The sequence below is a fragment of the Nelumbo nucifera genome, chromosome 3 (genome assembly GCF_055504915.1).
Source record: "Nelumbo nucifera cultivar China Antique chromosome 3, China Antique-T2T, whole genome shotgun sequence".
Classification (NCBI taxonomy): Eukaryota; Viridiplantae; Streptophyta; class Magnoliopsida; order Proteales; family Nelumbonaceae; genus Nelumbo; species Nelumbo nucifera.
In genome coordinates this window covers 79,410,056-79,473,033 of record NC_142651.1, presented here as the reverse complement: position 1 = coordinate 79,473,033, position 62,978 = coordinate 79,410,056, and the positions used below count along the sequence as shown (strand labels likewise).

At 36.3% G+C, this 62,978-nt stretch overlaps 2 protein-coding genes and 1 pseudogene across 5 annotated transcripts; 2 read left to right on the top strand and 1 right to left on the bottom strand.

Moving 5' to 3' along the window:
• Nucleotides 1-6,173: 6,173 nt before the first annotated feature.
• Nucleotides 6,174-38,975, bottom strand: LOC104588763 (Leucine-rich receptor-like protein kinase family protein). Of its 3 annotated transcripts, none has more exons than XR_733846.3 (4): nucleotides 34,035-38,974; nucleotides 16,334-16,717; nucleotides 13,799-13,864; nucleotides 6,174-6,503 (listed from the first exon to the last, which is right to left on the bottom strand). XR_733846.3 is itself a non-coding variant. In XM_010246834.3 (4 exons), the coding sequence occupies exons 2-4, from the start codon at nucleotides 37,159-37,161 to the stop codon at nucleotides 6,487-6,489; spliced, it is 3,528 nt and encodes a 1,175-aa protein (XP_010245136.1). In that variant the 5' UTR covers nucleotides 37,162-37,165; nucleotides 37,334-38,975; the 3' UTR covers nucleotides 6,174-6,486. The 3 variants fall into 3 exon arrangements, 2 of the variants coding, with proteins under 2 accessions (XP_010245136.1, XP_010245135.1); XM_010246834.3 differs by lacking the exon at nucleotides 13,799-13,864 and having other exon boundaries at nucleotides 34,035-37,165; nucleotides 37,334-38,975; XM_010246833.3 differs by lacking the exon at nucleotides 13,799-13,864 and having other exon boundaries at nucleotides 34,035-38,973.
• A 5,016-nt stretch (nucleotides 38,976-43,991) lies between these two features.
• Nucleotides 43,992-50,081, top strand: LOC104588762 (65-kDa microtubule-associated protein 3-like). 2 transcript variants are annotated; one of them, XM_010246831.2, is made up of 13 exons: nucleotides 43,992-44,241; nucleotides 46,017-46,113; nucleotides 46,302-46,508; nucleotides 46,690-46,941; nucleotides 47,050-47,259; nucleotides 47,353-47,508; nucleotides 47,639-47,798; nucleotides 47,894-48,045; nucleotides 48,125-48,212; nucleotides 48,355-48,428; nucleotides 48,690-48,764; nucleotides 48,859-49,132; nucleotides 49,224-50,081. In XM_010246831.2, exons 2-13 carry the CDS (start codon nucleotides 46,042-46,044, stop codon nucleotides 49,835-49,837), a joined length of 2,334 nt encoding a protein of 777 aa, XP_010245133.1. In that variant the 5' UTR covers nucleotides 43,992-44,241; nucleotides 46,017-46,041; the 3' UTR covers nucleotides 49,838-50,081. The 2 variants fall into 2 exon arrangements, with proteins under 2 accessions (XP_010245133.1, XP_010245134.1); XM_010246832.2 differs by having other exon boundaries at nucleotides 44,098-44,241; nucleotides 46,017-46,087.
• A 10,067-nt stretch (nucleotides 50,082-60,148) lies between these two features.
• On the top strand, nucleotides 60,149-61,069 carry LOC148801397 (ABC transporter B family member 1 pseudogene; annotated as a pseudogene).
• The last annotated feature ends 1,909 nt before the right edge of the window (nucleotides 61,070-62,978 follow it).

Below are 62,978 nucleotides of genomic sequence, written 5' to 3'. Positions count from 1 at the left end.
TTTCTTCAAAGATGGACGACTGCATTATTGGTAATGATATTTTGAATCGGTGCTTTAGCCTTTTCACATTGAAATGGTACAACTCTTTTTTATTACAAGGCAAGGAATGAGACGATTAAGTTTAGTTTTGGTTGTTGGTAATGATATTTTGAATCATCATATCAAAATATGCTATGGTTGAGCGTAGTTTTGATTTCAGTTGGAAAATTGTATATCTCAAATCCATCTTGGTAAATTGTTACAAAGTTGGAATTTGTGCATATAACGCCAATATAGAAGAGCATGAACAAAACAATTGACATTATTATGTCATTGCCAACTAGATCATCATTGTGAAATATGAAAGTGAAATGAGGGTTATCATGATCTCACCAATGTATTTAATTAACACTTCTAACTTAGTAATTTTATACTAAGTTGGCAATTAAGATATTAAAGTCCAAATTTAAGATGGTGATCAAAGAATAATTAGCACTCTAATGGTAGTTTATGCATGGTTTAAATGTGTCTCCACTCTTCATTCTTTAAATTAGTTCCATAGTGAACTTTGTATTAGATAAGTGAATACTATATGAGACATGAGAACTACCTACATAAGTACCTGCATTGTTAAACTTATAAGCATTATAAGCTAGTAGATGGATAGCCGAGTTTGATAGTCTAGATATATGACTAATATGTACATACTCCAAATATTTAATTAGGTTCAGGGTGGAATCTTTAAAATTCTCCATAGACCAGTCCACCTCCATGTCTTCCACGGTTAGAATAGCAGTGGTTGCTAGTTCATTTATTTTCAACAAACAATTTTCCTACCATTACAAAACATGTGATAAGGATAAACTTGAATAGATACACCTGAGATCATGTTAGAATAAGAAGAGAGAAAATTCGCTCTTAGCCAATGTTGGGCACCGAGCATCCCACATTTGAAACAAAAACTTCTTTCTCAAACATTCCACTGGTTGAATATGGGTAAAATCATTTTTTTTATCTATATACTCAATAGTACAATACCTGAGAATCCATGGACCAAATATGCTAATGAAACAACTCTATAGTAGCTTTATTTAGCCAACACCTTAAACCTAGCCTGGTAAATTTTATCAATCTACCATTTTGATAATATTCATCACAATTAACTTAAAAGAAGTAAGAAAATGGTGTTGATTAATGTATGTACACCATCTCCTTAATGACAACTTGGCAAATATGGGATCATATGTGCCAATTGGTAGTTCCTTAATGGGACATGCATGTTTTTGCTAATTAATAGATCCTTATTTGTTTTTCATGCTATGACATGGGAATCCTCATTTTGGTTTTATTATTGCAGCATTCAAACTTGATGTACATGACATAATGGTATTAGATATTATATGCTTTTTCATATTAGCCTTTTATAGCTTTAACTTTAACTTGGTAAAAAATTACATAGATGAATTTATAATTAAGTTCACTTGCCTGGACATGGACTTCTCATTTAGATATCATGTAGAATAGTATTATCCTCATTAAAAATGTTAGAATAATGTCAATTATTTTGTGCTCACCTTCTTATTTTCCATTTGGCTACAAGGATTATATTAACCAACTTGATAAAAGTTTACCAAGATGGAATTATGAGGTCATTCTTAAATTTGACCTCATGCAAAAACCATTACAAATACGTAATATTGTTCTCCAATGAAAGAAAGATATACTAGATATATTTTGGTTATCCTCTTATAGTGGAACTGCATACCCAAATTGTTGGCTTAGTAAAAGATATATGGAAGTGCGAGGACATGTAGAAGTCATAACAAATGTTTAAGTTTATTTAATAATGAATTAGATATATTAGACATAATTGTGTTAGTTATACTTTGATTTCCCTTCCATAATGGTTGTATATGACTTAAGTGACATCATGGTAAAAATTTACTAAAATGAGTTTAATATGTTGGCTAAATTCATTGAGGAGTACATCATCATCACTTGGATATATGTTCTATGGAAATTAACTCAAAGACAATGACATAACTATATTGATTATTATATGCTCACCTCTCCTTAATGACCATTTGGCAACGTGAGGCCATATCAATCAACTTGGTAAAAATTTATGAAGATAGAATTAATAGGTTAACTTTAAATTTGAAGACACACAAAAACCATTTCAAATATGTAATGTTGTTTGCTAATAAAAGAAATATATATTAGCTATGGTGCGGTTATATTTTAATTATCCTCCTATAGTGGCATTGCATGCCCATACTACTACTTTGATAAAATATTATCAAGGTGGGTTTGGGGTGTTGGTTAAATTCATTGGGAAGAACATGATCATCTCCATTTTGATAATGTGTTTCCTCATAATTAATTAAAGGGCAGAAACAAAATAGTATTGGTTAATGTGTGTACACCATCTCCTTAATGGCATTACATGCCCTAACTACTATCTTGATAAAATATTATCAAGGTGGGTTTGGGGTGTTGGCTAAATTCATTTGGGAGAACATGATCATCCTCATTTTGATAATATATTTCCTTACAATTAACTGAATGGCAGAAACAAAATAGTATTGGTTAATGTGTGTATACCACTTCTTTAATGGCCATTTGACAAATTTCACCACAATGAGTTTAAGTAGTAAAAATTTACTACCTAGATAAAATTATACCAAGATGGGTCTAAAGTGTTAGTGAAGTTCAATGGAAAGGATATGCCTATCATCATTTGGATAACATGTTCTATATCAATTAACTTAAATATAATGACATAATACTATCAGTTATTCTCCTTAAAGGTAATTTGACAATTCAAAGTCATATTATCAAACTTGGTAAGAATTTACCAAGATAAGGTTAACGTGTTAATTTTAAAATTGAGGGCACATGACAACAATCACAAATGTGTAATATTGTTTGATAATGAATGAAATGTATATTAGGTATGGGGTATTAGTTATTTCAGCTACCATTACATAGACATCGCATGCCCTAAGTGATAATTTGCTAAAATGTTACTAAGATGGATATAAGGTGTTGGTTAATGTCATTAGAGAGGACATGATAAACATCATTTGGATGGCATGATTCATCGCCAATTAATCTTATAAAAACTTAATCAAAAGAGTCTATTATTATGCCATCATGCTCTCTATAATGGCAATTTGTCTTCTAGGTCATGAGCATAGACAAGTTATCTTATATGGTGTGGGAATCTGTCCATCAAATGTTTTTGTTGACGTTATCTAGACTTTTGAAATTTGCTACAAACTGGGTTGGGATTTAGAAATCTGAATCAGGCCTATTTGTACTTTATGGTCATATTTTAAGATGGTGGATGACATAATAACAGATCCCTTTGATTAAGTTTTCATAAAGTTGTCTCCATGAATCATGCTATCCATATGAGATTTGTCATGTCCATGCCAAACAACAAGGGAAACACTATTGACCCATCTTGATCAAATTTTGCCAAGCTAGCAACCAGGGCATGCACTACTGCTAAAGGCAGGGTGACCAAAAGGTAACCACCACCGCCATGTCGAGTATATCTTTAACACATTTTCAAACAATATCATACATCTGAGATGACTACCTTATACCCCCAAATTACAGGTTAACACTTCATTCCCATCATTGTAAACGTTTACCAAGATGGCTTATATGGTACTATATTGCTAAATCGCCATTAAAAATGTGATGAAATCGTAATAGATCATTTTAAGTATTTTTTTCACACAATCATTTCTATGGATTATGCTATCTGCATGATGTTTGTCATGTTTGTGCTAGAGAACTAAGACAACAATCATGACCCATCATGGTAAAACTTTATCAATATTACTATTAGGGTATGCAATGCCATTAAAGGAGTAACCAAAATATAACTATCCAAATGAGTACATGGTCCCAAATTAACCATTGTGTTATCTACACTTTGGTAGTCCTCCCTAAAAACAATAGGTGCATCCATTTACTATAGGGTCTTGGAGCCACAACTAATCAATTTCAGGTGTTGGAATAGTTCTTTACAATAACTATACTACAATTTTCTTGTTTTTTCTTTTTATGACAAAATAATTCTATATGCAAATTAAATTTTGATCGAATTCCAAGTAAGTTTGCAAACAGGTTAAAAATAAGTTGTATAATCAAAAGCTAACTATTAAATTTACAAATAGGTTGTTGATTGGTCCCTGAGCTCCCTATGTTTGTTTTGCCTAAGTGTGAACTGGTGGTAGCTATATAGCTAATGTTTATGTTGGCTATGGCGTTTTGATTCTTAGTTCTAATGATCTTTTATGAACAACAAAAGCTTTGTTTGATCACACATACTAGGCCTTATTCTCTAAAGTGTATGCTATGTTTCAAAGTCTACAAACTACTTGTGTTTTGAGTCTAAATTCCATTTGCATTAATTGCGACTATTTACCTCTTACTTTGTTTTTGATAAATAGGAAAATTAAACAAGATGAGGGATGGCTCTGCCCATTAAATCAAGAATTGCCTACCTTTTATTCAAGTTCTATAAGGGGTTTCTATTGCTATTGGCAGTAATATTTGGTTTCTACTACAAGATATTAAAAATAAACTACTATTTTTTAGTGTGTTGCTTAGATCTATATTAGTTAGTCTTAAAACATTGTGGCTAATTATTTAGTTTTATGTCCAATCCTAAGGGGGGATGGTTTCACATCATGCCAATTTGGCTTTCAAATTTGTTGTATTAATGAATGAAATAGTAGTTTACAAAAAAAAATTATATTTTGATGAATTCTATAATAGGGAAGGTGTTCCAGATTCTATTAATGTAGTACTCTTGAAATGGGTCAAGATTGTTAACCACATTGACACTAGTGGAAGTGATACACAAAGCTCTTGTAGTGAAATTGTCTAGATTCTATTAATGTAGTAGTCTTGAACTGAGTCAAGATTGTTAATCGCATAGTGATGAAAGTGTTGATCAATTTTCTTATATGTAACGTTGTGCCACTTTTCAATGTCACTAATATATTTTTATTTTTAATTAAACCAATTTTCATTCTCAAGAATAGATAGCCTTAAAACTAGAATGATATCTAATACAATTAAGATTTCAATATTTAATATTAGTTTGTGTGTAAATTTATGTGTCAACAAAAATAGAACATATATTTATTAATAATATATGTATAATAAAATTATGTATGTTTTGAATTCATTTTATCGACTTTTTAATTAATATTATTAATAATATATATTATTTAATAACTCATTTATTTTCAAAATTCTCACATGCATATTTCCTAGTGTAAATAATATGTGAATATGTAATAAAAAAGTACATATATACATTAGATAAATATGGTGATGTTTGGTGAAATGGTGTTGTGTTGTTGTTGTGTTTTGGATAGATTAATGCAAATTTGTGTAAAACATATTTTTCCACCTGAAATGTTTTGAGTTAATCAATACAAATTGCTATTTCTACCTAAAATCCCAAATTTGATGTTATTCATACACAAGCATCTTTCTAATTGAAATGATACTCATATAAGGTGTGATAACACATTTCTCACAAATTTATGTTTAAATTACCTAATACCATAGCCTCAAACCAAACCAAATTAAGGTCAAGTCTAAGTTTTTTGGGTTTGTGCCCAACCAAAAACATAAATTTCCAAGTTTATAAGCTTGTGTAAAGACTCAATTGGGTAGTATGGGCCGACCTAGGTTGCAGCCCTAGCTCCAACTTGTTTGGATAAGCTTACTCATTTCCTAAATAGTGATTTGTGTCTTTGAGGTTTTTAGTTATATTCATTTGTGAAATGTGAATAATCCTCTATAATGATTGTAATTGCACCATTGTCAAATAATTTACATTGATGTCCCTTGGGAGAAATTGCATAATGTTGAAATAACTTTTTCAATGTTATAAACTTAGCCATTCTATCATATAGGGATTTGCAACTGTTTAGAATTTGGTCATACATTGAGACTTTCATAGCATTGATTGATATTCTTGTGGTTACAATAATTGGTTTCAAAATATTTGCATCATATCTACTAAAAAGGACCTAAAATAACCCCCCCACACACACACTAATCATAATGGTGAAAAAAATTAGAGCTTGTCCCTTCTTATCAAATGCATGTTTTCCCAAGATACATTAGCAAGAGAATACAAGTTTTGAGAAAGAAAATTCCTACAAAACTTTGGACAATCATCAAAGACATAATGGCCATGATCATTAAATGCTTGCTTCATGACAACTAAGATTTTGAAGGATTATATAGTAGCTACCATGGTTGTAGACTTCTCGGGTTGGGAGAATGACAGAAGTAGTCATTAGAATTGAAAAGAGGAGAGGAAATGACTAATGTTATCTTTTAATCCATACCACAAAAAAGTAAGATCAATATGCTTTTCTCTATGAATGGCATAGCTACATCAATGTGTAGAAGAATAAATATTAGTATTGAATTATGTATTCCTCCACTTGAAGAAAGTATAGTTTATGACTCTCTACAATCTGCAAGAATAACAAAAACCATACAATGACTATTAACGGTGAAAGCCTTGAAAAATAATCACTTTCTAACAACGTTAGGTACATAATTCTATATATAAAAGAACTATAGAACTCATACACAATAAAGACACCCAAGTAATTGCTTTTTGTACATGATACATAATCAAGGAGAAAAAATGGATTCATGACTAACTATAGAAGGCTCTTAGACAAATCATGATGCCAATCCAATCTCTTATTTTTGATTTATACTTAATTCAAATAACCATTAAAATGATTTTGCTTATATCTAAAGTCTTATCAACAGAAGATGCAAGAGTCAGACTTATCAATATGAGCAAAGTTTTTGTTGTTGGAAGGGTTAGGATCCATCATAGGGATGTCGAACCATACTAGATGGTTGGGCGAAATTTCAAAATTTTTTAATCCTTTTGGGAATCAAATTCCCTATGTTTTGAAAAACTATATTTTTCTAGATCACTCTTGCACTGAATTGGGCCAAATTTGAAACCAAATAAAAAGGGAGATTTGTACTTGATACGGATACCACAAATGCAAATTCCAAGTTGGAAGTTTACGCCCAAATCAATTATAAAACCAGCCTCCACTAAAGATGACGCAATGTATAAGTGAAGCTGATTCAATAACACAAATTTTAACAAAACTAAGATCCAACTGTTTGGATCAAATTGAGGATGATGAGCCTAATATTCCCTAAATTTTTCTTGCAAAAGTCAAATAAAAATTGATCTAAACCAGTCCCAGATAGTTGATGTTGAACTAGGAAAAAACTAGGAGACAAAAGGGTGCTGAGAGAACTAGAAACTGCAAAAATATGTTGTCTTGGACTGGTCTGCCCCTTCCTCTTCTATTATCTCTTATAAAGTTATCTCCTAATCTAATTAGGAGATAATCTAGATCTAAATTAGATTTGGACTCTAATTAAAAATATACATTTTCTTATAAGATTAGGTGCTCCATACCCAGATTCACCCCATGACACATGACAAGCTTAATTAATCATATTAATTATGGATCTTAGGCCCATCAGCTATAAGGCTCACGATTCCATAATGTTGCTTGGCCCACTTAGGCCTAATTTTTATGCCATGGGACCTTATAATGACCTCATATATGTCCACATGGGTTTGGCCGAGCCTCTATGAAAATGCTTGAATGAATTCACTGTTAAACGCAATGAACCCCTAATCAACTATGAACTCAATATGAGCCCAATATTTACACTTAAATAATCATTGAATTCAGTCATCTTATGAAGACCCAAGGATAGTGGACTTAAGTAAGATAAAGTCCATTAGGTAAACAACCCTTAATGGTTTCTTACACTTAACCTCTCGGTCCATAATGATCATAACACTGCTCGACAGAGAATGACCTCTCCCCTGGTTGCAAGGTATAGTGTTGCACTCTCTACTCGGACGGATCCCAAGATTAAAATCTTTTGCAAACATTTTTCATAAAATATTAAATAGTTGAAATTCACTGCCAGTAGTTTAGGTTTCCATCAGAGAGTATAAACCCTATCATTCACTTTGTCCATAAAGGGACTGATCTTATTACTATGATCACCCACTCAAGTGAATTTTCAAACTGCCCCAACATACCCAGGTTTTGACCCTTTATGAATATCACTGATTGGTATATCAAAGTCAACCCAATCTAACACTTAGTGCAATACCATAACCAAGTCTATAGGTTATGTGTAACTTTTTAGTTTTGCTCATCAATCTCCAAGATTTAGGACATAACTGAAAAATGGTTTGAGTTCAACATTTCATCCAAATACACACTACATGTGCTTTGGGTCTAACCCTAAAAGCTAAGACATGCTGCCCCAACTTCTTTAGCAACACATTAGTGTCAGCCTTGGCAAGAAAAACCCCTCAAATCTATCTAACAACTGAGAATATTTTAAATTAACACAAGTCTCATATGTGTCCAGTTTAAGGGGTAATTACATAGAAACATACGAATATCAACATGAAACAATAATCTACTTTTATTCATTTAAAATAAATGCATTTGTACATCAATCCGATTAAAGTTAAGGGCATACACTATCTAACATTTGCATCCATTAAAAATGCAAGGTATAAGCATCCGAACAATATATCATCATTATGTCAAACTAGAGACTATAACAAAATCTTTTGTTCAGTTTGAGTTCTAGTTTGTAATTATTGTGCCACCACAATTCTTATATTCTTGCTTAAGATAGCAGGAGTTTTATTTACTAATTTCATGGTTTATTGTACTACATGAATATAAAACATACTAATAGGTTGTTCATTCTTTTTCTAACAATGAGCTTGTCTTTCACAATTAATATAAATAAATGACCAAAGTAGGCACTCCTAAGAAAAGTTGATCGTAAACCTTCAACATTTTTACAAAGCCATGTAAACTTTGAATATTATCTCATTTATAAGCCATGTGTCTCATGTCCTACTTCCCAATATTTTAATGAGGATTTTAAGTATTTTGTCTTAAAAAGTAGAAGTCATGAAGCTTTATCCTTAAGTTTACTATAATCATAAACCAAAAAGAATATACTTGTGAACTTGTTAGTGATTTGCTATTACCTAATAACTTTCCAGAACTACTAGAAACTTATTTAGTTTTTTTTCTTATTACTAGCATGCCATAAGAAAGTTCGACAATAAAGTCTTTCTTTTGGATGCAAAAATACAAATCAAAATTCTAAAAATAAATACAACCCTTTAGGTAACTTTACTTGATGACATGTTTGTCATGAGGAATTTAATTTTGTAAATTGTGGAAGTTCATCGAATAAATATTACAGGTCCATCTAGAAATGCTAGAGGCAGTGCAGTTTTGATGGAAATAAATGAATGGCAATTTTTTTTTTCACTTTCGTGGTTGTTGATTTGTCAAGATTGTCGCTTACTTTTTTATGCTTCTTTTCCCCAACATTTCTTTGAGTTTCTCCTTTTTTATCATGTCTGTTTGTTGTTTTTATTTTTGCAATTGATTTTAGTTTAGAACCACTATGAGTTTGTCAAAATTTTTACTTTGGCTTGAGGTTATAGAGATTATCAATGTTTCCCCCCTCTCCCAAGAGAGGTTCTTTTTTTTTTTTGTCTTGTGGGCATTGCATGGTATTTGAGTGTTTAAACAAAAGAGCTTTAAGATATTACCTTTTCTATACTTTTGATTGCCAAAAGAGTGAAATTTCCTTAGACTTGATAAGTTTGAGTTTTGCTCCTCTAACTTTGATGCAAACTCTCCTACAATACCCTTCTCTCTTTTCCATATCAGTTTAAATTAATTCCCTTTCTAACCTTGTCAATAACTTAAGTGTATAAAGGTGTTGATTCTCTATTTCTCTTGATCTATATCCCCCTTTTATGGTTCTTTCAAATTGATCGAGAACTCTTTTTCTCATCATGAACATTAAACATTGATTATTCCTTTGGAAGTTTTGTTCTTTCCACATGTTACATTTTATTTCAATTATGGATCATATTTTTAAGAGTTTATGAACTTTGAAGGATTAGTGTGGTGTATTGTATTATATTGTGCCTCATTAGTAATATAGGGACATTTTGCTTTTTCTTCATTTATTATGTCACCCTAATAAAATAAGGGTGGGGGCACCAAACCCATCAAGATTCTTCCTCTTATATCGTGCCTCATTAGTAGTGCTGGGTCATTATGTCTCTTTTCTCTCTTCATACCTGCATTGAACACTTATTTCATGGTATTAGAGCTAATGGTTTAACTAGATGTAGGTTTTGATGAGTGCATACAGCGACTCACATGAGAGTTATTGGAAAGAACGGTTGGTGACTCACATGACTCCACCTATGGTTGAGCATGGTCTCCCTATCGTCATGATAAAGGGCTCTTGGTTGGTGTGTGTTAAACTTGATGATTTGATGAGAACTTCCATTTTTGGGGAAGGAGTACCTAATGTAGATGACAAGAGACTCAAAAATGGAGGGGAGATGGTTGGAATGCAAGTGCGAGTAAATGTGCCCCACATTGACAAGGGATAAGAAAGATAAAGGATTTACAAGAGGTGGACATCACATTCAACCCAACGTTTAAGCTATTAAGTTATGAGCCAATCCTTTAAATACAATCCCTTTGCCTTTCCAATGTGGAACACATCTACCATACATGCATCCAATAGTCTCACACAAAGTTATACATGCACCAACCAAGAGCCCTTTGCCTATAACCATAGGGAGTCCACACTTATTTGCCAGCATCAAAGTCACCACGTGCATTTATTGAAACTTATGCTAAGCTAACCATTAACTCTCATTCTACATTTTGGGGGAAACAAGGGAGTCATCAAAACCAAAAATCTTGTGCACATGCATAAGACTTGTATACAAGATTTGGACACCACCTTTAACCAAAAAAACTTAAGCTATTAGGTTGTGGGGTCAATTCCTTGTATACAAGTCCCTTGCCTATCTTATCCCTTTCTAATGTGGGATACATCTACTCACACATGGATCTTAATAATCTCTCACCCATATGTAAGTCTCTTGTCATCTACATCAAATAAGCATTATAGAACTATTTTTTTTAGGAATTTTGCCTTTACTGTTGCGAGTTTCTCCATAGTAGATTTCTCTTCACTTTCTCTATTTCCTCTTTCATGTGTTATGGCAACATTTGCATTCTTAGGCTTTCCAGGCTGACTATTCTTCTTAAAGTTGTCGTTATTATTCTGAAACCTTTCTAGGAGAAGATTATGGTGAAGTTTCCAACAAGTGTCCTTAATATGATTCAATTTCTTGCTATATACACATATTACCTCTTTCTTCTCAATTGGTCCTTTGGCTTTATTCCACATGTGCAAAGTGTTCTAAAGGTGGTCCCTGTAACTATACTTGTCCCCTATGCCCTTTACTTCTCACCATAGAATATGCTTGAGCAAGGGTTATTTCATCTTTGCCCAGTTTCAAGTATGTCTCTCCATCTTTGGTACTTTCCCATACAAGTGCTTTCATAACATCAATCTCCTACCACATTGACTTCAACATAAAATAGTAGACATCTACACTATTCTCCCACCGTCTCAAATTGTTCACATCATTCTTCAACTTATATGTTCTTACAGCATTCAATTTCCGAGAATATGTTTCTGCGACACTATCCCAAATCTACACTATTCTCCCACCGTCTCAAATTGTTCACATCATTCTTCAACTTATATGTTCTTACAGCATTCAATTTCCGAGAATATGTTTCTGCGACACTATCCCAAATCTCCTTGGCCGACGTCATCCAGAGGTAATATTGACTTATGTAGGGTTGTATAGAGTTGACTACCACCCAATCACTGTGTAATTCTTTTGCATTGATTTTTCATATGTAGGATCGGTCTCTGCTAGTTTGTCCTTACTGACTATAAGATACCCCTATTAACCTCTACTATAAACATTGTGCCTAGACCAAATAATTTGCTCCATCTATTTTGATTGTAGTCACTTCAGTCAAAACGGAATCTACGAGACCAACCCCGGACACCGAAATCTGCTTTGTCTCACTTCCAAATTGCTCCATGACCAAATGAATATCCAAAAACAAGGTTTTTAAGTCTTTATGGACTAAATTGAGGTCAATCTAGTACCTGAAAGTCCCAAATCTAGGGTTTCATTGCACTTGACTTCTGGGAGAAAGGGATAAGCAACCACTCCTACCAGAGCATCTTTAACTTCTTCCAACTACAACCACCCTCTTCTAGAGATCAAAGGAACCCCAAAATCCTTGAGCGCCATGCCCAAACTATCTCTTTATCCTGTAATTGGAAATTCTCTAGTTGGTTAGGGTTTTGGGCAAAAAATCACCAACCTCACTTTCTTGGCAATCTACAACCTGATTTTAACTCTCCAAACCCTCTACCAACTAGGCATAAAAGTTCTTTGAACAATCAACAACTTATCTCTCCATCAAAGAGTGTATGGGAAAAAGAAAGAAAAATAAAAAGAAGGAAGACTTGCTATAATACAAGATGTGATTTAATACAATAAAATTCTGCAAAATAATTTTAGATTTAAGCAAGGAAAGAAAGTAAAGGGGAAGACAACAAGAAAGGAGAAAAAGGGAGAAAAGAAGAAGAGTTGGATAATCTCCCCTTCTACCTCTCTTAACTTTTATTAATCTTACTAAAACTAATCAAATTACAACTTTTCCCTTGAGTGAGCGGCCAACTTATCAATCTACTTAAAAAACATATAGGAAAAGCCCATTAACAAACAAAGCAACTAGGAAGAACAATAATAAGAAAATAACGGGTTAGAGCCCATTCGACCTAGTCTGATTGATGTCTTTACAAAGGAGTAAGTGCCTTGCACCATAACAGATTATGTACCAAGTTGAGGATGATTGATATTTATACCCCAACTTGAGGGGAGTGTTGTAATGCATTATATATTGTGCCTTGTTAGTAGTGCAAAGGCATTATTATCTTTCCTCCTTTTATTATGTCAACCTATTAAAATAAGGGCAAGGGTGCCATTGGATCCACCAAGATTCTTCCTCTTATTCTCTCTCTCTCTCTCTCTCTCTCTCTCTCTCTCTCTTTTCTTTCTTGATACCTACATTCAGCATTGATTTTGTAGTGCTTTGGATTTCTATGTTAATATATTTTTCTTGAGCATTATGGATGTTGGGATGCATATGTGAATGGATGCAACTCACATTGGAAAGGGATTTTTTTTTTTGTGTCTAAAGTTTCATAAATATTTTTTAAGTGGTTTAAAAGTTATTATGTTCTCATATGATAGTAGAAATTTTGTATTTTTTTTCCCAGTACTGTTAAGATTGGCCACCCCCATAGTATCTATGAATGTGTTACAACTAAAAAACATTGAGATCGATATTAGAATGATATATGAATGTTTTTTCTTCATATTATTCTTGTGGTGGGTGATTCCTATGCATTAGAATGACTTGTTAAGTGTTTCTGGATTTTTCTCTTCTCTTCTCTCTCTCTCTCTTTCGTTGTTTTCTATTTAATCTTTCAAGAAGCTATTACAACCATAGATTCTTTATCAAAATGTTGGGGTTCACAATAATCACCATAGGATAAAACCATAATATTTAAAATAAAATAGCAACCAAGAAAATCCAACAGCAACAAAAATAATGAAATCCAAGCAAAGACAAATAAAAACAAACATAACCAAGAACACAAAGGACTTGTGTGGTTCGCCTTACCGTCTATGTCCACAGGAGAAATGAAAACCATTCTTCACTATAAAAAATGGGAAAATGACAAATAGTATAGATACCTCGTGGCTTGCAATTTAAGCCAACCCTTAACTCTTGTACACTTGTTCTCCCTTTCCTCTTTCAACCTAAAGAACAAAAAATATGAAAAAAAAAAAAAACCCATTCTTACACCAAGAGCATTTTCTTTCTCTCAACCTCTCTTTTTTCTTCTCTCCAACAAGAAAAAGAACAAACTTCTTTCTTTCTACTTACTAAACCTACATACAAAAGAAACCTTTTATATGTAAAACCTGCCTTAAAATAAGGACAGACCACACTGACCGTTAGATTAAAAACTAATCCAGTGGTTAAAAAATAAGACAACCCCAACACATATGGCACTCATTCCGAAAGACTGAAATTGAATTTCCAAAGGATTGAAATTGATCTAGGTTAGTTTTTCCTTAATTTTCATCAAACACAAGGTTTTCTCATTTTGGCCATTTTTTTCTTTTTGTGTTGAGCCATCTTTGATTATTCCCATATTTGGACACCCCTGTTGAAAAATGGGCTTACAGCTTTATATTTTTTATTATCTTTATTTAGTTTATGGAATGACTCTGTAGTGGGTTTGTTGGGCCACATTCTTATTTACATCTTATACTCTTTTATTGTTGCCACAGTTAAGGGGCAATTTAGTCATTTTTTTCATTGTAAATTACGAAGAATAATAAAAGTGATGGGAGCGTAAGAAACCTATGATTGCTTTCTACCAACCTAGTTTCTCTTCTCCCCCTTCTATTCATTTTTTTCAGACCAGTTTTCTTCTTTTATTTTATTTTCTACTACAATATACAAGATTTATTGCTTTTCTGAGTTTACAACTTGGTATCAAAGCATAATCTTTAGTTTCTTCCATCGTTAGACTCATGATGATTGACCTTGATCAGCAGTGATCATGAAGGTTATAGGGTTTTTTTCTTTAAATTATTTTATTTTTTGTATTTAATTGACAACAGGGTCACTCTTGTGATTTTCATTTTCCCAATGTGGTCTGGCCATAGGATTTGTCTTGTTGAGTCACCTTTCACATGCTTTTTTTTTAATTTTTAATTTTTTAAGTTTCCATGGTTATTGGTGTTTTTCTGCTACAGATACCCTTGGTTGTGTGATACACTCAAAACCTTGAGAGTTATTCCTAATTCTAGCTGTATAGACAACCTAATATTTTTTCCATTGGAAAAAAGTGAAAGTATATATATATATATTCAAAAAACTTAAGAGTGAACTTACAAAGGATAAACTCATAGAAACAGTAAACTTCAAGCTCTGGTTATTGATCTAAAAAAAAAAAGTAAACTTCAAGCGAATCATAGGTATTTCCTTCTCTTTCTTCTACTGCTTTTTTTCATTCTTTTGTTGATTCTTAGGGCCAAATTGATTCGAAAATATATATACCTCCAAATTTTCAAAACATTATTTTTATCCTACTTTAACATCCAGGGAAGAGAAATCGCCATCTAAAATCGCCCAGTCAATAGACACTCTAAAAACCTGCAGAGTTGAGAGAAACTCCCATGTAAATGGACCCTTTCATTTCAAGCTAGTGCAACATACATTTGTTTCCTTTTGTTGGATGCACATTATTCCATAAATTCCTTGAACTTCTCCCCTTCTCATTTTAGGTTTTACCCATTTCTCCATCAACATGATAATAGTTTAATACAACTCAAGTCTGTCCATATAAAACTCCTTTTTCTTTCTACTTCTTTTTCTTCCTAATCATTCTAAATATTGTTCCATACAACTCTAACCTGTTAGTTCATAACCCAAAACGTTAATTTGAACTAGAATCTTAATTACTTCCTAAAACATTCATCCAGAGGTATTATCAAGTGGTGTCTGGTGCCATATCCATTGGTTATACTAGTTTGTATATGATTAGAAAGAATGAAGAAGATTTCATATGATTCATGATTGTGGTTCAAGTAACTGAGGTCTCCATGCTCCTTGTCAGCATACCAAAATTCCATGCCACAGAGAAAGGATGGAGTCACTACTGAGGTTTCCATGTACTTGTTTTAATAAAAAGAATTGAGCCTTTCTATTACAAGTTTCAAAATGAGACCTTAAGGTGCCTCTCTTTCATTGTGGATGGTTGTTGGAAATAGCTTGTTTCTGGTTTAGGTTGTCCCATTTGAGAATATTTTTTCCCAAAGAGAAAACATAATCTGCTTCATCTTTTATTGGATTTAAATTAACACAAGAAATTATAGAAAAGTGAATATTTAGTTTAATATAGTTATCACAGAATCATCCTATGCTTGGTGATACTTATCTATCTACAAACTGAAAAACAAGTTACATGGGACATGCAGGTAAATTGTCAGACCCCATTCAATGGATTTCAGTATTTCACCTAACCTGGTAAACCTTCTATGTGAATATTTTCTTATCAGACTATCAAAATCTAGTGTAGAAACTATCTTTCATGTTAGGAATTTCTATCTAGATCCATCAAAAGTGAAAAGCCAAGACCCGTAAGTGTACCATACACATGTATAGATATTTCATTTACAGCCAGCCTGAAATTTTATAGGAACCACAGGGCTAACCTCTGGAAGCAGCCTCTTCATCTAAAGGGGTTTCAGACGTTGGAGATGATGGAGAGTTGCATGAGGCCTCCCTAGCATCTAGCAACATAGCAATGACCTCTTTCATGGTTGGTCTATTGACTGGGGATGTGTTAGTGCAAAACAAAGCAATCTTGAGAACTAGAGACATCTCCTCTACTGTTTTCCTTCTGCTAAGATCCAGCCGTTCATCAAATATATCAGATGTTGGCACTTTATTTTGTATTGATCTTCTCACCCATGTGACCAGGTCTCCTCCTTGATTGAGGGGTTGAACAGGAGATCTACCAGTAATTAATTCCAGTAAAACAACCCCAAAACTATAGATATCACATTTCTCTGTGACTTTCATTGTGTAAGCATACTCTGGAGACAAAACAAACAAAAGAAAAAGCAAGTTATTATCAGATGACAGATATCTCATAGAGTATATCTGATAGAAATATGGTTAATGAACCTATTATAAAACACTTTCTGTTAAAGGAGAATAAACAATAACGATGATGATTAAGGAGCTTATTTTCCCAGAAAGATAAGGCCATCATTCAGGAATGTCAATCAAACAATCATGTACAGTGGACTGTTGTCTGCATCGTAATTATCCATGTAATCAAGGTTTTATATTTCAACTTTGCTAAAAATGTCAACTACTTAAAAATAAGAAAAAAAAAGGTCATTACCCAACGTTGGTCCAGATATCTGGGGTCTTGGGAGTGGTAGACTGAGTATGGTCCTAAACTTTAGCATTTTTTGTATAGAGTGGTAGACTGAGTATGGTCCTAAACTTTAGTATGGTCCAATAATACCAAGTAAAATATTGGAAATTTCATTTAGGTTTATTATAAATATTAATCTGTTAAGATATTTAAGATTTTTTAAATAATTATAACATTATAAATTGATAAAATGATGTTTTTAAAATGATTATACCATTTCAAGATCATTCTTCATGCACTTTGAATAAATTTAAGGGTTTAAAAAATTAATATATGATTCCATTTGTTGATATGATTTGCATATTATACTTATTCTATAATATCATGTTAGGAACCTGCCTAACTCAGGGCTCTTCGAGGGGCCAACCTCCTGAATTCTTGGAAAAAGAGAGAGAGAGAGAGAGAGAGAGAGTTTAATGCTGAAAGAATCAATGTCTTATTCCTTTTCTGCTCTACTACTTATAGTTTTACAATCTTGATTGTCTTTCTGTTACAGTTGTTGCAAGTGGATGGTTAGTTGTGCTGACGTGGCCTCCTCTTGTAAAACTGATTAACTGCTTTCTGTTGGTCTGTTCCAGCAGTCTTGACAATCCCCCCTTCCTTTAGAGCGACCTTGCCCTCAAGGTCTAATGTAGGAAAATTTGATTGCAGATCTAAGTAGGATTCCCAGGTTGCATCCTCTTCCGGAAGGTTAGACCATACAACTAATGCCTCTGGTATGACTCTGCCACCCCGGTGCACCCATCTGAAATCAGTGATGTGAGCTGGCTCAGTCTGCACTTGTCCTTCTTCTGAAAATATGGGAAGGGTCGAACTTGTAATGACTCCTGACTTCGGCCCCTTCTTCAGTACGGAGATATGGAATACAGGGTGCAGTTTGGATGTTGCCGGCAGGTCCAGTTTGTAGGTCACTGATCCTATTCTCTCCAGGATTTTAAATGGGCCAAAATAGCGCAGGCTGAGTTTGTTCCACTGTCGGCTTGCAACTGAAATCTGTCTAAAAGGTTGTAATTTGAGAAACACCCAATCACCTACTTCATATTGGACATTCTTGTGGTGTTTATCATAGGTGTGCTTCATCCATTGCTGTGCCTGTAAGAGATGATGTCTCAGTTCCCTTAGTACCTCATCTCGTTGCGTTAGCTGTTCTTCAACGGCCGCTATTGTGGTGGTTCCTTTTTCATAAGGAAGTAGAGGGGGAGGGTCCCGACCATATAAAGCTCTGAAGGGTGTCATCCCCGCGGCACTATAGAAAGTGGTGTTGTACCACCATTCGGCCCAGTGGATCCACTTCACCCATTGTCTTGGTCGATCTCCCGCGAAGCATCTCAGATATGTTTCGAGACTCTTGTTAACCGCCTCTGTCTGTCCATCAGATTGGGGGTGGTAGCTAGTTGACTTGAACAGTTTAACCCCGTGTAGGCGGAAAAGCTCAGCCCAGAAATGGCTCATAAAGATAGGGTCCCTGTCTGATACAATTGAGCTGGGGAGCCCATGTAGGCGCACAATTTCCGGGAGGAATAATTCAGCAACTGTGGCTGTTGTAAATGGGTGTGATAGAGGTAGGAAATGATTGTATTTCGTCAGTCTATCTACTACCACAAGGATAACTGTTTTTCCGGCAAAAACGGGCAATCCTGTGATGAAATCCATTGATATATCATCCCAGACTTGGGTTGGTATTGGGAGTGGTTGCAAGAGGCCTGCTGGTGTTGTAGTGGTTGACTTGTTTTTGTCGGCATACTGCACACCCGGCTATGAAGTTCTGGATAGATGTATGCATGCCTTTCCAATGGAATTGTGTGGCGATGCGCTTTTGTGTTCGTACGATGCCAGAGTGGCCACCTGTGGGTGAGGCATGGAATAATTCCAGGAGCTTTTTGAGATGAGCAGAGGCTGCCGGGATTTCCAGGCGTCCCTTGAAGAAGAGTAGATCATTCTTAATTGTGTACCCGGGGTGCAGTGAGGGATTTGCCAATACTTGGGCCTTCAACTGCTGTAGCTCCTTATGGAATTGGGCTTCTTTTTGCAGTAGATCCAGGAGTGGAGAAGTTGGGGAAGATACTAGTAACTGAAATGACTGTGGGTGCCGTGAGATGGCGTCCGCCACTCGGTTAGCAGCCCCTACTTTGTATTCAATTCTGTAGTCATACCCCAGTAGCTTGGATATCCAGCGTTGTTGTTCCGGGGATAGAACTGATTGATCCAATAAGAACTTCAGACTTTGATGGTCGGTCCGAATTGTGAACCGTCTACCGATCAAATATGATCGCCAACGTTGGACTGTTAAGACTATTGCTATTAATTCTCGCTCAGAAACTGATTTGGCCCACTTTTGTGATGTTAAGCCCTTGCTGAAAAAGGCTAGTGGTCGCCCCTCTTGCATGAGAACAGTCCCAACGCCTTGACTGGAGGCATCACACTCAATGATGAAGTCTTTTGTGAAATCGGGTAGTGCTAATGTTGGAGGGCTCGCAACTGCCTGTTTCAATTGCTCAAAAGCTTGTTGGGCCTGGGTTGACCAGTTAAAAGCGTCTTGTTTCAGCAATTGGGTCAATGGGGTAGCTATTAGGCCGTAGTTTTTTATGAAGCGGCGGTAGTACCCGGACAGGCCCAAGAAGGCCCTGAATTCTTTCACACATTTGGGTTGCGGCCAGCCCATTATACTGGAGATTTTATCTGGGTCAGCCGCTACAGTCCCCTTTTCTACAACATGTCCCAAGTAGTGAACTTGGTTTTGTCCAAAGGAGCACTTGGACTCTTTAGCGAACAGCTGGTGGGCCTCAAGTGTTGCAAGGGTGACCTGTAGATGATTCAGATGTTCCTCCCAATTGGGGCTATAGAGCAATATGTCATCAAAGAAAACAAGGATGAACTTACGTAAATATGGCCGGAATATGTCATTCATCAATGCTTGAAATGTGGCTGGAGCATTGGTCAGCCCAAATGGCATAACCCGGAACTCATAGTGGCCATCATGTGTCCTGAAAGCCGTTTTGTGAACATCCTCCCTATGTACCCTTATTTGATGATACCCAGCTCGTAAATCCAGTTTTGAGAATATGGTGGCTTGACTGAGTTCATCAAGCAGCTCATCAATGACTGGTATCGGGAATCGATCCTTAATGGTGATGCTGTTAAGGGCTCTGTAATCAATACAAAACCGCCACGTCCCATCCTTTTTCTTGACTAATAGTACCGGTGAAGAGAATGGGCTATGACTGGGCTGTATTATCCCTTGCTTAAGCATATCTTGAACTTGCTTCTCGATTTCAGATTTTTGAAAGTAAGGGTATCGGTAGGGTCTTACATTGGTCGGGGCTGATCCCGGCATGAGGGGGATGCGGTGGTCATGCTCCCGGCGTGGTGGCAGTCCTTGGGGTTCTTTGAACACGCTGCCATAGTGCTGAAGGAGTTGTTGTAGGCGACTTTGGAAGTCTCTAGGCCCATCTGGGCTGCTGTTAGCTAAGGATGGCCTGGTCCAATTTGAGTCCATGTGCATGAATATGGGCTGATCTGGATCTCCTCTTTGCTTTGTTAGTGTTGCAAGACTGATGGGCCTTGGGCCCTTGCATGTTTGCCCTTGTAGATGGACTGTAGAGTTCCCTGATGTGAAGTCCATGGTGAGACGGGCCCAGTCACAGACCACGAGTCCTATCTGTCTTAACCATTGAATGCCTAGCACCACGTCCGCTCCATTGAGATGGAGAGGATATAGGTCCATTGCAAACTGATGACCCTAAATCTTTAGTGATAGGCTATTACCGTTGGCCACATGAACCGTAAAGGCCGTTGTTGGTTGAACCGGAAGTCCCATTTTATCCACCAAGACTTGAGTTATAAAGTTAAGGGAGTTGCCACTGTCTATGAGGGTTGACACTTGGCGTCCTAGGATCAGCCCTGCAACTCTCATTGTTTGAGGGGACACCAGTCCCGTAAGGGCTTGTAGGGATATTTCAGGCATGCCATTGGATTGTATTTCCCACACTGGGTTAGATTCTCCACAACCTGTGATGTCGTCTTCCTCTTCGGCATCTGTTTGGAGGAGAAACGCTTGTTGTTTCTTGCAGCGATGGCCCGGCCCAAATTTCTCTTCGCAGTTGTAACAGAGACCTTTGTCTCTGCGGGCTTGCATCTCTGCCCAGGTCAGCCGTTTGAAAGGAACCAGTGGGCCTGGGCCCAATACTCCTTCCTCCTTGTCTGGTGCTGTCGTCCTTTCTTGCTCCCTTCTTGCTCCTGGACCCCATGGTCGTTGCACCTTTCTTGCTCGACTGAACTTGTCCTCATACAATCTTGCTAGTGCTGCCACATTGATGACCGAAGTGGGCTGCATCGCTTTCACTTCTAGTTGTAGTTCTTCTTTTAGGCCGCCGACGAAGCTTCCCACCAACGCCTTCTCCGTCCACTCTTGGACTCTCACGGCCAGCCTTTTGAACTCCATCTGGTATTCCTCTACTGATCCCACCTGCCGCAGCTTTGCCAAATTTTCATCAAAATCTTCGAACCTAGACGATCCAAAACAGACAGTCATGGCGTCCGTGAAGTCTGCCCAGGTTTGCCGAGGGTGGCCCCTTCGGTACCATTGAAACCAGAGGGCTTCCCCTTCAAGATGCGCAGAAGCCAGAGCTACCCTATCTTGCCCCGGTGTCTCATGGTAATCGAAATACCTTTCGGCTCTGAGAATCCAGGGAGTTGGGTCGCCGCCTGAGAAGATGGGGAAGTCGATTTTGGCTATTCTCGTTGCCGCCCCTGTTTTGCAGTTGTTTTCATTGCTGCACTCTTCTTGGCTTCCTCTGTCAATGTTCGTTGCCCCCTGCTCCAGTCGAAGGAGGAGAGCAGTGAAACCTTCCTTCATTTCTTTGAGATCTGAAGACATTCGAGGGATCTCTACCTCCATCTGATCCACTCGGGTGTCTATTGACGTGTTTCTTGTGTTGGTCATGCTGGCTTTGATACCAAATTGTTAGGAACCTGCCTAACTCAGGGCTCTTTCGAGGGGCCAACCTCTTGAATTCTTGGAAAGAGAGAAAGAGAGAGAGTTTAATGCTGAAAGAATCAATGTCTTATTCCTTTTCTGCTCTACTACTTATAGTTTTACAATCTTGATTGTCTTTCTGTTACAGTTGTTGCAAATGGATGGTTAGTTGTGCTGACGTGGCCTCCTCTTGTAAAACTGATTAACTGCTTTCTGTTGGTCTGTTCCAGCAGTCTTGACATATCATCTCCCCGTGCATGGTTTGGGAGATTTAGTGAAGCGATGAAGAAGTTTGGAATGAAACAGTGTCAGGTTGATCATTCCGTATTCAGCTATGAATCAAATGCTGGGAAGATTCTCTTGGTGGTATATGTAGATGACATTGTTATCACAGGCAGTGACAGACCAGGAATTGACAGGTTGAAGACTTACTTGCATGATCACTTCCAGACAAAGGATCTTGGCAAATTAAGATACTTCCTAGGGATAGAGGTTGCAAGGTCCAAGAACGGTATTAATTGGTGCCAGAGGAAATATGTCCTTGATTTGCTAGAGAAAACAGGGTTGTTGGGTGCCAGACCAGGTGAAACACCTATGAAACTGAATGCTAGATTGAGTACTGATATAGGTGAGGAGTTTGATGATCTTGGAAGGTACAGAAGGCTGGTGGGTAACCTTAATTACCTAACCATCACTCGACCTGATATCTCATTTGCGGTCAGTGTAGTGAATCAATTTATGCAGAACCCGAGAATCCCACACTGGGAGGCAGTCCTAAGGATTGTGAGGTATTTGAAGGGTGCTCCAGGTCGTGGTTTGTTGTATAAGAGTGGAGGAAGTCTTGAGATAGAGGGATACATGGATGCTGATTGGGCCGGGTCCATATCTGACAGAAGCAGTGGTAGCAAGAAGCAGTGCAAAGGCTGAAATATAGGGCTATGGCTCACACAACATGCAAACTGGTGTGGTTGAAGCATCTACTAGAGGAGATGGGATACTTGATTGACACTCCTATGAAGCTATACTGTGCTAACCAAGCTGTAGTTCATATTTCCTCTAATCCAGTGTTTCACGAAAGGACGAAGCACATAGAAGTGGATTGCCACTTTGTATGTGAGAAGGTGCTTAGTGGAGTGATAAGTATAGCATATGTGAACACAGGAAATCAATGGGCAGATCTGTTTACCAAAGGGTTGAATTGGGGAAGAGTGGACTACATATGTAACAAGTTGGGACTATATGACATATACTCACTAGCTTGAGGGGCATTGTTAATGTCGGTTGTACAAGGGTAGTACAGTCCTTTTATGTTTAGTTATATATGTATTGCTCTGCTGATGTGGCCCTCACTTAAGTGAGGGCACAATGGTAATCCTTGTATATCTTAGAAGAGTATAAATAAAAGAAGGGCCGACTAGAGGTTTAGTGATTTTTCTTCTAGTTCGGTTGTGACTTTTCTCCTTCTTTTTCTTCTCTTTCTCCTTCTCCTTCTCTCTCTCTTTTACTTCTCTTTCTTCTGATCTGAACATATACGAACATCTAATCTGAGTTTTATCAAAGCTTGTTTCCAAACAGAGAGTGTTTGCATTTCTCCATGGTTTGAATCCAGTATATGAATCCATCAGAGTCCAGATCCTAGGCAGCAAGGATCTTCCCTTTGTCTAGGAGGTTTATGCATTAATACAGTTGGAAGAAAGTAGAAGAAATTTAATGAACAGCTCTGGAGGGGATGCAATTGTGTTGACAGCAAAAGGGAATGTTACTACAGGTGGGGGAAATTTTTTTAAGAAGGGGGACCCTCAAAAAAGGGTGGAAGACAAAGACAAACTATGGTGCACCCACTGCCAGAAACCCCAACACACCCGAGAAACATGCTAGGATCTTCATGGGAAGCCCATATGGACCCAAGATTTAAGCAAGAAGCAAGGTTCAGACCTGAATAAGAAGTCAAGACAGCAAGGTCCAAGAAAGTTCACCACAACAAATATGGCTTCTTAGGAGAATCAGCCCCCTACTACTGCTATGACTCAGACACACACTTCTGGTTCTGACCCGAGGGAGGATATTATCAAATCCTTCTGTGACCATTTGGAACTTTATGGTAGAGCAATTCGTCAGATGGATTCTTCTCCTCCTTCAACTTCATTTGTGTCTACATCAGGCAACTCTGCCACAGCTTTCCATGTATCGTCTTTTGAGTCTTTAAAATTGATGTTTCCAGAGTTGTTTAAGTCAGTGTCAGTGTCACAGTTTACATGTCAAATTTGTCAATTGAGTAAGCATTGTAGAACTCATTTTTCTTCAAAAAATAATAAATCTGAATTTCCTTTCCATATTATTCATTCTGATGTTTGGGGCCCTATTACTTTACCGTCTGAGAGTGGCTACAAATATTTTATTACCTTTATTGATGATTACTCCAGATACACGTGGATATATCCCATGCGAACCAAGGATGAAGTACCAAAAATTATCCAAGATTTCCACCGAATGATCTTCACCCAATTTCAAACTGAGATCCAAATTTTCCATTCCGATAATGCAAAAAAATATTTTCATAATGATCTCACAGAATTCTTTGCTTCGCATGGATCACTTCACCGTAGCTCCTGTGCTCGAACACCACAACAAAATGGTGTTGCTGAAAGAAAGAACCGACACCTTCTTGAAGTGGCCAAGGGTTTACTCATCCATATGAATGTCCCAAAACGTTTTTGGCTTGAGGCGGTCTTTGTGCTACCTATCTCATTAACCGTATGCCCTCTCGCTGGTTAGAGTGCAAAGCCCCACATCAGCTTCTTTTTCCCAAGGCTCCTCTTCTTTCTATTCCTCCTTGTGTGTTTGGTTGTCGTTGCTTTGTTCAAAATCTGGCTCCCACCCATGGAAAATTGGATCCTCGTGCTATTCCTTGCATCTTCTTGGGGTACTCCCTCACTCAAAAGGGGTACCGATGCTTTGATCCCGTCTCCCAGAGATATTATGTTTCTATGGATGTCTCTTTCTTTGAGAGTGAGCCTTTCTTCTCTGTTTCTCCTCAGGGGGAGTGTAGAAATGAAGAGAAACTAGTTCAGCTGCCTCCTGTTCCTGACCCTCCTCCCTTTCATGTTTTCTTTCGACGTCACAAAGGCTAGCCAAGTTCAAGAGTTGTGGAGCATCTAGAAGTTGTACCACCAATACCATCAAACTCTCCGGGGGTGGATCCTTCTCAACTAGGTACCTTGGTTCCCATTGATGTTCCTGACCCTATTGCCATTGATACCTCTATTGTTGATGACCTTAACCTTCCTATTGCTCACCAGAAAGGTGTTAGGTCTTGCACCACTAAATACCCCATGTCCCACTTTGTTTCCTATGAGAACGTTTCACCTTCCTTTCGGGCCTCTCTCTCTTCCATTAACAGTGTTCCTATTCCTAAGAATGTGGCAAAAGCTCTTTTGATACCTGAATGGACAGATGCTATTGAAGGAAAAGATTAATGCTTTACATAAAAATGGTACATGCGAACTTGTAGATCTTCCTGAAGGGAAGGAACCAGTTGGGTGTAAATGGGTTTTCACAGTAAAACATAGGGTTGATGGCATAGCGGAGCGGTATAAAGCTCGTCTAATAGCAAAGGGGTTTACACAAGTGTTTGGAGTGGATTATGCAAAAACATTTGCACCCGTTGCTAAGATGAACTCCATTAGAGTTCTTTTCTCCTTAGCTACTAATCTTGACTGGGAACTTCATCAACTTGACATCAAGAATGCATTCTTAAATAGTGACCTTGAAGAGGAAGTATACATGGTGCAACCCCCTAGTTTCCGGGCTCAGGGTAATGAATAGAAAGTGTGCAGGTTAAAAAATCATTATATGGCCTGAAACAATCACCGAGAGCCTAGTTCAGTAGGTTCCATGTAGCAGTTTAGTAAAGAGGATACAAGTAGTGTCAATCTGATCAACACTGTTTGTGAAAAGAGGGGAATGATGGATTGCAGCACTGATAGTATATGTTGATGATATAGTTATCACTGGTGATTGGAATGATGAAATTCAAAAGTTGAAGAGTTTCCTTGCTACCCAGTTTGAAGTGAAGGATCTAGGTCCTCTAAGGTACTTCCTTGGGATTGAAGTGGCCTGCTCACAAAAGGGTATCTTCATTTCCCAAAGAAAGTATGTCCTAGATCTACTCCAGGATACAAGAAAATTGGGAGTGAAGCCTGTATATTCCCCTATTGATCCTAACCACAAATTAGGAAACTGTCAAGGTGAATCCATCGAGGATGTGAAACAGTTTCAGAGACTTGTAGGAAGACTGCTATATCTTTCTATGACTCGACCAGACATTGCTAATGCAGTGGGTGTTATTAGCCAGTTCATGCATGCCCCTAAGATTACCCACCTTGAAGCAACAGAAAGAGTTCTCAGATATCTTAAGAAGTTCCCAGGTGCAGGCTTGTTGTTTCAAAAGCACGGAAATTTGAAAGTTGAAGTGTATACCAGTGCTGATTGGGAAATATCCTTGAATGACCGGAAGTCAACAAGTGGCTATTGTACCTTTATAGGAGGGAACCTAGTTACCTAAAGAAGCAAAAAGCAGAATGTGGTAGCTGGGTCTAGTGTTGAAGCTGAATATCAAGCAATGTCTCATGGAATGGCAGAAATTATATGGCTAAAGAATTTGTTGAATAAGTTGGGCTTTCCAGTTGATGGACCTATGACTCTTTACTATGATAACAAAGCAGCCATAAACATTGCTGCTAATCCTGTGCTGCATGATAGAACTAAGCATATCGAAGTTGACAAACATTTCATCAGAGAAAAAGTTGTCACAGGGGAAGTGTGTACTCCCTATGTCAGTTGACTAACTTGCAGACATCCTCACAAGAGGGTTACATCACTTGCGACATTATGATTTATGTGACAAGTTGGGCATGATTGATATCTATGTCCCAACTTGAGGGGGAGTGTTGAAAGGTTGTTATTCTGTATGTTTAGTACCGCAGGGGTACTTTTGTACTTTCAGCACTTTTTATTTTAAGTTGTGTCGCCCTAGTATAAATAATAAAAAACTGGTGCCGCCAGCACCTTTTTTTGTGACTCCAAATCTCTCTCTCTTCTCTCTTCTCTCTTCCTTTCTTCCTTCTCCTCTAGATAACAGAAACCATCACCCTTCCTTTTAGACTTACCTTTCCTAATGTGTTACACATTCTAAAAATGCCTATAAACTTGTTTTCTGTTAGTAGTATTACAAATTTGTTAAACTGTTCAGTAACCTTCTTTCCTTCTTGTGTGGTACAAGATTTGGCCTCAAGGAAGATGATTGGTAGAAGTCGTATGGTGGATGGTCTCTACATGTTGGAGAATAAAGCTAGTCTTGCGGTTACTAAGTCTAAGAGTCAAGTTTATTTATGGCATATTAGTTGGGTCGTTTATCATTTGAGTTGCTAAAGTTTTTGTTTCCAGAGTTGCTCAAGTCAATGTTAATGTCTAAATTCACATGTCAAACTTTTCAGTTGAGCAAACGTTGCAGAAATCATTTTGCTTCATGAAATAATTGATCTGATTTTCCTTTCCATATTGTTTCTGATGTTTGGGGCCCTATTACTTTACTATTCAAGACTAGCTATCGATACTTTATTATACTTATTGATGACTACTCCAGATATACATGGGTGTATCCCATGTGGTCTAGAGATGAGGTGCCAAAAACTGTACAAAATTTCCAATGCATGATATTCGCTCAATTTTAGATGGAGATCCAAATTTTCCAATCTGACAAAGAGTATTTTCATCATGATCTCATGGAGTTTCTTGCTTCGTGTGGGTCCATTTATTGTAGTTATTGTGCCAAAACACCACAACAGAATGGTGTTGCAGAAAGAAAAAAATTGTTATCTCCTGAAAGTTGCTCGTAGACAACTCATACATATGAATATTCCAAAATGCTTCTGATTGGGCTACCCTTCTTCTCAAAAGGGCTATCGATGTTTTGATCCCATTTCTAGAAAATACTATGTTTCTATGGATGTGTCTTTCTTTGAGAGTGATCATTTCTTTCCCAAGGGGGAGAGTAGGGTGGAGAAACAGGTCCATGTTCTTCCTCCCCTACCCGATCCTCATCCATTCAGTATTTTCTCCCATCGTCGCAAGGCCCAACTGAATTCATGAGTTGTGGAGCAACTTGAAGTTGTACTACCAACATCATTAGATTCACTGGGGATAGATCCTATCATCTAGGTACTCTTATTCCCGTTGATGTTTCTGACCCTATTGCTATTGATTCCGTTATTGAGCATCCTATCTCCCACTTTGTTTCCTATGAACATCTCACCATCTTTTTGTGCTTTACTTTCTTCCATAGACAGTGCCCCTGCCCCTAAAAATGTGGCAGAGGCTCTCTTAGTACCTGAATGGACAAATTCAATGAAAGAGGAGACCAATGCCTTATATAAAAATGGTACATGGGAGTTAGTGGATCTTCTTAAGGGTAAGGAATTGATAGTGTTTTAAAAGCGCAAGGTGCAAAAAAGGTGCAGGGGTCAATTTGTGCCTAAGGTGCAAAGTGAGGTGCGTGCCTTCTTAAGCAAGGTGCAAAAAAAGGATAAAAAAAATTAAAAAAAAAAACCTAAGAAGTGCAAAAAATGCAAAAAATCAAAAAATTATTAAACATAATATTAATAAAAATATAAACTTCAATTTTAAAATAAATGTTTTAAAAAACCTATTATCTAATATTAAAATACATAAATATAACATGTAAAGCATATTCAAACGAGAATTTAAAAATAAAATCAAATATATAAAACATTTTCAAGCATATAGAACCCACAATCTCTTTTTTTTCTCAATTGCATTACTTCAAGTAGCTAATGTGATGTAAAACATATTACATTCCTGATTCTACAAGCTGCCTTTGTACCACGCCCCTCGAGACAAGCCCAAACAAGTCCACGTTAGGTCTTAAATTCTTAGTTCTCACACAAAAAATTCGAGAACCCCCCATTTGGTAATGTTGATCATTCATTCATCCTAATAAAATGTCTTCTTAAAAAGTAATAAAACTATAAAATCATTATTTTTTGTGTGAGAACTAAGAATTTAAGACCTAATGTGGACTTGTTTGGGCTTGCCTTGAGGGGCGTGGTAATGGGGGTCCGAGGGCGGAGCCCCCGACCCAGCCGCTAGACACAAAAAAAGCATAAAAGCATCGAAGTTTCAAAAGGCGCACGCCTGGGCTGAGGCACAAGGCGCACTGGGCACACGCCTAAGCGCACCAGGCGTGCGCCATTTGAAACGGTTACGCCTAGGACTTGGGCAAGGCGCCTACCCTGAAATGCACCTCGCCTGTGCGCCTTTTAAATCACTGGGAACCGGTAGGATGTAAGTGGGTATTCATAGTTTAGTAGAGGTGTAAACGGATCGAATTCGAATCCGATTAGAAAATTCGATATCCGACAGATATTGAAAATTAATATTCGAATTCGAATTCAACTAAATATTCAAATATTCAATTTGATTTGAATTCAACCAATTAATTATTTTAGGTAATTAATAAATATATAAAATAATTAATTTACTTATATAAAGTATATAAATATATAATTTTTTTATATAATTTAATTATTATATATAAATTATATAAAACATTTAAATACTTCATATATTATATATAAGAATTAAATAATCAATCGAATTCGGATATTTATCAAATCGAATAAGTTCATATCTGAATTCGATTCGATTATGTTGAATCTCGAATTTGAAATCAGATTTTCGAATACTGTCGACACCCCTTTTTTTTTGACACCCCTACTATGGAAAGGTACAAAGCCCAGTTGGTGGCAAAAGGGTTTACTTAGGTGTATGGAGTAGATTATGCAGAGACATTTGCTCTAATAGCTAAGATGAATTCTATCAAAATCCCTTTTCTCTCTAGCTACTAATCTTAATTGGGACCTTAATCAGTTAGATATCAAAAACGCCTTCCTGAATGATGATCTTAAAGAAGAGGTGTACATGGTACAACCACCTGGCTTTTGTGCCCAAGGCAAAGAACAGAAAGTGTGTAGGCTAAAGAAATCTTTGTATGGACTAAAACAATCGCCAAGAACTTGGTTCAACAAGTTTCATCTAGTAATGCAGCAGATTGGCTATAAATAGTGTTAAACTGATCATACATTATTTGTGAAAAGAGAAGGAAAGATTGCAGCCTTGATTGTGTATGTTGATGACATAGTAATCACAGGTAATTGGAAAGTTAAAATCCAGAAGCTAAAGGAGTTTCTAGCCACTCAATTTGATGTGGATGATCTAGGTCCATGCAATATTTCCTTGGAATTGAAGTGGCCTGCTGAAAAAAGGGGATCCTCATTTCTCAAAGGAAATACATCCTAGACCTGTTATAGGATTCAAGAAAACTAGGGGGCAAGCCAGTTGACTCTTCCATTGATCCAAACCACAGACTGGGTGATTGTTGTGGTGAGACTATCAAGGATGTAAAACAATTCTACGGACTTGTAGGAAGTCTCCTGTACTTGTCCATGACCGGCCAGACATTGCTTATGCTGTGGGTGTTCATGCCCCTAAGACCACACATTTAGAGGCGGCTAAGAGAATCCTTAGGTACCTAAAGAAGTTTCTGGGAACTGGTTTACTATTTCAGAAGAATGGGGATGAGCATTTGAAGGTTGAAGTGTATATAGATGTTGATTGGGCTGGATCAGTTGATGACAGAAAGTCCACATGTGGGTATTGTACCTTTGTGGGAGGAAACCTAATCACATGAAGAAGCAAGAAACAAACTGTAATGGCTAGGTCTAATGCTAAATCCAAGTATAGGGCAATGTCCCCTGGAATAGCTGAGGTTATGTGGGCAATGTCCTTGAATTGTGACAACAAGGCTGCCATCAATATTGCAGCCAACCTTGTCCTTCATGATAGAACTAAACATATTGAGGTGAACAAACACTTTATTAAGGAGAAACTTGTTAATGGGAAAGTGTGCACTTTGTATGTTAGTTCCAAGGAGCAACTTGCAGACATTTTTACAAAGGGCCTACATCACTTGCGGCACAATGACTTATGTGACAAGTTGGGCTTGATTGACATCTATGTCCCAACTTGAGGGGAAGTGTTAAAACTATTAAAAATCTGCAATTTAGTGCTATAGGGGCACATATGTAATTTTTCCTTTCTTTTTTATTATTTTTGGGTCGCCCTAATACAAATATAGAAGCGGGCACTGCCAACCAATGTTTTTGACTCCAAATCTTTTTTTCTCTTCTCTCCTCTCCTCTCTGTTCTGACTTTCTATTGGTCTTTTACCAAGAAAACAGTAATAATAGACTCTAGGGCTGCTTGGGCCTGGCCTAGCCCGCTCACTGGGCTTGATATTATATCTCAGGCATCCAGGCTTTCCCATATAAATTAATATAATTATTTTTTAAAATATAAATTGTCAATTTAATTTTATAATAAAAATTATAGAGCACACGCACAATTATAATAATAATATCAATTTATTAATTTGTACCATATGTGGTATTACAGTATACATATATGGAATATACATATATCATAACTTCCAGGCTGGGCTAGGATGAGTGGGCCTAGGGTTTTCCAGGCCCAGGCCCAACCTGCATTATGTGTGGGCTTAGTATGGGTTTAGGCTAGGGTGGGTCAGATTATGCAGGCCCAGGAAGAAATGATCAACCCTAATGTGAATTGGTTGGTTGTATCATACAGATATCTATACCAATCTCCCTTTTCCTTCCCTGAAATATCATAATATGCCCAAATGCCTTTATTTAATGTCACAAGTAATATTTAATTACCTTCACAATGAGCCCAATTATCATGTTTAAGAAATCCAGGACAAAATATTGACAACTTTAGGGTATCACTTTATTTTCTGCCTTTTGGTTACTTGAGCACCTGAACTAATCTTATTATTCCAACATTTTATTCCTGTTTTCTTGATTGATAAAAAATGAGTTTGTTTATGTAATAAAAAAGTAATTAATTTAAAGTTTTAAGCATATGCTCACTAGTCTTATTATTCTAACATTTTATTCCTGTTTTCTTGATTGATAAAAAATGAGTTTATTTATGTAATAAAAAAGTAATTAAATCAAAGTTTTAAGCATATGCCCCTAAGTATCACCATGCGGTATTAGTTCAACATTATTCTGTTGGGCATTTGTTGAAATGTAGCACCCATCACTAAAAAAGTTCAAGAAGCAATTTATATTAAAAAGTTCTTGTGGAGGTTGTAATGGAAAGCTGTGTATTATTTATCAAAAAAAGGAAAGTGGTGTATTTATAGAAATAATTAGAGGGCAACTAGGGCGGACTCATTCAAATTAGGTGCCCAACTTGCAGCCCTAGAAATAATCGTAAGGAAGACCTTGAAAACAGGTTTTAGGAGTGACAAAAATCAAAGAAACAAATAATGTTTTGGCTACTTTACATCAAAATTTCAAGGATTGTGTTATTCCTTCTTGAGTATTGCTACTGCCAACTCCTATTTCTTCTTTACCTTCTATTTTGTTTCTCTTAATTTATAAATCGAGGATATTTTTCTCAAATGGTCCCATCTTATCTAGGGTCAAGTATGTTTTAAATTGCTAATCCATTAACTACACGGGCACAAGTGCTAAAATCCACAGGTATCCCCTATATCTTATATCTTGCTCAACTAGGACAATGATGGGACAAGAACACTTCTACAGATACCCTTCCCTTATCTCAAAGTGATTAAGATAAGCAATATAAATGCCTATTGATAAGAGTGAGGACCCACACAAGTTTAAGATAGCCTCATTTACATAATTATCCCTTGATTAGTCATCAGAATAATACTAAGAGTTGTTGTTCCTTTTTATTCTAGTTTTAGCTAGCTTAGGATTAAAGTCTCTTTGAGAAACTCTTGTAATCTTAATTATACGTAGGATCGATCTTATTCTCTAGAGTTGAAATTTAAATATTGGTACCAAATCTTCTCTATTATTGCATATGTTTGAATTCTTTCATGCAGGTATTCTTTAGACATGCTTGCAGTATTGACTATTGTCTCATCAATTCCTTTTTGATCAATGACCTATTTTCTGTATTTTGCAACTGCTTTTGTGCTAATTTTGTGGCTGCAATAAGTACTTTATTGATCTATTATGAAGACAAGTATGAACATGCCCCATTCTTTCAGCTCTTCTATGCAGTTCTCACCAGAGTGCACCACCACCTTGGTGGCCCACCAAAAGGGTGACAAGAAACGGTGCTACTCACCATATCTTGCCGCTTTCAATTACTGCACACCAAGCATTTCCAAGCTATGATCTATGGAGACTCACACTAAACTTGTGTTTTGACATGGATTTGGTGCAGCTCACAAGGCAACCCACAATGAAATGTCAATGATCAAGCAAACACAAATATGTGTAGGTGTAAACATAGAAAACTAAGATGCAACAACTACTTAATTGCAAGACATTATTAACTAGACAATTGCAGAGCCTAATTTCTCATAATACAAACTGTTTGTCTTAGAATTGTCAAATAATAAAAGAAGAATCAATGTAGCAGGTTGGACAATACATATTGGGTTTGCCCATGTCTTAATGTATGTACATGAACAAGTCATGTTTCCGATCTGTGTCCAATAGGGAGCCATGACATATATCAAAGATTCAAAATGATTGTCCGATACTTATTGCAGAATAGGGTTGGAATGTAAAAATGGGGAAGTACCACTCATTTGATGCTTCTATACTAAAAACTTTAATCTGAACTAAAACAAAATTCCACATAAAATAACTCTCCATGAACATTATATTCAAAGAAGTTCCAATTCCAAGAAAGGATGAAAAACAGCTCACTCAAATGAACAATAGTAAGCGTAGAATCTATATGAGACTAACATTTGATTAGGATGAGGAAAAAAACAAATGAAACAGAAGACATATGAACCTGCAACAAATGAAACATGATATAACATGGTCAAAGACATTCTTACCTGGAGCGATATAGCCATATGAACCTGCAACAGCAGACATGGATTTTGAGAATGGAAAGTCGATCAACTTTGCCAAACCAAAGTCCCCAACATGAGCCTCTAGGGAATCATCTAGTAATATGTTGTTTGATTTTATATCTCGATGAATAATTTGAGGCTTGCAGTCATAGTGGAGATAGCATAAACCCTCTGCTGCACCAAGAGCAATCTTATATCTAGTGTTCCAGTCAAGCGAACATGTTTTTCCATTGCCATGGAGGTGTTCTCCTAGGCTCCCATTCGCCATATACTCATACAAGAGAATGTTAGCATCTTGGTGGTAACAAAAGCCATAGAGCTTCACAATATTGCGGTGCCCAATCTTTCCTAATGTTGATATCTCAGCAAGGAAGCTTCTGTCAACATTCGACCCTTCTCCACTGGATTTCAGCTTTTTAACAGCAATATGCTTGCCATTAGACATCACAGCCTTGTAAACTGTGCCACAAGCCCCTCTCCCTATAACCGCAGTCTCCGAAAAATGACCAGTGCCTTCCAAGATGTCCTGATATGTGAAACCTTCTTTGGGAAAATAATAGTTATCAGCCACATCATTACTCATTTGATCTTCATGGGAAACAAAAATACGTTCACGGTGCTTTATAACCCAGCAAATACTGATAGTAAGAACCAGCGAAACTAATCCAACAACCGCTAAAGTAATGCTCACTACTTTCTCCCTTGATGAACCCTCTTGTAACCAATTTGCATGTGTGGTAGAAGATGGAGGTGAAGATGGATGACAAATATTTGACCCTGCTCTGCACAAGCCAATATTTCCAACAAAGTTGCTGGAATCCATTTTACGGAAAGCAGGAGTGTTGGGTATTATTCCAACCAAGTTATTATTAGAAAGGTTGCAGACAATGAGACTTAACAGTGTACCAATTGAAGCAGGTATCTCACCAACCAGCTGGTTGTTGTTCAAATAAAGGGCTTCCAACATCTGCAAGTTTCCTAGATCACCTGGAATTTCCCCAGAAAGAGCATTATGGCTAATGTTAAGAGCAATCTGAAGAGCAGAAAGTTGACCTAGCTCAATGGGGATAGTGCCAGACAAATAATTCCCTCCCATTTGCAACTCTGTAAGATGGTGCAGACCTCCTAAAGTAGTCGGTATCCCTCCATTCAGTCTGTTATCAGATAGCTTCAGCAGTTCTAGATTCACTAGATTGCCAAGTTCCACTGGTACGTAGCCTGTGAAGTGGTTTCTGCTAAGATCAAGCCTCTGGAGCTTTTTACAGTTTCCCAACTCATGAGGGATACTACCAGATAGTTGGTTAGAAGAAATATTTAAGATCACAAGCTGTGCCAGTTCTCCAATCTCAGGGGGGATATGGCCAAAGAAGTAATTGTTTGACAAGAGGAGTCTCTCAAATTTTTTAAGCTTACCAATTTCTGAGGGTATAGGCCCTGAAAATCGGTTTTGATACAACTCCAGTGCAGAAAGATTCTGAAGTCTCGACAATTCAATAGGAAGGCTTCCTGTTAGTTGGTTATCTCCCAACATTAGTTGTACAAGAGACTTGCATGTTTTTAGCCCATACGGAATGTTACCAGACAACATATTTGACCCAAGGCTCAGGAACATTAACTTATGTAATTTACAAAGATTTGCTGGTATGTTACCTACAAGTTTGTTTTCAGACATGTCAAGGACAGAGAGATTGCTGTTGGCCCCAATAAGAGGAGGAATGGTACCTTCAAGCTTATTGTCAAAGAGTTGCAGATCCTCCAAACAGGTAAGGTTCTGAAACTCTAAAGGAATTGTACCTGTCATATTATTGATGGACAAATCTAAATTCCTCAACTGTTGTAACCATCCAAGCTCTCTAGGAATGCTTCCCTGTAGAAGGTTTTCAAAAAGATGAAGTAGGCGAAGATTTGAAATCTGACCTAGCTCCTTGGGAATGAAACCTGTTAATCGATTCTCAGAAAGGTCAATCTCAACTGTACTTCTACAGTTTCCTAGTTCTCGCGGAATTGTTCCAGTAAATTGGTTGGTGTACAAATATAACTTTTTCAACCGGGATAATTTCCCAAGCTCCTTTGGAATGCTTCCAGTGAAAGCATTGTCATTCAAAGCAAGCAACTCCAGGCTACTGCAGTTCCCAAGCTCAGGAGGAATCTCCCCAGATAAATGGTTCTGCCAAAGAATCAATGTGGTTAGATTCTTAAGCTTTTGGATCTCCCTGGGAATAGAACCTTCAAGCTTATTCTGTGCCAACCCTAAAATCTCCAGGTTATGGCATTCACTGATTTCTACAGGTATTGGGCCCGAGAGGAAGTTTAGACCTGCCCTGATGATCCTAAGGTTTTTCAACTTTCCAATCGATGAAGGAATTGTGTCAGTGAGGTTATTGCTATAAATGACAAGTTCTTCGAGATGCATCAAATTTCCAATATCAGTAGGAATTTGACCATACAGATAGTTCTCACTAAGAGAGAGAATTCTTAGATTGAACAATTGGAACATCTCTATTGGTATTTCTCCGTGTAACCTATTTGTGCCAAGGTCCAAAATCTCAAGATTCCCACAATTACCCAGTTCCTTAATTAAAGGACCAGAGATGAGATTATCTGATAAGTTTAACGCAGTTAACTGAGGAAGTTTACAGATACTGGAAGACAACTTACCAGACAAATTGAAGCCACTGAGATTTACAGATGTTACCTCAGAGCCAGTACATTCTATACCCGTCCAATTACAAGGAGTTGAATCTCCTAAACTCCAGTTTAGGAAATTGTTGTTGTTACTATTGCCAATAAGGCTCCTTCTGAATTCCAGAAGTGCACTCCCGTCTTCGTTCAGTGAACTTGCGAAGATAAAGCAGTAACAAATGGCAAGAACTAAGAGAAAATGACTTCCAACACGAGCAGAGGTCCTATGGGTTGCCATTTCCTGGACAAACAGAGGAAAGAAGCGAGAGTAGGGAAAGAAATGAGGAGACGGGATCAAATTCTCGCCTTTGGTCCTAGCATCTACTGTTCTAGAGTCAAAAGACAGGGACACACAGCACAGTGGGAACATGTTGACAGTCTTCACAACGATTGAAAGTTTTGTTCTCTCGATTGGGGGATATGTCATAGTCCTGAATCAAGAAATGCAGGGGTTGTGAGTGACCAAGAGTAGAGGGACTATAACCCACAGAAACAAGTAAATCAAGGACAAGTTTAAGTATGATCAAGACAACCAATCATCAGAAAACAGTTAATTGATCATTGGAAAAGCAGAAGGGATGAGGTGCAAAATCACATACCCAAATCAAAGAACTGCAAGTCTGCAACCGTATGACTGAGGAATCTTCCATGAAAACAACTTAGAAAACTCAATTCCAAAGCAAGTTCAAGAAGAAACAACACTAATTCGACCCACCCAAAAGATCACCGCTCACAATAATAGCGAATAATTCTGAATTGTAAAAGCTAAGCAGGATCAAGCTCTACCCGAGTGAGGAAATAATAAATTAAACCGAACCCAACCAAATGAAAACGCTTAAAAGTTGAAGAAAGAGAAGAGGAAGAGCCTTTTTTTTTCTGCCTTGAGAAGATTGAGTAAAAGGGAATAGAAAGTTACCTAATTGAGTAGCGCCACATCTAGGAATTAAAAAGGCCTAAAGGAGAAAGAAAAAGGTGATGAAGTAGCAAATGAAGAGATAAGAACGAGCCAGGGAGGGTCGGACATTTGAAGGGGTAAGAACCAAGGATTGAGTAACGAAGGTAGACAGACAGAGTAGATAAGGTATTCGAGTCAACCAAAGCCTGCAGTTCAACAGTGCTGCTATTTTCTGTTCTTCAATCCTCTTAATTCCGAAGCCAGAGCTTTCAGCTTTGCGCTGTAGTTGCTGTTGCTTATAGCTAATAGGTCTCCACCTCCACCTCCACCTCCAGCCCTTGTTCCATCTTATCATCATCATCATCGCCACTTTTTCCCTAGAAATAAATATAAAAAAATAAGATCGCTTTTGGGATGGATGATTGAGCAATCTTCTGTTGCTTTGTACGTAGTAGACGAGACAAGTCGTGTAGACGTTGAAGAATGAATGTCCGCCATTGTTGTTTGCTGGGCCTCCTCCTTAGGGCAAGTGTGGTTGTTGCTTGGCTTCTGTTGTTCTCGAAGGTCATCATTTCCACGCCGACTGCTTATAGCTTAGTGGAGACTGGAATCTCTCTCTTTCAGCGAGTGCGTGCTTCAGCAGGCAACAATGGTAATACTAATACAGACCCAATTTCTTCTTCTTTCACCAACTGTCATGTCATCATCTGTCTCCCGTGAATCAATGGAAAAATTTTGTTGCCCACGTTCCACAGCCTCTCTTCCATCCCTGCCGGACACGTCAGTCTACACTCCACACGAATTTTCCGAAACTCACTTTCCGTTAATCTTTCTTAACATAAATGACCATATCAGCATAAATAGCAATTTGTATGACCAAATTACCCATTGAATGGCAAATTAGGAGAAAAAGGGTCATTTAGATTAGGGTTAGACCGAAATTATTTCTCTCTTCTCTGCCTCTCTTGCTCAAATCTGGCCGCCGCACCTCTTTCTCTCGCTCAAATCTTGAAGGTAGTCATTGCATCGCCCTCTCTCTTGCTCAAATCTTGCCGCCGCTATAGCACCTTCTCTCTCATTCTTGAAAGTAGCCACACCACCCTCTTCAGACCTTGTCGCCGCACCACCTTCTCTCTCGCTTAGATCTTGAAGGTAGCCGCTACACCATCCTCTCTCTTGCTCAGATCTTGCCACTACCGTAGCACATTCTCTCTCGCTCAGATCATGAAGATAACCACTGCACTACTCTCTCTCTCTCTGAAGGTTGTTGCCGCACAGATCTACTATTTGAAGATTTGAAAGAAGGCGATCAAAAATTTCAAAGTTTTAGATGCTTTGAAACATTTGCAATGTATTCTTTTGAATTTGGAAAGTAAATCCTCCCCATCGAGGGTTCTACAGATTTATGCAAAAAAATATTTTTGTAAATTTTTATCTGATTGTCTGAAATATTTTTCGAAAATTTATTGCAATAATCTTCAGATTCAATGTCTAATTTTTGTTTATTTTTAAAAAAAAATATCATTTTATTAGTTTGTTTATAATTTTTGATTTTTTCTAAAATATATAATTTAAAAATCATTTTTTTATTTTTTTATTTTTTAGTTGATATTTTTAATTTTTTATCATTTTATGTATTTTTGTGTAGTTTTTTACAATTTTTACTTTTTTCTATAATATATAATTTTTTAATTTTTATCATTTCATGTATATTTACAATTTTTGTTTTTATTCGATCTTTATATTTTTTGAGTTTTTTTTGTCTTTTTCAATTTTCAGTTTTCTTGATTTTTTACATTTTGTGTTTTGTTATAATTTCTAATGTTTTTTATAATTTATATTTTTTACATTTTTCCATTTTCTGTATTTTTTTATGTATTTGCAATTTCTGTGTTTTTCTATAATTTTAGGTGTTTTTTTCTACAAATTTTTTTATTTTGTTTTTCAATTTCTATAGTATTTTTATATTTTTTGTAATTTCTGTGTTTTTATGTATTTTATATTTGAAAATATTTTTTTGAACATTTTCCTTTTTTTCATGTTTTTGTAGTTAAAATATTAAAATATATAGGTATAGATTTTATATTTTTCTATGAAGGGTTAAATGGTAATATATTAACTCCTGTTAGTCTGTTTAACGTCAAGTTAGTGATATGGTGAGTTTTAGATATTTTGAAAAGTTATGGTGAATTTAAGAGAAATGTTGAAAACTCATTGTGAGTTTTAGACAATTTCCCTTTTTTTTAAGGCAACCAAAGGTCAACCCATACTCAACTAACCCTTGCCAAGTGAGCAAGGTTTAGTTGAACGCTTAGTTGTTTAATGGGTCGTGGAACCAATCATAAGGTTCCATGTCAGTAATAAAATACATGGGGGCCGTATCTTTTATAGTGGGGGCCCATGAACTTATTACTAGCGTGGAACCTTATCATTGGTTCCACAGCCCGCTGAACAGCTAAAGCGTTCAGCTAATCCAAATTCTGCCAAGCAAGGTCCAAAATGGGCTGGCTTATTCAGTTTCTTGGGCCATAAAACGGAATAGCATTAACAATAAACTTAGCCTGTTAGCCTATACTTAGGGTTAGCCATACGTAGACTGCATTTGGCATTTCTTATTTTAAGGACTTTTCTCCTATTTTAGCTATAATATTTCTATAAATACTTGAATTTTTAATTGCAAAAATAAGATAAATCCTTAAAATAAGAAATGCTAAATGCAACTTTAGCCCCAAATTTTGCTTTACAACCGGCTGAACAGCCATCATTTTTTATGGAATGCGAAAACAATGATAATATTTTACACAAGTAATAAAATAAATGGGACCCACACTTTTTAGGGTGAGATCAATAAATTTATTATTGACTTAAAATATTATGATTTTTTTTAAGGTCAATAGGTTATAAGGCGGAGTGCCTCGTAACCAAATTCCTTAATGCTCATGATTACAATGTTGAATGATAGTAGAGTGATGGGACCGATCAATTTATTATTTACATGAAACATTAATATTAATTCTACAACCCATTGAACAACCATTGCAATCAATTTACCCGCAATATAGATCTCTGTACCAATGGATTTCAGTATCATATGTAATACATTTCACAGAAGAGTTTTTTTTTATCCACATTTGAGTAGTTGTTTTTGGTTTTCCACTTCTTAAAGAAAGTCACGGTCTACAACTCTGATGTGATGTGGCCACAGCCTTTGCACAATTAGGGTGAGAATGTGAGATCACATTTGTGCCCCACAGAGCGTGGGGCACCCTGTAGCACATCTCAATTGTTCAATTGTGTATTGATAACATCTTCTAATGATAAATAGGAGAGATATTCTCAATATATGCTGAGATGTGTATATAGGATAACATCTTCTATTGATAACACCGGGAGTGCAGACATGAATTCAACTGGGGTACTGGGGATTGGGGATTGGGATCGTCATCCCCAAAGCACTCCGGATCTGCTACCCCTACCCCCCATCCAGCCCGAGTGGGTAAGATTCGAACCCAATATCCACTACAACTTGCTAAAAAGACTTCATCATTCACCGGCAAATTAGTCAGCATGTGTGTATTTAGGGTTTGTTTGACATGTCTTTTTGGGAAGATTTTCTGGTAGTTTTGATAGTCAAAATATGCATTGAACTTTTGTACGAAGATTTAAGCAGCTCAAAGTATATTTGGTAGATGTGTGTCTTTCTATGTGTCTTTTCGTGCGAGAATAAAACACGAAAAGCTTCATTTAGAGCTTTTCGAAATCAGCCCAAAATGGGCTTTTCGCGTTTTTTTGGTGCTCTATCTTTTGGCGACTAGATCTTCCATGTGCCAAACAGAAATAGACCGAAAATCGGTCTTCCCGACTTATAAACAACCAAAAAACCGCATGGAAAGACACATAAAATGAGCCCTTAAATATTTTTAAAATTTCAAACTGCTGTTATTTTTATGACTAGGGGAGGGGGGAGAGACTATGCTACCTAGGGCCTAACCGGATTATAGATCAGATTTAGCAAAATCTCGATTCCCAATTCCAATCCGATTATTGAAAATGACATGAATTCAATCGGATTTAGAGATTTTGGATTCTAATTCAATCCTAATTAATTCGAATTGAATTTGAGGGCCTGTTGGTTTGTAGGAATAAGGGTCTGGAATTGGAATCTGAATAGCCTAACTGTTTGGTTGGACAGAATCGGAATTCCATTTTCCATTCCTACTGGAATAGCATTCCCCCATTTGAGGGAATGGCCATTCCTTACCTCTCCCTTGGGAATGAAATCCAATTCGTGCTGATTTTAATTTCCATTCCCATTATTGTCTGAACCAAACAGACTATGGGAATGAACCATTCCGATTCTAATGGGGGGAGAGACTATGCTACCTAGGGCCTAACCGGATTATAGATCAGATTTAGCAAAATCTCGATTCCCAATTCCAATCCGATTATTGAAAATGACATGAATTCAATCGGATTTAGAGATTTTGGATTCTAATTCAATCCTAATTAATTCGAATTGAATTTGAGGGCCTGTTTGGTTTGTAGGAATAAGGGTCTGGAATTGGAATCTGAATAGCCTAACTGTTTGGTTGGACAGAATCGGAATTTCATTTCCATTCCTACTGGAATAGCATTCCCCCATTTGAGGGAATGGCCATTCCTTACCTCTCCCTTGGGAATGAAATCCAATTCGTGCTGATTTTAATTTCCATTCCCATTATTGTCTGAACCAAACAGACTATGGGAATGAACCATTCCGATTCTGATGGGGGGAGAGACTATGCTACCTAGGGCCTAACCGGATTATAGATCAGATTTAGCAAAATCTCGATTCCCAATTCCAATCCGATTATTGAAAATGACATGAATTCAATCGGATTTAGAGATTTTGGATTCTAATTCAATCCTAATTAATTCGAATTGAATTTGAGGGCCTGTTTGGTTTGTAGGAATAAGGGTCTGGAATTGGAATCTGAATAGCCTAACTGTTTGGTTGGACAGAATCGGAATTTCATTTCCATTCCTACTGGAATAGCATTCCCCCATTTGAGGGAATGGCCATTCCTTACCTCTCCCTTGGGAATGAAATCCAATTCGTGCTGATTTTAATTTCCATTCCCATTATTGTCTGAACCAAACAGACTATGGGAATGAACCATTCCGATTCTGATGGGGGGAGAGACTATGCTACCTAGGGCCTAACCGGATTATAGATCAGATTTAGCAAAATCTCGATTCCCAATTCCAATCCGATTATTGAAAATGACATGAATTCAATCGGATTTAGAGATTTTGGATTCTAATTCAATCCTAATTAATTCAAATTGAATTTGAGGGCCTGTTTGGTTTGTAGGAATAAGGGTCTGGAATTGGAATCTGAATAGCCTAACTGTTTGGTTGGACAGAATCGGAATTCCATTTCCATTCCTACTGGAATAGCATTCCCCCATTTGAGGGAATGGCCATTCCTTACCTCTCCCTTGGGAATGAAATCCAATTCGTGCTGATTTTAATTTCCATTCCCATTATTGTCTGAACCAAACAGACTATGGTAATGAACCATTCCGATTCCGATTCAAGAGGATTTCAATTTCGATTCCGACTACGAACCAAACAAACCCTAAATTTAATCCAATTTTGCTTAATTTTTTTAAATATAAAAAATAAAAAGTTAATTACTTTTCATTTTTATATAATAAATTAATATAAACATAACATACTAAATTTATTATACATAATTTTATATATAATTATATAAATTTTAAATACTAAAATCAATAAATATTATAATATAATCAAATTTGAATTTTATCGGATCAAATAGTCAAATTCACATCCAATCTCATTAGATAAATACATTATTGAAATCCGAAATAATCAGATCTTATATTGGATTTTCAGAATCCATTGACAGCTTTAATTTTACCTTCACCACTAACCTCATTAACGGAATTAGGGGGTAAAGTGCTGAAATCAAAAGTTCAGTAGAGTTTCTTGTCGGAAAATAAAATTGGGGGCTAAGTATCAGCATTTGCTAAATACATGGAGTAGTTTGTAATTTATCCTAATTCAAAGCCGGTTCTACTCTATTTAAAAAATTAAAAGTTAAAAAAGTGGAAGAAAGTGACCGGGCCAACCTTGAAACGGTTAAATTGTTTAAATTTCCAGAATATTATGACTTTTTAAGATATGTCATATGTGTGGGTCCCATAACGTTCGAGAAATAAATCAAAGAATTCAAAATTTCGAGCAAGCCTAGCGCCACCGGCAGTGTTCGACACGGAACCCTTTAATCACAAAATGGCAAAAGGTAGAAAGAGCTCTATTAATTTATTTTTGAAATGAGGGGGATTATGGGTGTTAAGGGATCTGTGACTAGGAAGCCCGTCTAACTAGCATTTGCCTTTCCTTTCCTTGCCTATCATTTAGAAGTAAGAACCAAAAGCGACGCGAGCCTTTTTGAAATTTGAACGAAGGGAGCAACTGAGCAAGCAAGTGAAGTGAAAACCAGGATTTGATTATTCGAAGATCTGCAGAGAACTCCATCTCTAAAGACCAAATCGAGATCAAGGCTCGATCCGAATCAATCCTAGGTCCTTAATCTGAAAGTCGGTAAGAAAATTTTAAGCTTCTAGATTTTTACTAGTTGTTGAAACTCATGGAGTTGGGGTTTATCAAATGATGCAACCCTTTTGGTACCTGCCTCGAGGTCTTGAGGAAATTTTCTTTCTAGTCAATGAGAAGCATTTGCATCATCATCATCATCATCATCATCATGTCACTTGCACTCACTAAATTTCAGGAAGATTCTACCTTTCGTTGCTTCAAGACCTTTTTTTTTTCTCAAAATTCCTCCGACATTTGGACAGTAACTCGTTCAGATCCTCTTTGTTTGATTGATTTCGGAAACCCTAAATCCTCATGCGCAGAGGATTTTCCCTTTGAAGCTTCAAAAAACTCCAAGTTCCTTGAAACAGTCTTAGAAACGTTTTTAAGGTTTCTGGGTATTGGTTGGCTCTGTTGGATGATTTTTTTTTTTCTTTTGGTGGATAAGATAACTTTAATTAAACTCAGAAGATGAAATGCTTACAACAGAAGACAACCAAGGAGGAGGAGAGCACCAAAATTTCTCCCTAGAATTAGTTTTTCATATGCTGAGAAATTGGATGAGCTGCTACATTAGCAGTTATCGGAATATACACAAAATGGATATTAGAAAAGGAGAATAAAAAGTTAATCTTCGATAATTTTTTATCTCATAATTATTCTAGATTGGTGCTTTATAGCTTTTTGAGATTCTCAGTGTTATGTTCAATTCATTACTGAAACACATCCTGAGTAGCATTTTATCCATTTGGTGGTATAAGAATTAGTGTTTGTATATAAACTATAAACTATAAACTATAAACTATGAAGAAAAACTTATAAGAATTGCATGTGGGAAAAGATACGAGGTATGCCCAAGAAATTGGATCTTGATTAGGTATAATCGAAAGATCACAACTTTTAGATGATTCACAATCTTGTTTCTGTATTCCCATGCATGGCCTAGCAGATTCAGTAGGTGGATACTTTTTTTTTTTAATTTTTTTGAGGAAGGTGGTTTCTTATTTACTTATTTGGCTTTTGGCTTGCCACTTCGTCAACAAAAAAGTTACTTTCTGTGGAGAACCAAATGCCGCCTTAGAATTTCTAGGTGACACGAAATTTAATATCTTAACTTATACTGTCATTAGGGGATCCTATCCAGTCTCCACCTCTCCCAACACCCTAGATGGATGAGATTAGTATTGTCATAAGAGGCCATTGCTTGGTGCATTGGTCTTGGGCTGACAAGCGTGAGAATATGGGTTTGAGTTTGAGAGTGTCCACTCTCCCAACACCCTCGTTCACAAATAATGTTTCAGTCAGATGGATATGTCCTATGATACCCATATACCTGTACAAGGGTGCTGTATTGTGTGGGATGCTTCAATCTTTGGTATAAACTTCATATCTGGTACTGCATCCAACCATATCCAGATAACATAAGATATATCTAGTTAACATTTTTAAACTTTAAAAAAATTATACATTTTAAATGTTGATATGTTAATAGTGATCCATCAAACAATATAGTTGCCCTTTATGTTATATTTGATGGTGTTGATTTCATGCCCTTGTGTATTTGGTTCTGAACAAGAGAGGCTTCAACCTATTGATTACCTATTTTCCCTTGTTATTAGTCAATATATTTTGAAGGACAATTTCCTTTTTTTTCCATGTTTTTCTGTTTCACAGCATTGATGTATTATTAATCATTCTGGGGTTGGGAATGAACCTATTGTTAAATCAGTTTATTTTCAATTCTTGGGATGTATCATTAGATTAATTATTGCCCTCTGCAGAGAAGTATTGATTTCAAGTTTCAACATGTCGAATCTCCAAAGCGATCAACTTTTGCAAATGGAAACAACTTGTGGGTCCCTTCTATATGAGCTTCAGGTTATCATTTATTTATTTTTTATTGAAGTTTTAATATAAAAGAATGATCATCTTTCTTACATCTCTATCTCTTCCCCTATTTATTCTTGTTGTTTATTTGATTTTGTTGCAATTGCAATCTGAAGGTGATTACACATCAATTGCTATATTTCTAATGTTTCAATTGTCCATGATATTGTTGAATTCAGATGATATGGGATGAAGTTGGAGAATCTGAAGCTGAAAGGGATAAAATGCTACTTGAACTAGAACGAGAATGCCTAGAAGTATATAGAAGAAAGGTAGATCAGGCAAACCGGTGCAGAGCACAGCTACGACAAGCAATTGCAGATAATGAGGCAGAACTTGCAACAATTTGCTCAGCAATGGGTGAGCGACCAGTGCATATCCGACAGGTGGGTCTCTAGATCCAACTTTATCCATGCATCATAGCTTCCAGGATGAAAAAAAAAAATCAGTTTTGTCTTAGAAGAAGCTTGATATTTTGGTAACCACACCATCATTTCTTGAACTGTTCTTCAGTTGCTTAAAATATCCTTCATATCAAAGTGATAACAAGTGGGCTCTTGTATCCAGTCTGATCAGAACTCTGGAAGATTGAAGGAAGAGCTTGCAGCTATTATTCCACAATTAGAGGAGATGCGAAAGAGAAAATGTGACAGAAGGAATCAGTTTCTTGAAGTTCTTGAGCAAATACAGAGAATCTCAAATGAGATTTGCAAATCAACAGATTATAATTCTTCTAAGATAGTTGTGGACGAAACTGACTTGTCCATGAGAAAGTTTGAAGAGTTGCACAGGCAACTGCATGCACTTCAAAAGGAAAAGGTGAACCCCCCCTCCTCCCCAACACACACATAGAAAAGAAAAAAAAAAGTAAATGCTATCAATCATTTTTGAATGCCAGCAACTGATCTAATTTCCTTCTTTGTACAGAGTGATCGCCTGAAACAGGTCCTGGATCACTTGAGTACTTTGAACTCACTCTGTTTGGTTCTTGGCATGGATTTCAAGCAAACAATTAATGAGGTTCACCCCAGTTTGAATGATTCTGAAGGAACAAAGAACATAAGTGATGATACAATTGAGAGGATGGACTCTGCAATACAAAAGCTGTTGGAGGTTAAGATAAAGAGAATGAGAAGGGTAATTTATTGATCTAGAAACTTAATTTTATGATTTTCTGTTTCATTTTATGCCTTTTTTCATTAAGTTTACTGATGTATCAAATTGTGGCAGTTGCAAGATCTTGCAACTACCATGTTGGAGTTGTGGAATTTGATGGATACACCAATTGGGGAGCAACAAATTTTTCAGAATGTGACCTGTAAAATAGCCGCTTCAGAACAAGAAATAACTGAACCGAACATCCTCTCTGAGGAGTTTATTAATTATGTGAGTTTAACAGTACACTGAAAAGGAGGAGAAACTTTTTGAGAAAAATCTTTACTGTTGTTTTATTTACTCCCATTGAGTATATAGGCTTCATGGCCAGAAATAAGAACTAAGTAGACATGAGATGCAGGTTGAGGAGGAAGTGTCTAAACTTGAGGATTTGAAAGCTAGTAAAATGAAAGAACTTGTTCTGAAGAAGAGATCAGAGATGGAAGAGATTTGCAGGCGGACACACATGGTGGCAGAAATAGATAATGGAATGGAATATGCAATTGAAGCTATTGAATCTGGTAAGAGAATCTGATGGAATGTATTGTTCTTTGATTTCCAGTATTCAGTTTCAATATGATTTCCAGTATGCAATTATCATAATTTTTTTATTCAGGAGCTGTGGACCCTGCCTGCATTCTGGAACAGATTGAACTTCAAATTGCAAAGGTCAAAGAGGAAGCATTTAGCAGGAAAGAGATACTGGAAAAGGTTGAGAAATGGTTGGCTGCATGTGAAGAGGAGAGCTGGCTTGAGGAATATAACAGGGTCAGGTGCTTTGCCTTGGTTTTCTTAGAAGATATTTCTATATCCTATCAGTACTCTCACATATGAGGTAGTATTTCAGGATGAAAACCGTTATAATGCTGGAAGAGGTGCACATCTTACATTAAAGCGAGCTGAGAAAGCTCGTGCTGTGGTTAACAAACTTCCTGGTACACTTCTTGCATCACATGTACTGTTAACTCTTCCTAGTTCTTATTAGGTTGAAATATTGTTGTTTACCTTATACAAGTCTAACTTTTCTAGGCAGCCATAGAATCATTTAATTTCTAAAATTTATTGGTTTTGGAGCAGCAATGATAGATGCACTGGGGACAAAAGTCAGAACATGGGAGAGAGAAAGAGGCATTGAATTTTTATATGATGGTGTAAGTACTACCTGTTTAATTCTCAGTCATCACTTTGTCTGCTTTATTCACCTTTATCTTCCATTCCACTCTGACATATATTATTTACAAGATTAAGCTATTGGATATTATTTTTTTGGAATTAGAATCCAGGCTCTTTTTGGCCTTCCCCTTGTCTATTTTTTTTTTCTGGAACTGGCACCTGACTTAATTAAATTACTTCAATTGTCAAGTTAGCCAATACATATTCATAATGATCCATTCTTGTTCTCCATGTTACAGGTCAGGCTTCTTTCTATGCTCGAAGAATACAATATTTTAAGGCAAGAGAAAGAGCAAGAAAGAAAAAGACAGAGGGTATGACCACTCCGGTTCTGAAGTTACTTTTAGTCAATCACAGTATTGTAATGGTACTACAATGTCATCTTTGCCCAAACATTGACCCTTGCAGGATCAAAAGAAACTCCAGGGACAATTAATTGCAGAGCAGGAGGCACTGTTTGGATCAAAGCCAAGCCCATCAAAGCCCCAGAGTGGAAAAAAAGGTCCTAGAATGTCAATTGGAGGTGCAAATGGTAGAAGACTCTCACTTGGTGGAGCAATGTTGCAAACTCCTAAACCTGATCTGCCTCACCCTGCAAAACTTACTCCACATTTACGCCCAAGCAAGAAGGGTGGTTTACTAAGCCACCACCAGGATGATAGTTGTGTAGCTTTGTCTGCAGGTTGTTATTTTTTCTTATTTTTTTCTCTGAAGGGTTGTTCTTGTCATTTGAATTTTCTTTCATTATGAGTTTGCTTTGACTCTTTATGCAGGTAGGAGAGGCTTGGATATTGCTGGTCTCCCAGTAAAGAAGCACTCATTCAATGCTGCAAATTCTCATGAAATTGAATCACCCATGACAAGAAAGCCATTTTCCCCTCTCTCTGCAGCAATGTTACCCAAGGTCAACCCAAATTTTCTGGAAGATCTAAACAAAGTGCAGGGTGGGACTATGCAGAAAACACTCCCCAATAGCAACACACCATTGGCTACACCTTCCAAGTTGGCTTGCGTTACTGATGAAGATAACAGGACCCCCAAGGAGAAGATGCCAATTCCAATGCCCACTACTCCTTCAACCATTTCTGTATCCATGCAAACAGCTACCACCCCAGCCCCTGCAATTGCCACTGTTCTTTTTGGTGCTAATAAAATTGAAGATAACAGGACCCCCAAGGAGAAGATGCCAATTCCAGTGCCCACTACTCCTTCAACCATTTCCGTACCCATGCAAACAGCTACAACTCCAGCTCCTGCAATTGCCACAGTTCTTTTTGGTGCTGATAAAATTGAAGAGATGCATGAAGAAGTTGAATACTCCTTCGAGGAGAGGAGAGCTGGTTTTGTCATTCCCAAAACACATGTGATATCAGTAGTACAAGTTTGACATGTTTGGACCTGAATTAGATTGGTTTCTCCTTTTTTTTTTTTTCATTTACGCATTGAAAGTCAACTGTAATTGGCTTATCTGGTTCCTGTACATAGCTGAAATGCACTTTGTCACAAATCCTTGTCCTCTTCTGCTATCTTAGAACATCATGAATTTTTTGTAGCCAAATATAATGATTGTCTTCAATCAGAACATGAACCTGATCTGCTTTATCCTAAATTTACTTCATTGGAATGTGATACACATTGTGTCCAATTATAATGTTATCATGATCTTCATTGTTTCCTATCACATTTTTATCCATTCATGAACCCTGACCATACTCTAAACTAAAGTGTTATCAGATCTAAATTGGTAATGGTCTACTGCAAAAGAATTTGCAGCACATTAGAAGATTCATACTTGGAACTATGTAGACTTGTGGGAAATCTGTACTAGGTCATTTGCTCATGTGACTATGGCAAAGAGTGTAGTTTGTCTTGTATATAGAAAGATTTATACTATGTTCTATCTTTTGATTATTTCCTTTCCCTTTATACAGACTTTCTGAACACAAGTTTAGCTTTAGCATTAAAAGGAACACATTGGTAGTGGTTGAATTGGATGAGCTCCTTAATTGCTGAATCATGTTGTAGTGATTACTTTAACCTACCTCGCTACCCCTAAAATATTATACTGTATGACCACCTCAACTAAACGACCAACAAGAAATTCAGCTCAGCCAATTCAGCAATTATGCCCCCACGGACACCATCATTATTTTCGTCATGATCACTGCTGATGATGCATGCACCTATACACTCTCCTTCCCTTTCCCCTCTCTGGCCAAAGCCAACAAAGGCCATGTGCTTCCTAGACTTTCATAAAAAACACAAGCCCTCCTTCCTACCAATAGCTTATTCCCATTCCTACAACATCCACTAAAGTAGTCTTCCTTTACTCAACTATCTCTTCCACTCAACTACGTATCCAGACAAGCCATAAAATAACCACAAAAGAAAAGTGAAGCTGTAAGTCAGTCTGGTTTCATGTAATGTGGTGAAAAGTACCTATCTCCCTTTCTAGGCGTGAGTGCTTGGGACCCACTTCCTTCCCCAGTCAAACAAAGTGCTATTTGCATCATGTTCTCTTTTCTTTTGGTTTTCTCATCCTTGTAAGCCAAAGCCAAAGGCTTTGTTAGGGATGTCCACTCCAACAAAGCCACTACCTAGTCCTGCCTGATCAGAGATGGCCCAACTATCACTGTACCCTTTGAATATGTTTTCTTCTTTGAATCATGAATAAGTGGTTTGTGACTTGTGACGTAATGTTTATCTTTCTACATTGTGTAGTCTCTTCCATCTTCCATGTGAATTGAATCATCAAAGTTTGTCAAAAGTGTGACTTATCATTAAAATTATCAAACAATTTGGCTATACAAAGGTTTCCTATATATCACTTGACTTGAGAGTTGACACGACCCAGAAACACTGGCAGCGCCCATATCCTTCCACTACCTGTGCACTACATTATCTCTCTGTTTAGCAAGTTTTATCCCAAGAGCCAAGAGCGCTCCACTGGGTATCAGGAAAGAAACTATTTCCTTCATTTTTGAATTGAAATTTTGACAGTACATGCCATACAGATGGCCAATAAAAAGGGCTTGCTTATTTGATCAAAAGTGGTAATCAGATTCAGATCTCATGATGTATAACTGAATTTGTAGAAGAGATAAATATGTAACTGAAATAGTATAGATTGAAACAGTTTCTACTCCCTTTTGAACCAATGAGTGGTAAATATCAAACAATAACCTAACGCCCCCATGGTTCAGTAATTCAGTAAATGAAGCGACGAACAACATATTTGAGTTTCTCATGCTAAGAAAATTCAGCCTTTGATTCCTTAAGCAAGTGGGTTGAGCTTCAGTGCAATTTTACCTACCTTCTGTATCAATGAATTGCAATGGATGAGGGATGACAGTGTTGTGTGAGTCTAATCACTAATGGGGATCACTGGTCGGTAAGCCCAACTTCATAGTCTTCGAATAATGGGCCTTCAGAGTTCAGAATTATCTACCTTCTCTGGTTGTTGCCTGAATTGATGGGGATCTATTGACAATTCAATCCTTCCCCCTTTGATTCTTTTGGTTGGTAAGCCCAACTCCATGGTCGTCGGATAATGACTTATGAGCCTTCAGACTAATGAACTGGTGCTGTAACTGGGTAATCTAGTGGACGCTTGCCTGACAAGCGTTGAAATGAGAGTTGGTTCAACACAAATTTCCATGAACAAATAGGTGGGGAGAGGAATAAAGAAACTCCTTTTGATTATTTGATATCAAGACAAAGTTGCCATGTGGATGATCCAGTTGTGTTTAGGGAAGTTAAAAAATGACCTAACAAGCAAACCCTTGATTCATATCTTGAATCTGGATAAATTAAGGCTTGGAAGCAAATTATGATTATCTTTATAGAGAAGATACTTATATTATATATACTTAATAATTATTTGCACACATGCTTTAACATGTGCTCTTACACTACAATTATATAATGGATGCCTGCCTTGTTCCATGTAGGTCATGAAAATTTAAGGGTAAAATATAAAAACCTCCCTTGAAATTTCTGATAATCATAAAAACCTCCTCTGAAGCTTCACTTTTACAAGAACCTCCTCTGTAGTTTAAAAAAAAAAAAAAACCTACAGTTACCTCCCTTCCATCTTTGTCTCAGTAATGGAGACTTCAAAGTTATGAAATTGCCGTTATAGCGTATTAGGGCATCTTTCAATATAATCCAAAATTCTAGATTCTCTTCTAAATTTCATTAGGCCTAACGTTTTTGTAGGGTAAAATTATTTTACTACTCTTTTCAATCTAACTTAGGGAAATTTTATATTAAGAGTTAAATCTTTTGAGGGTATTTTAGTAAATTTCCATCTAAATGGATAGATGTAAAGGTAAAATGGATACTTTTGAAAACGTTTTCCATCCAAAAATATAAAAAGGGAAATAACTGCAGGTTTTTTCAAGCTTAAATCTAAATACCATATTATCATATATAATTAATATTTATTTGTAAATTAATATCTGCTTTGGGTTCCCTACAGATTTAAACCCAAATGTCATGTCATATATGAGCAATACTTACTTGGATATGCACACGTGATCTTAAACTAAATGAAGATAGTGTTATCAGAGTCAGACCAAACAAGATGGACAATCTATTTGCTTGTAGAGTAGTGCTGAATATTGTGCCTTCTCTTCACCTTTTACCATTTCAATCTTGCTTGTAGAGTAGTGCATAATATAATTATGAAGGATAATCTATTTGCTGTTGGGCCAATTTCTCTAGATGGGCTGGCCCCTACATTAACAAGCCCATTGATTTATTCAAATTTGAAATAACTAATGATCCGGTCAGGACCTCAGAAGCCTTAGGGGCAGGGCTGAGTTTTTCAGTTGATTTGGAAAACTAACGTGTGTTTGGAACTTGAATAAACATTGCCACATAAATGCTACTTTAACATTTCTCTCATTATGTGAATCCATATGTATATGGACTTGTAAAAGTAGACTTCGGTTTATGTATGCGCCTATTGTTGGGGGAAGCTTCATTTTAGCACTTCCCCCAAGGGTAGGCGTTTATTCACTGTTTTGCTGATGTGGCATCTAATGATGCCTAAGTGTCAATAAGCAGGTTCATCATTACTTTTCTCGATTTTCCAAACAAATCAAGTACAAAACGTTTAGTCAATAAACATTTACAATTCCAAACACATATTAAATTAGGAGTCATTTATTAACAGCTGAAGTAGCTAAATGCCTTATTATGTCTTTTGATAAATAAGATTGTGTTTGGTACCATTGTGGTTTATTCTTGAAACATCTAATGTTGATAATACAAATTGGTGAGAAAAACTATACCATCACATAAGAGTCATTTCTACCAAAAAATGCATTTGGGGATTATTCATTCATTGTCGTTTAGAGTCAAAGCCTCAAATTTGACATTATACCACTATAATGGCAGTTACACATGTATTTTTTTTAATTAAAATGAGTCTCATATGTAATATGACAAAACTCACTACTTTATATTGTTCAACCCAAAATGTGTCAAGAAGAAACAGCAGTAGTACCAAACACAACCTAAGTTATTCAGGAAGTTGTATGTTCCTTAATGGCCGAAATTGAAGTTGGGTTGAGTATTATATCCTCAAATATTTTATTATTTAATAAAGTTTTCCACTAAAAAAACAAAGTGATAAGATATTTTGTTCAGCCACTTCAACCATTATCATTTATCAACGGCTCCCTTAATGTCTAGGATTTTTTTTTTTATTTGACTTGGAAACTAAATTAGTGGACCTACTATCCATATGATAAGTCTTTAAAGCCTTTTTGGCTACATCTTTTATGAAAACTCATAGGCTAACTTCATTCAACAATCAACACACTATATGGCGACCAACACACTTCAATTGCTCCCATTTCTGAGATGAGGCCTTACCACTTGTTTGCTTGAAAGAGAAGACCCCTTGTTTGAGTTCTCTGTTGCCTAGAGGTTTACCTCGCAATTCTCACTTGGCCCATTGAATTGTATGATAATATGATATGTAGTCAAACTGAATGTATTAAAATAGTGTTTGATAGTAGTTGATGACAGATGAGAGCATTTCTTATATAGATCTTATTTAGGAATAAACAATTGGCAAATACAATTTAAGTTTAGGCTGCATTTGGTTGCACATAAAATGAAATAAATTAATTTCTTCGAAGAATGATATTTAACAGGAAAATGAATTAATTTCTCATTTTTCTAGGTGTTTTTTCTTAGTTTGGAAAACAAATGCTTGAGTGTTGTGACTTGTTAGATATGATCATGAATGCAGCAAAAAATTGAAACATGTTCTTGATTAAAAATCCATGTCTTTGGAACCATCAAAATGATAATCTCTAAAATAAAAATAATTTTTGAAGTACAGATATTAGATGATTAATGAAAAATGGCATCAATCATTATATTCATAAGCCAGAAATTCAAGAACATGTTTTTTATTTTAATTTTGTAAACAAAAAATAGATATACAACCAATAACAAGTTTTGAACCCATTTGTTTTCAGATGGTTCTGATTTCTGTTTTTTTTTTTGAAACTGACAACAAGTAGAGCATTTCACATGTGGAATCGGAAACAATGCAATAACATTTTCCTCAAGACTCTCCAGTTTCCTTAATTTAACAAGCAAAAAGTGCCTTTGAGTTTGAGGTCAGGATTACATTTGATTGCACAAAAAGTGTTTTATTATGTGTGTATACTCATAAAAAGATATCCGTTAATGTTATCAAAATCAGACTGAACTGGACGGTCGGACCGGAAAAACCCAGAAACAGCCACCTTCGTTTCACCCAAAACCACTATTTGGCCAAAAAAGGTTGATTTTTAATTTTTTTCAGAACGGGCCATCTGTTCGGACCAGATGATCAAACCATTCGACCCGGAAACCAGACCCAGAATGATTCCCTATCTGGTCCAGTTTTAAAAACCTGGATATACGTAGTAAGTATACTCATAATATTATCATATTATCATGCCTAACTATGTTAACTTAACAAATAAACAGCTTCATTATCAAATTACATATTAAAGATATACCTGTCAACTATGTTAATTTAACAAATAAACAGGTTCCTTATCATATGTTTGGCTATATTGGTTGGAACTATAGCCATGGTTGATTTTTTGGGTAAAGAAACAAGTACCTTCAGCCCAGGCTGCATATATATGTTCTATGTCATCAAGGGATTGTGATAGGCTAAATAGAACACATGCATAGGTGTGATTTGGGCCTTGGGCTACAAACAGATTGTATCAAATTTGGATAGGGTATATCTAAATCCGATTGATAAGAATGTGAATACAATTCAATAGCTGATGGATATAGAAAACAAAATATTCAAGTTCTATTCATTTACATATCCATATATTTAATTTGATTGGAATATCAATTCATTTGTATAAAATTAGCATAAATTTGTAAAATAAAATACAAAATAATAAATATTACTATAATATAAATAGAAAAAAAATAGGTTTCTATCTATACTATATAAAGCAGATACTTGTTTATTCCATATATATGTGTGTCTATATATATATTTATTGCTTAATGGATTAATTTGACTATGATCCATTTGCAGCTTGGGTCCTCTATCTTTCAATGTGTTATGTATGATGTATAGAGAAATAGAGCCCATCAAGAAGGCATACAACAGAAAACAGAAAGACAAAATTACCCTTGGATATTTGAGTTTGATAGCACTGGGGGTGGTTATGTAGATCAGGTTGTTCAAATCCCAGTATCGAGTGGGGTTGGGGTTGAGCTAGGTTCAAATTGACAGAACTTATTCACTTTTGTATGCTCTTATATATACTAGTAAGTTTGTACATGCGTTGCACATAATAATTTTAAATAGCAATGATAGTTTTAATATCCTTATCAAAACCCATTAAAAAAAAGCAATGAAAGCATAGTGTGCAGGTGGATTCAAATTGTGTATTTTATTTTCATTGACTTTTTATTTATCATATTTATTTTTGTTTAGTATGATAAACATATAATATTAAAGATGTACATAAATTTTGTTGACAATTTCTGTATTTTCTATATTTTTTTTCTATCTACTTTTGAGTTTTATTATATAATTATGACATCATGTGTTCACCTATTTGACTTGAAAGAGAAATCAATCTTGTTTTTGAGAATTTTAAATTTTCTATTCCATTTCTATAGTTAATTGTAAAAAAAATATTGTTTATCACAGTTATCTTTCTTTAATATGACAAATTTATAGTATTTGAGATATGTCAATTTTTTCTATATTTTTGTTTTTTGTAATTTTATCTATATATATATATATTTTATTTTTTACTATTTAATTATGATATCATTGGTTGACCCATTTTACCCAAATGAGTGGACCATTAGGGTGCAAGTTGTGCAAGTTGGGCCGAATTTGTGCTCAACCTAGGTTCAACCCTATGCATTAGTTCGAAGGCTTTAGCCCAATGCACATTGAAATTTGAAGCACTCAAGCTGGATTCAGGCTTAGATTGGTCGATCATCCCCATGCTAAAATTTGACATAACTGTATGTATGTATGTATGTTATGTATGTTATGTATGTATGTATGTATGTATGTATGTATGTATGTATGTATGTATGTATGTATGTATGTATGTATGTATGTATGTATGTATGTAGTTAAGCCAAGCTTAAGTTATCTAAGATAAACTTGGATGTAGCTTGAAAAATAGAAGAGCCCAAACTTTTAGGCCTAGACCCAACCCAATGAACGAAAACCCAATCCAGTTCATCTAAAATTGCAAGTTGGGTTAGTCCAAGCTCAGATTGAGCTCACCCAATTTGCACCTGTATGGGTTACTAACCACCAATTAGATGGAAAATAGTTTCCTTTTTAATTAATTTAATATTTTATTCTATTTCCATCATTAATAAAAATAACTCCTAGTTATCACACTTATTTTTTTAATATGATGAAATACATAATATTAGAGATGTGCCCAAATGTTTTCTACATTTTTTTATATTTCTTAATAATTTTTGTCTCTATATATTTAAAAAAGAAATTATTTAAGTATGACAATGTGGGTTGACCAATTTGACCTAAAAGGTTGAACCATTGACCCATTGCTTGAATACGAAAATGGTTTTGCTTCTTGGTCAATTTTAAGTTTGTATTTCAATTACATCATTGATTAAAACACTTCTTATTTATCATACTTATTTTTTTAATATGATAAATATATAATTTTAGAGACATACCTATTTTTTGTAATTTTTACATTTTTATTTATTTTTAAACCTTTACTATTTAATTACGAGACCATTGGTTCACCCATTTGACCCACATAATTGAACTATGTACTGCCACATGGACAAAAAAGGACAGTTTAGTTTTCATCATATTGGGTTTCAAAACATAGGTTTTGTATTGTTAAACTTATTGGGTATAGATTTAATTAGTATAATTTATTAGTGAGAAACAAAAATACTTCAAGATTTAAGGAAAGAGAATGGGAGTTAATACCTTAATGAGAGGGAATTAAATGAAGTAAAAAATAATAGTTTAAATTACATTTTTATTTTTAGTTAAGAAAAAGTCCACAAAGCCCATTTATTTAGTATATAGTAAATACAAGATTTAATGAGAGGGGATGGGAGTTAATACCTTAAAAGTAAGACTTAAAAAGAGGCAATGGAATGAAGTTAATGTAAATAGTAGTTCAAATTATATTTTTTCCCTTACAACAAAGAAGGGCGAAATTCAACAATAAGGATATTTTAGTCAAAAAAATCAAAATCTAGACCTAGTTCCCACTTTTAAGTCATAATTCTCTCTTAAGTGTTTATTCTCTCTAATAATATATAAAACCACCCTCAACTCTTTTCATCTCTCTCCAATATTTTAAGTGTTTGTAACATCTTCCTTCATCATTTAAATACCTATTCTTTCTTTCCTCTTAAATCTCTTTGAGTCCCTCTGAATTTTAAGTGTTTTTTAAAAAAAAAAATCTATAATAAAAGTAGGGGTATAAGTTATATAAATTAGATGGGTTGGAGGTTAAGGGCCCCCAAGTTTGCCATCTCACTCATGTTTTTCTTCACTTTTTATATTTCATTTTGGATTTTAAGTAAAATTGAATACCATTATAATTATAAAACTAAAGAAATGTTTTTACTTTTTCTTTAATATTTGTTACTATTATAATTATCAGTCATATATCATCATTTATTTTACTTAATATATCTCATAGTTACTTGAACTCCTCCCCCATATATCTCATAGTTTGGACAAGGAGTGGTTACTATTATAACTCCTCCCCCATAGTTATTCAAACACTATAAAATAATTGTTGAATGATATCTTTTCTGATTTTTTTCTTAAAAGGGTTTGTAGCAATTAAGGGCAACTTTTTACCAATGTTAGCCACTCCTTTTCGCTGCTGATGAATCAATGGCTCAAGCTAGGAGTCGGACCAAGCTACTGATGAGTCAGACCGCTTTCGGACACTGCAATAAACACTGCTGTCTATTTTTCTGGCTGTCTACTGAGTCAGTTGACTCAATGGCTCCTAGCATGGTCCGAAAGCGGTCCGGCTGTCTATTTGCATCCACAGCAGCTGTTTATTTTTCCGGCCAGGTCGAGAAACAGAGGAATCGTATCAAAAAAAGGCAATAGACACTGCTGATGACTAAAGCTAGGAGCCCGACACTCCTTTTCGCTGGATACAACCGCTTTCGGACACTCTTGAACTGTAATGTCTAAAATTATAGACCGCAGATTCCCTCACCATGAGTTTTCTGCGGTCCGGAAGGAGTACAGAAGCTTGGTTCGGAAGCGGGTGAGTTTTCTGCGGTCTGTAATTTTAGACATTACAGCTGCGCCCGATACTCCTTTTCGCTGGATAAAACCGCTTAACGGTGCTCTTCACCTTTATTAAGAAGCATTCGGGAGCAGCAGGCTTTGGTTTAAGAAGCATTGAATTCGGCGGTTTGATTTTGGATGATACTGGATTCGCCACAAGTACAGTTGCGGTAGAGGACTCGGACGAGTTCTTGGGAAAGAATACAATCGCATTGCTAAAGAGGTGACGAAGATCACAGAAGAACTTTCAGCTGCAACCAGAGTATCGTCCTTCTTCCAACCTCGATCTCACTGTTTCAAGATCAGGATGTTGCTGGACCAAGCTTCTGTACCTGGCCGTATCCTGCAAATCGGAAAAAAATCATCAGCAGCTGTAATGTGGTTTTCCAGCCAATTAAGCGGTTTTCCGGCACAATTTATAAATTATTTGTCCTTTTTGCATGAACCTCGTTCAGACATTATCATAGCCCAAGTGGATACATTCGCAGGCAGAGGAGGAAGAAGACCCACTGCCCTTAAGTGCAAGAAACCCTTTTTGGGTAAATTACATTATTACAAAGACCGTTTGTACTATGGGGTCTGTGACAATGACACCCTGTACCTTGTTTTGCGACAAAGGCCCCCCTTATTTTGACTGTGAGATAAATACCCTTCCGTTAGTCTTTCGTTGAAGTCCGCCGTTACAATATTTTTTAATCCTTCCCTGACCTCACATACACGAACAGCAGCGGCGGCGGACTTCTGTTGAAGTTCTCCCTCTCTCTCCCCCAATCTCTCTTCTTTCGCCACCTTCCCAGACTTGCGAGGATTGCAGCAAGGCTGGCTCTTGATGCCAACAATGTCCGGTCAGCAATCAGAAACAGGATTTCAGTTATCATGCAAAATTCAGCCCTCATGCTCGTTGCTTGCACAGATGGGTTCATTCTGCAGTGGCGACTTGCCCTCGTCCTCATTGCTGCATTCCCTGTTGTCGTTGCTGCCACTGTTTTGCAGGTAATGAACAATTCAAATAAATAGATTTCCTGGGCGCGTTCTACTGCAAATTATATTGTATTAAAACAAAAGATGGAATGAACTGTTCCACCAGTTTATTTATGGCCGCAGAAGATGTTCATGAAAGGCTTATCGGGTGACTTGGAAGCTGCTCATGCCAAGGCAATGCAGTTAGCAGGCGAGGCTGTGGCAAATGTCAGAACTATTGCCGCATTCAATTCAGAGGCAAACATAGTCTGCCTCTTCTCCTCCAGCCTCGATTCACCCCTGAGACGCTGTTTTTGGAAGGGACAGATTGCTAGAAGTTGCTACGAAGTAGCACAGTTCTTACTCTATGCCTCGTATGCCCTTGGGTTGTGGTATGCGTCCTGGCTGGTGAAGCAGGGTATCTCTGATTTCTCAAAAAACAATCAAGAGTGTTCATGGTCCTCATGGTGTCTGCCAATGGCGCAGCTGAGACGCTCACTTTCGCTCCTGACTTGTGGTCATGCCATGAGCTCAGTCTTCGACCTCCTTGATCGTAAGACAGAAATTGAACCAGATGACCCTGATTCTACACCTGCACTGGACAACCTAAAAGGGGACGTCGAATTCAAGCATGTCGATTTAGCAGACGTGCAAGTCTTCCGAGACCTCAGCTTACGTGCCCAAGCGGGCAAAACACTCGCCCTTATTGGTCCAAGTGGGTGTGGCAAGAGCTCTGTTATTGCGCTTGGCATCAAGAGCCAGCCTTGTTGCAATCCTCGCAAGGCTGGGAAGGTGGCGGAAGAAGAGAGATTGGGGGAGAGAGAGGGAGAACTTTAATGGAAGTCCGCTGCCTGCTGTTCGTGTATGAGAGGTCAGGGAAGATGAACAGTAAAGGGTAGTATGGGGATTAAAAAATATTGTAACGGCAGACTTCAACAGAATGCTAACGGAAGGGGGTTTTTGTCTCACGATCATAGTATAGGGAGATCTTTATCGCAAAACAAAGTACAGGGGTCTTTATCACAGACCCCATAGTATTAGGGGGGTATTTGTAATTTACCCTAATTTTTTTTTTTTCTAGAGGCTCTTGCCAAATTTCTATTCAACTCCATGTGTTGCATGGATTTACTTGCTAGTGACCCCTTAGTTAACTAGGGGTTTTAATGTACCAGTTTTGGTTTGGATCCAATCGAAACCAAACCTTATCAAATCAGATTTGGATAGTCCGTTATAATTATTGGATTGGATCAATCTAAAATAAATTGGTCCATATTCTTATCAATTTGAATCAAACCTAAACCAAATTCCTAATAATTCGATCACGAGACCAAACCTTTGCCCAATTTGAAACTGATCAAAATTGAAGCTGGCATAAAAACACTTTTATAAAAGTAGTTTTATGAAAGCACTTTTACGAAAACTCTTTTACAAAAGTACTTTTAGGAAATCACTTTTACGAAAGTACTTTTACAAAAACACTAACAAAAGCACTTTTATGAAAGTACTTTAACAAAAGCACTTTTACGAAAGCACTTTTACAAAAGCACTTTTACAAAAACATTTTTATGAGAACTTTTATAAAAGTACTTTTAAGAAAGCATTTTTATAAAAACACTTTTACAAAAGCACTTTTAAGTACTTTTATAAAAGCACTTTTATGAAAACACTTTTACAAAAGTACTTTTAGGAAAGCGCTTTTACAAAAGTACTTTTACAAAAGAACTTTTATGAAAGCACTTTTACAAAAGTACTTTTACAAAAGCACTTTTATGAAAGTACTTTTACAAAAGTACTTTTACGAAAGTATTTTTATTAAAGCACTTTTATGAAAGCACTTTATAAAAGTACTTTTTCAAAAGTACTTTTACGAAAGTACTTTTATGAAAGCACTTTTATGGAAGAACTTTTATGAAAGCACTTTTATGAAAGTACTTTTATGAAAGAACTTTTATGAAAGCACTTTTATGAAAGAACTTTTATAAAAGCACTTTTATGAAAGTACTTTTACAAAAGTACTTTTACAAAATCACTTATGAAAACACTTTTACAAAGGCACTTTTATAAAAGTACTTTTACGAAAGTACTTTTATAAAAGAACTTTCACAAAAACACGTTTATGAAAAGCACTTTCACAAAAGCACTTTTACAAAAGTAAAAGGACTTACAAAGCACTTTTATAAAGTACTTTTACAAAAGTACTTTTATTCATTCACTTTGGGTTGGATCGGATATATATATATATATATAAGAAGAAGAAGAAGAAGAAGATGATGATGATGAAATAACCTAACTCTTTTCATTTTTGCTATGAAGGATAATTCATTCATTCAAAAAGAGAAACAAGAACATAGGGGCATAAAAGAATTTGCCATTAGAAAATACAAAAATAAAAGATAAAAATGTCAAATAAAACAACTTGACTAGCCTATGAGCATGATGTAGTCGAACCATGCAACCCTTGATGAACAACAATTCACATCACCATGCTTCTCCTTGCTCCAAAAACCCCTTCCTAATTTTATTTTATTTTTTTGAATTTTTATTTTTTTAATTCCACATAATTACCCATTAAACCAATAGGGCTGCATTTGGAAACGATGCAAATGGATTGTAAATCCCATTTCAGGGTAAATTTGCACTTTGGTTCACTTTTACTTGTGTTTGGAAACATTATATTTATGCATTGACAAATGACAAAAAAACATTTTTCACTATGCATATTTACATTGATAATATAATGTAAAAG

Excerpts from the sequence above, each read along its gene's own strand:
- LOC104588762 (XM_010246831.2), top strand. The coding sequence starts at position 46,042 with ATGTCGAATCTCCAAAGCGATCAACTTTTGCAAATGGAAACAACTTGT. Across the intron at positions 47,260-47,352 it reads AGATAAAGAGAATGAGAAGG|TTGCAAGATCTTGCAACTAC; the intron begins GTAATTTATTGA and ends AAATTGTGGCAG. Across the intron at positions 48,429-48,689 it reads TTGAATTTTTATATGATGGT|GTCAGGCTTCTTTCTATGCT; the intron begins GTAAGTACTACC and ends TCCATGTTACAG.
- LOC104588763 (XM_010246834.3), bottom strand. The coding sequence starts at position 37,161 with ATGACATATCCCCCAATCGAGAGAACAAAACTTTCAATCGTTGTGAAG. Across the intron at positions 16,718-34,034 it reads ATATGGCTATATCGCTCCAG|AGTATGCTTACACAATGAAA; the intron begins GTAAGAATGTCT and ends TTTTGTCTCCAG.